The sequence below is a fragment of the Micromys minutus genome, assembly GCF_963924665.1.
Source record: "Micromys minutus genome assembly, chromosome: 28".
Taxonomy (NCBI): Eukaryota; Metazoa; Chordata; class Mammalia; order Rodentia; family Muridae; genus Micromys; species Micromys minutus.
This window is the reverse complement of record NC_137963.1, coordinates 35,085,495-35,145,287: the sequence shown is the minus strand read 5'-3', so window position 1 is coordinate 35,145,287 and position 59,793 is coordinate 35,085,495. Positions and strand designations below refer to the sequence as shown.

General features: G+C 46.4%; 1 protein-coding gene across 1 annotated transcript; it reads left to right on the top strand.

Moving 5' to 3' along the window:
* The first annotated feature begins 22,034 nt into the window (after positions 1 to 22,034).
* NR4A3 (nuclear receptor subfamily 4 group A member 3) lies at positions 22,035 to 59,402 on the top strand. Its single transcript, XM_080939948.1, has 8 exons — positions 22,035 to 22,480; positions 25,664 to 25,837; positions 27,832 to 28,787; positions 32,553 to 32,682; positions 33,115 to 33,287; positions 43,649 to 43,848; positions 47,072 to 47,250; positions 58,974 to 59,402. Exons 3-8 carry the CDS (start codon positions 27,834 to 27,836, stop codon positions 59,219 to 59,221), a joined length of 1,884 nt encoding a protein of 627 aa, XP_080796074.1. The 5' UTR covers positions 22,035 to 22,480; positions 25,664 to 25,837; positions 27,832 to 27,833; the 3' UTR covers positions 59,222 to 59,402.
* The last annotated feature ends 391 nt before the right edge of the window (positions 59,403 to 59,793 follow it).

Below are 59,793 nucleotides of genomic sequence, written 5' to 3'. Positions count from 1 at the left end.
TTGGGCTCCCCATGGATTTCATAAGGTATATTAGTGCTGGAGGACGATCTGCCTTAGTCCACAGATTTAAACTCTCTGTCTGTCTGTCTTTCCCATTCCCTCTTCCTCTCTCCCTCCTTCCCCTGCATGTCTCAGAAATACCCTACTGCCACATGGAGAAATAAAGTTTAGCCACATAACCTGGCCATCACGTGGCCTGGTCAAGTTAACAAATAGAATTTACCATCACACAGTAAAACCCTCATCGATGGCTCTATGTGGAGGACTTCCCAAAAACAAAAGGTCTGAGGAAAGTCCCTAGAGCAAACTATAATAAGTACTCTTCTTGTGACTACAGGGAAGAAACACCAGTGACAATGACAGTGGCCACAGAACTAGGAACCTAGAGACCCTGCCAAATCTACTCTCGAAAATATTGTTGCCAGCTCCTCAGTTCTTTATACGTGTCCCCATTCATTTATGTGACTCCTAAAATTAGAAGAGAAAAAACACATTTGAGTGCACGAAGAAATGAAAATGAAGACAGAAAAATATGTGTAGGGAAGAACAGAAAGAAATGGCACCTTTTATATCAAGAAGACTGGAATATATTCCCAGTATCAGAATGGGGACCATGTCATCAGCAGCTGGACTATTACTACATTTTTTAAACATGGCTGTTGCTTACTACATATGCTCCTTTGACTGTACCATGTGACCAACTTAAGATACAGTGACAGAGATCCCGGAGGCCACTGGGGTCATGTTAGAAAGGAAATATTCAGTACACGTGCTTTGAACTGCACCTTAAAAACCACAGGCATTACTGACAAGTCGGTGGTCTCCGGAGTTTGGCATTGAACTTGGCTACATCATGCAAGGGCAAGAAGGCTCAGCCATTTGCTTGTTATACCTCTGCTCTAAGTGCCAACTCCGTGTTTTCTGTAGCCCTCTTACAGGAAATTCATTTTGGTGCCATAGCGAGAAAGGCCTAGATGAAGGGTGTGATCCAAAACACTGGGAGTGCACAGTGCGTGTGCCCTGGATATGTACACGGCAAGGAAGTTGAGCACTGCTTGTGTGTAGGAAGAAAGGCATAGACAAGACAGTAAAGGAGACATTTGCCTGTCTCACTAGAGGAAACGGAGGGCGGCCCTGCAGGGCCAAACGACTCTTTTCAAGTCTCTCTTACTTTTGTAATTTTAAAAAATGTTCTTACAGGTGACATGTACATTATGAGAAGGTTAAAAACATAGACGAGCAGAGAAACACAAAAATTATTACATTTTCGTATGTGTCATTTATTTGAGACACTGCTGTCCTGTACATCTCGATAAATTGTTGTTTCTCAAGCAACAGAGTATTACGGCCATCTTTCCGGGACAGTTGCTATTCCTACAATTGATGTTTATAAGCAGGCACACAATGGAGACATAAAGGCATACACGGTGCAACTATGTCTCTCCGTGATTCTCTCCTCCGATACCTCAGACTGTCAGAAGTGACTGCCGTAACCAGCTTTCTGTCATTCTTCCCCACCTTTGAGTTCTACATAAATCCCATGAATGTGTGAGCATGTAAGTATCTATATTTTTCATTTCAGATAAGCGGTAGCAACGGAGAGTTTGTGCCTCACTCCTCTATCATCAGCAAAAGCCTGTCCCTGCCTTGTTCGTCTCTGTGGCTACAGAACGCCCCCACTGAATGGATACACAATGTTGTATTTACCCAGACCCTCTCAATGGACACTTGGAATATTTCCGGTCTTTTATTACTTCAGAATTACTAGGTGTATCTTAAAATACAATGTGCACATATTTGTAAGAAACTTTTGGGGGGGAATTGATGAAAGGAGAATTCTGAGACCGAAGAAGTATATATTCTCAAATTTAATATAAATTGCTACTGTGCCCTCTATGACAGTGATCCCCCAACTCCACACATGCCAACCACAGATAAGAATGTTTACTTCCTTACCTGCGGCTGCCCAGCCAGATACTCGTTCCCATTTCACCCCACCCCCAACCCACACACCTTGCACATAGGTAAGGTCACGTGTCTATCCTAGACAATGGAATGTGGAACAAAAACAGAAAGCATGTGTGTCACAGACAGGCCAAGGTGACCTGAAAGGAAACGGAATCTCCTCCACCCTAGCTTGCAACGTCATCTGCTGGAAACAGAAATATCCAAGGCAGTGGAAAACAGTGGAGTCATGTGTGGAAAGCAAGCTGCGTGCCCAAACCACCACACAGAGGAAAGCTATGTGGCAACTTGGTCGTATCGCTGAGAGAAGACATTTCTATTGTAAGCCACTGAAATATCAGGACTTGTAAGATCTTGTTTACCAAGATACCATCTTATCTGACATTCCAGATCCAGAGCTGTGGGGACACATTTTTAGGGAATCTTGCTCATGTAATTCATTATCAGTTTTCAATGTTAGTTGAATGTTGGCTCTTAAAGGAAAATATTCATTTCCTGATTACCAAGAACTGCTCTTAAATAGATATTCATTTAGCAAATGTGTTTGCAATATACATGGAAATGACCAAAAGATCTTTTTTCCTTTGAACTCCTCACTTTGTTTGCTTGTTTTGTTTTTCAAGATGGGGGTTTCTCTGTGTAGCCCTGGTTGACATGGAACTTGCTTTGTAGGCCAGGTTAGCCTAGAACTTGAAGATCCACCTACCCCGTCTATCCAGTGCTGGGATTAAAGGTGTATGACACCATACTATTTTGGGGGGGGGAGTTGCTGAGGGGGGTCCCTTTCTTAAAGTTGTTAATGCACTAATATTTCCCCAAAATAACTAGCCTCGCATTTCTAATGTAGACCACATTTACAGGACCAGATATGCTTTATTTGTATATGTTATTAAATTCTAGATATAAAAAAAATAGATAGGCAAATTCTTTAGGCATCATTTTATAATTTTTTTAATTCCCATGAAAATTAAAATAAAATGTATAATGGACTCTCTGAAGGACAAATTTGCTGTTTGCAAAACAATTAATAGAAATTACATAATCTAGACCAAAAGTAAAAATAGGAGAGGGAGAGAGAGAGAGAGAGAGAGAGAGAGAGGAGATGGCAGGCCTTCTAAAGCTGGAGAAAACAAGTATCAAGAGCAGAGAAAGGTGATCACCTCTCTGGAAGTCGGTGCCCGGACAGAATGGCTCTCGTCCCTGGTCAGGACTAATGCAATAGGCACATGCCTTGACGTATTCTGGAGAAATTTCTAGGCTAACAGACTAAAGGGAAAACCTCAGCTTCCATAAAGAAACAAGTTACATGCAAAAAAAAAAAAAAAAAAAAAAAAAAAGAGCAAGAAATGGCCCAGTAATTAACAGACTAGACCACCATCCCAGGGTCTCCAGGAAAGAAGCAGTGTAAGGCTTGGGGTTAACTGGTGTGGGTGTCATCAGACTTCTGTCGTGCACACAGGTGTTGTCTGAGCGTGCTCACACTGGGAGCCTAGCTGCAAGTCTTCCACAGAATTTACATGCTTGGGTCACTTTGATTTACAGGACCCAAGTGAGACATTCTAAGGCAATCTAATGTAAGAAACTGATCGTACCGACTGAAACCCAGTATAAATATCTCTCCTTTCCCATTCCACCTTTTAGTGTCATTATACAGAAATAAAATAGTCAGCTTTTAGTACTTTAATTTACTTTAGTTGTTTAAGCCGACTCAACAACTTAGTGGAACTTCTACATGAATTCCTTCAGCTCTCCGCAAAGGCTTTCTCCGTGACGGCCTTTTGGAAAGAGCTTTTTTTTTTTTTTTTTCACTTTATACCAACCAGTTCACTCTGTCTGAAGCTTATGTTGAAGAGATATTTGATCTCTTAAAGCTTAACACACACTGCACCAGCCAGAAATCCCAGTATTCCTCTACCTTCCAGCTCAAAGCTCCCTAGCCCGCTGGCCCATTCTTCAGACAGAAACTTACTTTCTCAGTACAAAAGAAAGATGTAGCATTAAATGTGGATAATCCATGTATCAGGATGGGGGGGTCTTGAAAAATTAAGTCTATGAGCCCATCCCCAGTGGCTGTGTTACCTTATTTAGAAACTGTCTTCACAGGTATCGTTGAGAAGCAATAGAAAGAGCATCCCCTGATACCCCACAGGACCCTACATCTAATGAAGTAGAAAGGCAGAAATGGGCTTAAGAGATACCAAACACAGGACAGAGAGGAAGGCAGCTATGTAACCATTGAGGTAGAGGATAGAGTGAGGCTGCCACAAGCCAAGGAAAGCAGAGATGTTCCCCCTGGAGTACCCAGAGGGTGCCTGGCCCTTCCACATGCTTACAGTACTTTGTCATAACAACCTCAGGAGGCAAGCTGGGTGGGGGAGACATTTTGGTGGGGCTCCTCCTTTCATTTTAACCCTATCTGCTCTAATCGACTAATTCCATTCCCCTCTCTGAGCCTCCATATGCACCACCTTCTCTCAGAGAACTCAATAAAAACAAGAATGCATAAATAAACGGGCTAAAAATACTGTAGCTATGTGAATACAAACTACGATTTAGACTTACCTGAAATGGTAAATGAGGGTTGGAGCCTGGGCCCTCTACTCAAGCCCATTTACTGCAAATCTTTGCACAAATCAATGCATGCCTAATTTTGGCAATACCATCATCATATCAATTCTTAATATCAACTTTTATAAATAGAAGCCAGCAGTCACTAATGTGCAATGATCTCTCTTTGCCTCTGAGCTCCAGTCAGTCCCTGCAGACAACCTTACTACAGTCACACTAATTCAGTAGGGGTCACCCAATCAGTTTACTTCTTCCACAGACATGAACAAATCATTCTGAATTAAGTTGCTGTCCGCATTATCTGTGGATTGACTCACTGAACATGATCCCAGTTCTTACTCTAGCCTACTTTACTCTACCTCCTTCCAGACCTAGTTCCTCTTGCCAGAGGTTGGGCACAAGCTGGGCGTCCCAGATCCACAAAAGTCCATGTCAGATTGCCACAATCTCTCCTTGGCCATGTTCACATAAAGTGTGTGCTTGTATTTTCTTATAATTGCCATTACTGTAGCAATAAGAAATACCACCGTATATATTTCAAAGGATGGAAAGACTACTACAAACCCCAACTTTCTTGAGGATAGGAATATTTAGCATTAAAAAAAAATAAATGAGGCTAGACATAAGGTCATTGCCTTTAATCCCAGCACTCTAGATGCTCGGGCAAGTGGATTTTTTAGTTCAAGGCCAGTCTGGTCTACATAGTGAATTCCAGACCAGCTAAAGCTACATAATAAGAACCTTTCTCAAACACATACATGCATGCATACATACATACATGCATACATGCATACATATATACACACATGACATACCAATAAATACATTCTTACATCATAGCTTATCATACTGTACGTTAGCCACATTTTTCTGTACTGGAAACAGTGCAGTATTTAAATCTTCTTAGTTACATCATGAGTATCAGAAAAAAAAATCTATCACTAGTCTCTCAAATTTTACCTCTTTAAAAATCTTCAAATGAGCATAAAACTGTTTTCCCAAGCAGGAATTCAAACAATCACAAAATAAATGGGCCAGAGAGATGGCTCACTAGGCAGAGACACTTGCTTTCAAGCTAACCTGAGTTTTATCCCCAGGACCTACAGAATGGGAGGAGAGAACCAACTCCCACAACCTGTCCTCTGATATACATGTATGCTGTGGCATGAACACTACACAGGTGCACACAAAACAAGAAATGCACATACAAAGAGAACTGACCTTTGGCATGTATAAACATCACAATCTCTATTATCAACATCATACATATATCCATAACATGAGACATCTTTCAAGTGCACTAAGTCTTGGGAAATATATTATCCCATATCTTTAGCTTCACTGCCTTTCTATAGGCATAAATTAAATCACTTCCAATATGAAAATTAATATCTTGTGGTCAGAATTACTGTTAATTCAATTAATTGTCAAATTACAATCAAATCGATACTTTGGAAATCTAAAGCCAACATGCTACATGAATGTGAATAAATGCTGATACATGACATCTTTGTGATTTTTATTTTTTTTATATTTATTACATATATGTATGTGTGCACACATGAGCACAAGTGTGGTCAAAGGATAACTTTGCCAGAGTCAGTTTTTTCTTTCTAATATGTAGTTCCAGGGATTGAGTCTGGGTCATCAGATCTGGCAGAAAGTGTCTTTGTCACCTAAGCCACCTTGAAGACCTAACCCACAACTTTTAATATGACTTTCTTCATCTCCCCCTCCCCACTCCCTCTCCCCCTCTCTTGATGGAATTAGAAAGACACCTACTGTATCACTTCTTTCTCATACGTTTAGCAATATTGATCTAACTCAGGACCATTCCACAACCTTCATAAAAATGGATACTCTGAACATCTCCCTACTACCACAACCTCTACATTTCCCAGTGAGTTTCCATCCTGATAAACGTGTTCTCCATAAGGAAGCCTATACTAAAGATCTTAAATCCAGGGACTCATGACTTTAGCAGACAGACATCTTAGCACTCACCACAACAGCCAAGTGTAAAATCTGGCCCCTCGCCACTAGAGGGGGTATTTCACTATCTCCTAATTTGGCTGACCAGAAATTCTGGTCCCACAAGAAACTAAGACCCAAGTCTGGCAACCAGCCCTTTACTTCTCCTGTAATGTGTGTACCTGTCTTTTCTTCTTCTATTTTTTCTTCTTCTTCTTCTTCTTCTTCTTCTTCTTCTTCTTCTTCTTCTTCTTCTTCTTCTTCTTCTTCTTCTTCTTCTTCTTCTTCTTCTTCTTCTTCTTCTTCTTCTTCTTCTTCTTCTTCTTCTTCTTCTTCTTCTTCTTCTTCTTCTTCTTCTTCTTCTTCTTCTTCTTCTTCTTCTTCTTCTTCTTCTTCTTCTTCTTCTTCTTCTTCTTCTTCTTCTTTCCTCCTCCTCCTCCTCCTTCTCCTCCTCCTCTTCCTCCTCTTCTTCCTCCTCCCCCTGGCCTTTTGTGAGCAATAATACAAGTCTCAATTCCTACTTTTATTATTCTCCACATCATCCTCACTGCCTTTTCTAAACAGACTAATAAACTACACAGAGCTCATCCTAAAGATCTAAGATTAATTCACTGGAAAATAACCAGAAAACCCAACTATGCTGTAGCAGATTTTTCTTTACTTTTTAAAGAATTTACCAGGTCCATACTCTTTCATTTAAGCCATAATGGGTACAAAAAATGGGGGGGGGGTGAGTATTAGACAGCAACAAATTTGAAAGAAGAAATTCAATGTCTTCTGGGATCTGCTCAACATTTCAGGCAGGAAATGGTGAAGCCACAGTGAAGACTATTTTGAAGACTGATTATTCTTTGCCTTGAATAAAAGGAGCTGGGTGAGAAATAGACCAAATACTGACCTCCTGACCTTAAGAGTTTAGATTCTAGACTTAAACAAATAGCTGGGTGGCTACTTATTTCATTAAACTCCTTTTCACTCCTAGAAAACATCCACTGCCCTGACTACAACATCCAGTCACTCAATGAAAGACAGAAGGAGGGGGTGGGGAGGAAGAGAGGGAAACAAGGATATCGATCTAGAGGCCAAGTTATCAGGTACCAAGCACAGAGATCCAAGATCAAAGCCAGCATCAGAATCAGAAGTAAAAATGGGTGGCAAATGGGAAGGGTCTACCATAAGATCCTTAAAGCCAAGAAGCTCTGTGGAGACAGTACTGCTGTCTTGTTCCCTACAGTTTTCCTGGAAGAACCCTGGTCTACAGCAGAGCACTGAGAGAAGACAGAAGCAAGGAATGACCAGATCGGCTCTGCATCCAAGTTATGAAATCGGAAGATAGATGAAGAAAAAAACACACTCTGATAAGAAGAAAACTATCAGAATAAGATCAAATCTTATTCTCAAGGACTTGGACCTGTCTGGGACACGGGATGCTTTGACTACAGGTGGCAAAGTCCCAGATCTCACTTATACAAGGAACTGTGTTATCTCAGAGAACTGCAAGTTCAGAGGAAAGGCACAGTGTGTCAGCAATTCCACAAGGTCAAGCTCAGGTTTCTTCTGACATCTTTGAGATCCACTCCATCCTCAAGTGGCTTTTCTCAGCATGCCAGGATGGCCAGAGTAGTTCTAGCCAGGATACTCATATACATCAAAACAAAGAGGAGAAACTACCTGCCTCTACTCTTTTTCTAATGTCAAGCAACTGCTTCCTAAAAGCCTTTGGCCACCTCTGTCTTCTGAGTCTTATTGGCCAAAATAACTTACTTGATCTTTGTGGGCAAAAGAAATCGGATTCCCCATGCTGATTTAGAATGATCATCTGAAACAGAATGGGTGTTGGAGTACCTATTGCTACAGCACAAACTGAGGAGCTCCTGATGCTGAGTACTCCTGGGGAGCTCCTGATGCTGAGTACTCCTGGGGAGCTCCTAATGCTGAGTACTCCTGGGGAGCTCCTGATGCTGAGTACTCCTGGGGAGCTCCTAATGCTGAGTACTCCTGAGGAGCTCCTGATGCTGAGTACTCCTGGGGAGCTCCTGATGCTGAGTACTCCTGAGGAGCTCCTGATGCTGAGTACTCCTGGGGAGCTCCTGATGCTGAGTACTCCTGGGGAGCTCCTGATGCTGAGTACTCCTGAGGAGCTCCTAATGCTGAGTACTCCTGAGGAGCTCCTGATGCTGAGTACTCCTGGGGAGCTCCTGATGCTGAGTACTCCTGAGGAGCTCCTGATGCTGAGTACTCCTGGGGAGCTCCTGATGCTGAGTACTCCTGAGGAGCTCCTGATGCTGAGTACTCCTGGGGAGCTCCTGATGCTGAGTACTCCTGGGGAGCTCCTGATGTTGAGTAATCCTGAGGAGCTTCTGATGCTGAGTACTCCTGGGGAGCTCCTGATGCTGAGTACTCCTGTGACATCATTTTCAGTCCTCACAGAGTCTACAGCTGTACTGTTTCCATGGTCACAACTAAGATGACCGAGCTTTGAGATTACTATTTGTCTACTTCCTATCATGAACTTATATGTCAGCTATAAGACATAGGAACTCTCTTGATCTCTCTGCTTGGAGGAAAAGATGTAGCAAGGGCTAGAGAGATGGGTTCAGATCCCAGCACCCATATGGCAGCTCATAATCATTTGTAACTCTAAATTCAGGGTTCCAATGCCTCTTCCAACCTCTGTGGGCATCTGTACATATGTGGTATGCACACATACACTTAGTTGCATGCAAATGCATGCACACACAGAGAGAGATAAAATAAATATTTTTAAACCACAACAAAGCAAGAACAGCCAGCGACTCACACAGCAACTGCAAAAAGGACAAATTTCTAGAGCCCCATTTTGAAAATGATATATTCTGCTGTTAGTTTGGCTCTGGAGAGAAATGGTAACTTTTATATTTACATATTATAAAATTGTGCTCAGGAACAGTACATTACATATATTAGACAACCTCGTTCTAAAGAAAAATCTTTTCTGCCATTTTCCGTACTTGAGTATAGTGATACAGACCTGTTATTCCTGCCCTTGAGAGCCCGGAACAGGAGAGGCTCAAGCTGAAGACTAGCCTCGAGTACACAGCAAGCACCTGTCTCTGAGAGCAGTAACTCCCCACAGAGAGGGGTTCTCTGTGGCAAACTGCACTGACTGTAAGGTAAACCTTTTCCTTGGTGTCTACTTCTATTTAACTTGTACAAGTAATATTTAGCAAGCATGAACTTCAAAAATAGTATGTGGAGAGAGGAGAGGGGAAGAAAGGGAAGAAGAAAGGAAGGAAGGAAAGGAGGGAGGGAGGAAGGAAAGGGAAAAGGAAGAAAAAAAGGAAGGGAGGGAGGGAGAGAGGAAGGAAGGAAGGAAGGAAGGAGAAAAGGAAAGAAGGAAGGAAGGAAAGAAAGAAGGAGAAAAGGAAGGGAGGAAGGAAGGAAGGAAGGAAGGAAGAAAGGAGAAAAGGAAGGAAGGAAGGAAGGAAGGAAGGAAGGAAGGAGAAAAGGAAGGAAGGAAGGAAAGAAAGAAGGAGAAAAGGAAGGGAGGAAGGAAGGAAGGAAGGAAGAAAGAAAGGAGAAAAGGAAGGAAGGAAGGGAGGAAGGAAGGAAGGAAGGAAGGAAAGAAGGAAGGAAGGAAGGAAGGAAGGAAGGAAGGAAGGAAGGAAGGAAGAACTCCACGGGAATTCTTGGCTGGTTCCCTTTGGGAACTTGAGAGGAAGGTTTGGTAGAATGGCTTCATTTACAAACTGCCCTACTTACAGCAGCGGGGGGGTGTCCTCAGCACCCAGGCTGAGGCAGAAGGGACAGAAGGAACAAGAATGACAACCTATATATTAAGTCTAATTATAATTTATCAAAAGTCGGCTAGCCCACAGTGGTAGAACAAAAGGCAAAAAAGAACAGAAACCCAATCATGGGGAAAGGTGATAAAATGATACTTCAGGAGCTCTAAGTTCAGTCAGGGTAACTAGAGACAGTAAGCGGGGCTAGTGTACAAAATGCCTTCAAACCACAGCGAGGGACAGCACAGGTTATTCATAAACTCATTCTCAGCTCTATTTTTTTTTTTTTGCGTCCTTCTATGCCTTATCTATATTTTTTCTGAGTGTCCTGCACTGTACAAGCATGACCTTTTTAATGAAGGAAAAAGAAAACAATCAAGCCAACATGTTTTTATCTTGCTACTAGATGTTTTGATTCATTCCAAGTAGCCTCCACTGCCCCTTAGTTAAGATCACTTTTGTCCAGCTCTCTCCAACTGCTGAACGGCTAAGCTGGCTTGCATCAACGTTTTGATATCACAAGCAACACCCCGCTGCTGTGTCTAAAAGCAAAAAGACTATAAAATAAAGTCTCGAGAAGGAGCCAGTAACGCTTGACCCCTCTCATGATGCACTGAGAATACCACTCAAAACCTAATAGTTTCAGATACGTTTTGGAGCAAATTGTCATTGCTTTAACCAACTTTCTCAGTTAATGGATTTGCATAAAGTATATTTGACCAAAATAACTTCTAAGCCCAACTGATAGAGGGCAGAGTGTACCACCGCCCTCAGAGGGAAGTCTGAAGGCAGAGATAACAGGATCAAAAAGTAAGGCTTGATCATAAAGAGCAAGCAAGGTGGCCTGGGCAGGTTTGGAGGAGAAAGATGCCTGGGGCAGTAGTTCAAAGTGGAAGGAAGTCTTTCATTAAAGAGCACCGACAGGAGCTAGGGATAAAGTGGATTTAGCTCTAGTGGCCTGGACGCTCTCTTCTGGAGGACAAAGCCAGAGCGGAAAACAAAATGGCTCTCGTTCAGGGAAAGGTTTCATTCCTTCCACCCATAGCCACGGTTCCAGAGGAGGAGGAAGAGGGTTCCGGAGCTGGCCAGCGCAGAATGGAAACACAGCCACTGTTTAAGGCCACATTGGTTTCCCTAGAAAGTTAGGAGGTAAAAGTCCACTCAGTCAGACAAGGCAGAGGTCAGGAGAGGGGTTCTGTACGAAGAGAAACAAGCCAGACCTCAGGAGTAGAGGACTCCGGGAGCGTAGCTCGGCTTCTAGAGAGCCAGTTAGCAATGACCATCGAGAGCCAGGGCTACCCTGGCTTTGAAGTCTTATGGATAAACCTTAGTATATTTAGGATTCCTTTGGAGCCAGCCTCTGCACCATGAGACCCGGCAAGCCTTCCGGGCAGCCTGGATCCACTCACAAGACTGCCAGGCTGCTGGGGCTGTTGAGGAAGGCGGAGGCGGCGCAGTGAAGGACCGTGGTCCGCAGAAGGAACGCAGGAGTGTGTCCATGTTCCCATGGACAACCGCAAAGGTGTGGAAACGGGAAGTGGAGGAATCAGTCCTGCTTCCGGGATGGGGCAGACTACTGACAACTGGGGCCGAGGCGGCTGGACAGCCAGGAGGAAAACGCCCTGCGGTGGACTGTTTCCATGCCGTACACCAAGACAGATGAGCCGAATATGGAAGCCTAAAACAGAAAAGACAGGACACAGCCGACACGAAATCCTTCATAATCTTGGGGTGGAGGGGAGTTTTCTAACTGACAAATTCCACAAGTCCCTGAAGTAAATACTGACAAATAAGACCATGTATTTTACAACCTACGTAACCACAAGACCATAAGCAAAGTTCAAAGGCAAAGGAAAAACTGGGGTAATGTGGTGCAATTCAGATCCACCGGCCAATATTTATAATGTAACAGAGACTGCACTCGGGTGTTTAATTCCCTCTACCTCCCAAAACATGGCAAAGGGTCTAAAAGATGCTTCACAAAAGAGGAAAGAGAGATAGCTCTTAAATCTAGAGAAAGGTGTTCACGCTTACTCATAAGAGTAACAGAAAGTAAAACCCCACCAACAGTTTTCACTTACCAGACTCAAAAAAAATACCATTAAAAAATGTATCTTGTTGCCAAGAATATGCATTAGTTGGTATTTGCCTTTACTTCAAGAGAGGTATAACTTTACAATTTCTGTGGAGGACATTGTGGCCTTGTATATCAAGCTTCTGCCACATACACTCTTTGGCCCAGCAACACTTCTAGGAATGTTATAAATGTATTTGCAGGAGTATGAAATCATCCTCAGTGTTCATTTTCACAACACTTCTAACTACACTTGAAACTTCTCATATGCCTATCAGCACAAGACCAGCTAAGCAAATGATGTTCTGCCAGCCATACGGAGGCAGTCACTAAGCCACACAATTAAGTGAAAGATATCACTATAATGGAACCAACTCCGAGATATGTTGTTAAGTGAAAAAGGCAAGGACAGCAAGGAAATGCCCTGTTTGTCTAACAAAGGAACCGACTTCATGTGTGCACCCGAAGAAGCACTGGCGTGATGGGGCCCAGAACAACCTTGGAAAGCTGGAGCAGGACTTCGAAACCTGGAAACCAGCCTAGTTCCGGTGAGAGACCATGTCAAGGAGAAAGGAGCGTCTGGAAGTGTGGGAGGTGACAGCAGGTGTGTGTGGGGGGGAACAAGTAAGAGGGAGAAGGGCAGCAGGTGAGAGGGGGAGGGCAGCAGGTGAGAGGGGGAGGGCAGCAGGTGAGGGGGGAGGGCAGCAGGTGAAGGGGGAGGGCAACAAGTGAGAGGGGGAGGGCAGCAGGTGAGGGGGAGGGCAGCAGGTGAGGGGGGAGGGCAACAGGTGAGGGGGAGGGCAGCAGGTGAGAGGGGGAGGGCAACAAGTAAGAGGGGGAGGGCAGCAGGTGAGGGGGGAGGGCAGCGGGTGAGGTGAGAGGCAAGAAAAGGGCACCCTCAGCCTGTGGGTGGCACATACATAAGTGACTTGAGGGCCTGAAAGCACAGTGAGAAGCATGATTGGAAGTCTACAATTACATGGGAGGAAGACACCGATGCCAACACCTATGCCAAGGACAGGGACAGTGAAGAAAAGAAGGAAGAGTGAAATCTTGCAAAGGCACCACAAATGGCTCATCACAACAAAGACACACCTTGAGGGTCAGAGTAGTTAGGAGCTGGGAAAAAGGCTCAGTCTGTAAAGTCCAGCCATGGATGCGTGAGCATTCAGTTCAGATCCCCACACCCACGTGGAAGGCCACACTGCCTGTGCATAGCTACAGTCCCTGGTCTGGGAACCTCGGGTGGAAACACCAGAGTCTCACTGACCAAATCATCTGGCCCAGTCTTTCAACTCTGCCTCAAAAACAGCATAAGTTGAGAGGAATAGACCCCTTGCCACTACCCCAGACATGAACTACATTCTCACAACCACACAAATACAGGCATATAGTACTTACTCAATTACACACACACACACACACACACCTGTGTGCATACACAAAATAGTGCAACAACTCCTTCAAATGGCTAAATTGGCTCTATATTCGAACACAGATGTCAGTAGGAGTGATTCCAGAACATCCCAAAGTCTCTGTGCCCAGTGGTGCACAAGTGGTATAGAGTGAACTTTCTCTTGTGTCTGAGCAACCTCAGAAGGCTCGGAGGACTGCGGGTGGGTAAGAATAAAGAAAAAGGAACATTCTGGATAAGCTTCTTGCAGTCCAGGTTTATAGATTCGTCAAATGCTCTACAGAGTGCTTCAGATAAAGAACAGTTTCGAGGGATCAGTAAAGTCATCCAAAGAAATAGGCATCCCAAAGAATACAGAGGCCCAAGACAATTGGAACAAAAAGACATTTTAAGAGTCTGAGACAAGAGTCTCTCAAAAAAACTGTTTGAAAAATTAAAAAGTGAATTTCATAACTACAAACTATGAACACAGTGCAGTTTCATACCCAGTTTTTCTATTGTTGCTTTTTAAAGTGGTGATTTAACAGGAATTTAAAGTAAGATTTTTCAGAAATTAGAAAAAAAGACAATTTATTCAATGTTACTACACTTAAATAGCAGAAATCTTTAAAATATGGCTTTCTAGTCTCCTCTCCACAGTTGATAAAACAGGAAAACATAACTGGAATATGGAACTAATCTAGAACAGATGTCAGGGAAGAATTTTTCCAGTACTGAACTATAAACATGCAGAATAAATACTGGAAAATGTACTACGGTAAAAAAAAAAATCAGAATCAGTTACTAATTACATGATCTAAGTAGGAAACCAGATACCTAAATATGTGGAAAGGGCTCTTTAAAAATAACCCTAACAGACAAACGGCCTTTACCGTCCAAACTTGACTTTGACAACACAGAAACCTGTAATCCGCTAAAACTCAGAACTTTCCAGTGCCTACAAAGCTGGGTTGTTCATTCAGATGAATCCAGCCACAGAACCAACACTTTCACAAGCAGAGTCTTCCGTCCTCCCACCACTTTGCCCACATTTCTTCCACTCGATATGCTCTTGGATCTTCCCAGTGACCTGCCTCTATAGTCCACTCCATATGCTCTTGGATCTTCCCAGTGACCTGCCTCTATAGTCCACTCGATATGCTCTTGGATCTTCCCAATGACCTGCCTCTATAGTCCACTCGATATGCTCTTGGATCTTCCCAGTGACCTGCCTCTATAGTCCACTCAATATGCTCTTGGATCTTCCCAGTGACCTGCCTCTATACTATAGTCCACTCAATATGCTCTTGGATCTTCCCAGTGACCTGCCTCTATACTATAGTCCACTCAATATGCTCTTGGATCTTCCCAGTGACCTGCCTCTATAGTCTACTCAGACTCAACAGGACAGACTCAAAGACTTACATCTCACCTCAGCACCATCATTATCTAGGTTAAAAAAAAAAAAAAAAAAAAAAAAAAAAAAAAAAAAACAGGACAGCTCTTGCCCGGCTGCTACTCCCGAGAACCCGCTTGTGCCTAGCATGCAGGAAGGATCAGGAAGGAATGAAGAACAGCAAACAACAGAATCAGCTCCAAGAAAGTTTGCTAATTTGTATGAAGTCAATTTGTGACTCATCCATATTCAGATGAGTGTTCAAAGACAAATTCCAAGGCTAAATATAAAATGACTTTTGGACTACCCGGGCTTCTGCTCTTTTCTAGCTTGCGGACAGGGATGGGGTGGTGATGTTGGCAGTCCACTGACTCTCTCTGACCACTGAGGTCCCACGTTTGATGGCTGGAGTTCAGGGTTTATTACCATGCAAGCCAAAGCGATTGAATAATATACCACCAATGTAACAGTACTACCAAAAGCAAAAGTGCTGCATAGAAAAGTTGATGAGCCCTCTGACCACGATGGCTACTTAGGAGACTGGGGCAAGGCTGGCTTGTGATTCAGAGTTTAAGTGGTTAAAAAACAAACAAACAAACAAACAAACAAAAACATTCAACTCTAAGACCTACAAGATCAGAAGGTGAACTCAACACTGTCATTTACAGACCCTGGCATGTAGCCCCCTAAAAGATTAATGTACCAAAGTTCAGTAGCTTCATAGGAGCCAAGGCCCGTTCCTGCCTCTGTGCCATATGACCTCTCACTTTTGGAGAGAAGGAAGGAACCAAACTTCTATGTGTGAGAGAGTATTTTTTTCACAGCTTGGATAATGGGCAAAAATTGAACAGCTAGGTTAAAACCTAAACTGGCTTATTAAGAGCAGTAACCCTTCCCTCGTAAATAACTGCAGTCTCCCACCTACCAGTGACAAGGCAGAACATGACTAAGAAATCAAACAATCATTTAAATGAGATTACGAACCTATCATAGCCATTAGCACTACAGGTGGATAACCCATGAATGACACTGGAGAATACTATTAGCCTTTAAACCACAAAAAAAAAAAAAAAAAGTCTTTGCATCTCAGGTTTTAACATTTTATAAAATGTTCTACAAAATCAGAAATCTTTCCTGCTTTGTTGTTTTGCTGTTTTCCTTGTTAAAGTAAAATTTACCACTTTAAGTTACATGAGCTTCTAACAAACCATAATCCCCAAATCTTTGCCCACTTCGTTTCCTCACATAACAGAGTGGCATACAAGTCTATTCCAACCCTTTGAAAAGATAAGAAATTCAAGAATTTTTTTGCATCTAACTGACTGAACATAGATGTCACAGTTCCCACTTTTCTAAGTACTAAAGTAGTTTCCCCCAGAAAGGCAGTGACACTCGCAAGCCTGAAGCATCCATAGTTCATTGTTGAAAGTGGCGGAAGAGAAAGTACAGAGAGGAAAGAACTTAGAATAGAGTAAGAGTCAAACCAAAAGTCTGCCAGGAAAGAAAAGAAAAGATCACAGCACAGCTTCCTACGCAACAAGCCAAACTGTCATTTCCTTGTATCACCAGGCAGCTGTCTGAGCTTCTGGCGGGCACCTTGACAAGCTGTGTTCAGTCAGGAATATGAAAAGTTCAGGTAAAGCAAACAATGCTAGTGACCTCAAATATGTCCATCCACGCCAAAAATGCCCTATCCGTATACCCGCCCCGTACAAACTGCTATGGCAGCCGTCTATCTGCATTCAAGTTAGGTAGGGCACGTGTTATGACTACTCATTATCTGTGAACATTCTTGGGTCCCACAGAATTCTCAGGGGTGTGTGAGGCAGGAATTTGAAGCCTGTGATTTGGCGTGGATGTACCCTATGGACAGAAGAGTTGAAAAGCAGGAAAGTGAGAATAGCATGGAAGACTCAGGCACAAGCTGGTTCTCCAGAGGCTCATTCTAGACCCCAGGTAAGATTCCAACAAGCGGAGGAGAAGGCTATCCATAAAAAGAGAGAGCGTGTGATGAAGGCTGTGTGAAGAGGAGTGAGGATGACAGTTCAGCTACCACAGGAAGAGTCTGGAATAGCCCTGTAGCTCTGGGGAGAAAAATGCAGCTGCTGAGGACGGCTAGGGCCGTGGGTGAGAAAACAAAAGGTGGACTTTAGGAAGACCGATCTGACAAAGATAGAATTGATTTGAAAGTTTACAATGGCCCTTGATTCTGGGGCCAGGTACAACTGAAGGGTGTGTGTATGTGTGTGTGTATCAGCTGAAGTCAGTAAATTTTTATATACATGTTTGTGTGTGTATGCATGCATATGTTTAGTACAGAACCTCTGTCCTTGTTTTAGAAGATACACTTAAAATTCAAAACTTACTTTCCTTAGGTGATAACTTCTGGCTTGCAATTTTTCTCTCTCCCTCCCTCCACCCCCCCCCCCGTGTGTGTGTGTGTGTTTGTGTGTGTGTGTGTGTGTGTGTACAGTGCATGTAGGTGTGTATATGGTGCATGAATATGTGTGGGTGCACTTACATGTGGAAATCAGAGATGGGCATGCAACTCCATTTGTAGCCCTCCACCTTACTCGCTTGAGACAAGGTCTCACAGAAGCAGAGTTTACAAGCCGGGTTTGCCAACATCCCGGGATCCACCAGTTTCCTGTCTCCTGTCTCCTAAGGTTACAGACACAGAGCCATGCATGGCTTTTAATATAGGTGCTGGGGATTCAACCCTGTCCTCATGCTTGCATAGTAAATGTTCTTACCCACCAAGTATCTCCCCAGCCTCTGGATTCTAGTTTTTTCTCACCTTCCTGTACTTTTAACATTAGCCATTCTTTACACACTAGTAAAATCAACAAGATTACATGCCATTCTTCTTAGACTGTCATTTTTAATCCTACGTTGTTAAAAACAATTGCTTTATATCCAACACACAAAATTTTCTCAAATCCCTTGTTTTATTTTTCAAGAGATATATATTTTTTTTCTTTCTTACAGGCAGATTAGAGCTACAAATCCACATCAAAGAAAATAAATGAAAGTTATCCTTAAAAACCTGTAATAGTTACTGTATAGATTTTAACAGACTGATATTGAAAGAGCAGAAATTATTTTATTAACATTACACACTAGAACATACATGAAAGTTATTTTTTGTTTTTTTTTTTTTTTTCTTGGAAAAAGGGCCAAAGTCTGGGATGTCTTCTTCATGCCATAGACTAAAGCACTTAAATTATTTGGTTTCTCAGAAATTGGAGATTTAGCTATATCTAGTACTGGATTCCACTTAAGAATATTATAATCAAAGTAGTAAACTAGATTTCTAAAAATAAATAATAAATAAATAAATGATTGCATAGGCCTTGTAGAATATTATTATCTATTTGTAGTAAATCTGACCTTTAAAGTGCAGAATAGATATGAAGATATATTTTTAAAAACCAGGAAAATTCTGTTTGGCTCATGGAAAGAACTGTCTCTCTTTAGGGACCTTTGATGAAGCAGAGGAGGGCATCTATAAGAGAGCCCAGTCCTGGCTCTGCCTTCATGACTTTTCTTCTGAGTTTCAAAAACTTGTCAGTTATCAATAACCACTGCAAACTCTCCTGCGGTGACTGCAGCTTCCCCTTCTTAGCAGCCCTGGCCAGGAACAGGGGACTATCTCACCCTGACTGAGCACTAAGGAACTAAGGCAGGTGACCTCAGTGACCCTCAGCACTAAAGGGATAGAAAAGAAAACCTTAGAGGAAAGTAACACAAACCTAGCCAGGATAGGTCCCAAGCGCACACCCACTCAAAGACAGCTGTTCCTGGAGATTCCTGGACAGCTAAGGGTGAAATTTATTTTTTTAAGGTAAACTAGGATAGTTGCTTCCCTCCAGTACTGCCATCCAGGGAAAAAGTTTATATAAAGTCCTAAGTGCAAAGAGTTGGAGGAGATCCTCCATCAATCCTGGAGTGTCTGTGATACTGGTTTTGATCTGGCAAATTGCTTCTGTCTCAACCCAGGACACCGGAACCGTCCAATTCACATGAACAAAGTTAGTGACTTTACAATAAACTGAGTGAGCAAGGACCTTTCACATATTAAATTAGAAAATGGAACGAATTCTATAATTCCATGGAAAGATGTCATGTCTCCTAAAAATTGTACCTAATTTTAGGGTTCCTGAATTGAGTGATTCCAGCTCTGCATGAGATTTTTCAAGTGAAGGAGAATGGGTGGGGTGCAGAACACAGATGCAATTTTTACAGCATGGAAATAAAATTATTTTTAAACCTTCTTAAGGGTGAAGAGTTAGGCAAGAAGTAATACGTGGAAAACTGTCAAGTGCTTCTCTACACATCCACCCACCAGATACCATCGCAGCCGGCTGGGGGAGTCTCCCTCTTCTTGCCTGACAGCTTCACTTTTCTTTGAGGTCTGGAACTGGTGATCACACTGGTCCGTCATGGTATTTTCAGTTAACAAAGCAGTTACTCAATAGGGGGGAAAAAAAGCACAAAGGATCGGGGCAGCTGCTGCTGCACCCATGATGCAAGTGCAGGCTGAGCCCCGGGCCGCCACCGCCGCCTCGACTCCTCCGTGACGTCCGGGATGGGTATCCCCGGCTCTCAGGAAGTGGTGGCCGCGGGCAGCTCCGCCCCCTCGCGAGTCAGGGCCGGCCGGGCAGGCTCGGTGGCGGGACCTGGTCCCAGAGGCTCGCAGAGCCCGGGCGAGCCGGAGGCAAGCGCCGCGCTCGGCCATGCGGGCGCGCGCCACGCTCGCGCCCGCGCCTCCCTTCCAGCCCCCTACCCTCGGCCCCAAGTTGCCCGGCACCAAGACCGGGTCGAGCCGAGTACAAGATGGCGACTCGGCAGCCTGCTCTCCGGGCAGAGTCGGGGCGCCCCTCCGTGCGGCGCGCGCGCCCGACACCCCACTAAAAATAGCCGGGACCCGTCTATATTTGGTTCGCCGGATCCCGGCGCGGACGCGCTCGTCCCACCCCGCCCCGCCCCACGCCGTGCCGCGCTGAATGGAGACGGGAGGGGGTGACCGAGGGGAACCTACTCCGCTATCTGCGGAGCGCGCCGCCGCCTGGGCCCGGCCAACCGCCCAATTTAGTAACATCGCCTGCGTCAATCACGCGCCTCGCGTGCGTCAGCGCCGCGCGGCTCCAGGTCCTGCTCCCCCAACACCCCCCCCCCCAGCCTTTGAATGGATTCAATGTAGGAGCGCCCTCCTTCCTTCTGGGCTAGGATGGGAACGCACCCGCAGCCCAGGGGCCCGGTTCCTCTGGGCTGGGACAACTTTCGGAGCGTCCTCTCACGGTCTTGAGCACAGCAGCCTGCTAAAGTGAAAGTGGAGGCGTAGACGCACGGAGACACGCTATGCACGTGTTGTTTTTGTTTCTCGAGTTTCTGGTCCCAGTTCGAACCTTCTTCGATTCTGAAGCGTGTGCTACGACCAGGGGATCCTCTTCCCCCAACTTTGCCACCCACACGCTCAAGTGCTGGGACAGGGCAAAAGAAAAGGCCACTTGGGATTTCTAGCCGACCACTAGAGACCGCATCTGTCTACGATGTTTCATTCAAACATTTCCTTCGTTAAAAAAAACGAATCATTTCTCAGAGAGGTTACTTTCGCTCAGCAGCAACCTTTGGAACTTAGAGTTCTTAACTAGAACATGTTTTGGGGTTTCTTGTTTGTTTTGTTTCGTTTTCAGCAAGAAAGTCACACCCTAAAATCATTTCCAGGAAAAAAAAAATCGCTGTCCCTTATACAGTTGCCCAGACTTTCTGCATACTTGGAAGACAAATGTACCCCCCAGACCATAGGAAAGATCCCCTAGAGACAGCTTAATGAACCCTGTTGATTGATTTTGAAATATTTCATTTGAGAGATAGAAGGGGAGGCGTCTACAACCCTCAAGAAAAAGTGAAAGTGCTAGTTCCATGTCTGACCCGGTGCTGGGGAGGAGTAGAGGGTCTGTGTAACAGCCAGACTCACTCAGCTGTTCGACACGTGTGCTGTGTTTGTTTTATATATAGTTTCTCGTGCAGCGCGCGCGTGGCTAAATGTGCATTTCTTTGGATTATATAGAAAGTGTCCAGTAAAGAGCCCCACACCATAAATGTAAAGAAATAAGCTCTTGTCCCTGGAGCGGTCTACATCCTAGGGCGAGACACCAACAGCAGACAAGAGGCAAACCAGCCTGGGCGCAGAGGGCCAGAGAGACGTAAACAGCCTCAGAACCATTGCACGAGGAAAGCACAGCTGCACCTCTGGGAGTCTTCGGGCTGGTGCCAGACTCCAGCAGCCACTGCCAGGTCACTCGGAGAAGCTGGCTGGCGTAGCCTTCCCTTTCGGAAGAGCTGTCCTCTCTCTTACCCCCTGGACCTGGCGAGGTGCCTCGGGGCAGCCTCGGAGGCGAGCCAGCAGCACTCCTCCAACTCTGCTCCACCCGGAGCCTGACAGCTGGGCGGTCCCGCCTGACCCGCGGGCGGGCTGCGGCACCCTCCGGTAGACCGGCGCCCTGGGCCAGCGGCTCGGGTGCAGAGGGGTTGCGAATCTGAGAAGCCCCGGGGCTGGGGTCGGCAGCTCCCCGCGGTTTCCATTGTGCGGCCGTGAGAATGGCCGGGGAACGCGCGCGCGAGCGCGCAGACACACACACACTCACACACACACACACACCCTCGCACACGCGGAACCGGCTGGGCCAGGGGAGGGAGGAGGAGGGTGACGTAGCGTCCCATGGCGTCACATTGACGTCTCGCATTCCAGGCACTCTATGGAGAGGCCGCTAGGGCTCCTGTGGCATAAATGACGTGCCGAGGGAGCGAGCGAACGCGCAGCCGGGAGAGCCGAGTCTCCTGCCTCCCGCCCCCCACCCCTCCAGCGCCTGCTCCTCCTCCGCTCCCCATACACAGACACGCTCACACCCGCTCCTTCACTTGCACACACAGACACACGCGCGCTCACACGCTCCGCACACACACTCCACTCTCTCCCGCGCGCTCACACCCCTCTCGCCCGGCGCCCTCGCCGGTGTCGCGCCGCGCCGCGCCGCAGCCGGACGGCCCTCCGGGGCTCACTTTGCAACGCTGACAGAGCCGGCAGTGGCCGTGGAGGTGGGAAACGTGGCGACATCCTACCCCCTGGTCGCGGCCGGAGACTGGACGCCTGCGGAACCTCTCGGCGGCGCTCTCCCATGAGTTGGGATCGCAGCATCCCCCGCCAGCCGCTCACCGCCTCTGGGAGCCGCTGGATTTGTGCACCGCAGCCCTTCCGGGACAGCAGCTGTGACTCTCCCCCAATCCAGATTTCGGGGTCGCTCTCTAGAAACTCGCTCTAAAGACGGAACCGCCACAGCACCCAAGTACGTACGATATACCCAGTTAATATGGGGACTCGCTTAAAAGTTGGCGCGCTGGGAAGTGTCGCTCCTGAAATTGACAACTTTTAATGTGGGGTGCCCCCCCTCCCGCCGCCTCCCCTCTCGGGCTTTGCTCGCCAAGCGATCGGTGGGTTCTAATCTGAAACTTTTCCCCTGTAGCTGGCCCTCGGGGACTCTGGAGCTTGTGAGATTCCTCTCCCCACCCAAAGAGGCGAAAAGCCTCTAACAAAGAGGAGGACCTGGATTTGTGCTGTAGCTGCTCCAGCGTTGTAATTCAGGGTATTTCGGCTCTAGTTGTCATGGTAATGATGCTCTCGGCGGCGGCGGCGGCTGCGGCTGCGGCAGAGTTGGAGCCCCGGTGATGAACGGCAGTAATTTTCCTGCCTTTTAAGTGGGATTGAAAATAGGGACTCTGGTGGGTCCGAGCTAATGTGTCTAATGGTGAAATGGAGCTGGTTGTCTGGGAGAAAGCTTAGGAGGGACAGTGCCTGGGCAGCAGAGGCGCTGGAGGAGCTCAGCAAAGAGGGTGTAATTGTAGGAATGCGGCTTATTGTATTGAAATGAGCCCGGGGCTCCACTAGGCACGTCCGCCTGGCGTCGCCGACTTGCTGGTTTACACTTTTCCCCGCGGAGGTAATCGGGTGTAATTGCCGACTCTCGCGCCCCGACACGCGTGGGGACGGCGTCCCTCTTCTCCAGGCCTTGGCTGGTGTGGGAAACGGCTTGCGTTACTTTCCAATGCGCTTTCGGAGAAGTTGCTCCGAGTGTTTTATTCTTGGTAAGAAGGAAAGTTCTCGATGGTGAAAAGGAGAGCGGAGCAGCAGAGCGCAGCCCGCGGAGACTGGCTTCCAAAGGCACCTCTCGAACCTGTTGGAGGCTTCCGGCAGTCTCGGGGGAGCTCACGGTCATTGGTCCCTTGATTTCCAAGAACGTTCTTGGAGGTGGCCTTTTGTTTATGTGCCCGGGTTCTCCCGAGGGAAGAGCCGCGGGGAGTGTGGTCATTGGTACTTTCGAGCTGCCTATCCTAGAGCCTTGGGGTGCCGGGAGAGAGGTTGCCCAGGTTCGGTTCAGCCATCCCAATTCTGGAGAGCCTTTTCCAACAATCGGGAAATGTCTCTCATAGAACCAAGTTGGAGAAAGAAAACCTTCCCGACGCGCATACTGAACACAATGAATGAAATTACTTTATTGGAGTTGTTTTAACCCAGAAAGACACGCATAACGTGAACGCCAAAGACTGCGGGGGGGCACCACTCCCTCCCTCCACAGGCACCCCCCCAAATCCCGGACCTAGCGCTAGCTCACAGATTGTCCCCCCGGGTTTGCCTCAGCTCCCTCCGTCTTTCTGAGAATCTCTGTCTTTCTCTTTCTGCCCGTCTCTCCTCCACCTCTCTTGCCCCCGCCCAACCTCCGCCCCCGCTCCCCATTGGAAACTCCGCGGAGGAGCCCGGGTCACAATGGTGTGTTTCACGGTTTCCTCCACACACTTCACCACGGGGAGAGGAACACGGGGGTGTTCCCTTCGTCTGCCCCGGAGAAAGAAAGGGGCTTTGACAGAGGTAGTTATTTCTTCCTAATTTACAACCCCGAGGTTCTGTGCTCCCGGCCCCAGCGGCCACGAGCCTGAGCGACGGAACGTGTTTCCAGGCGCAGAGGCTTTACCTAGGTAACCGGCCGATCGTGGGGCGGAGAGAGCGACGGGGCGCTGGGCTGAGCCCTTGGATGGGCGGTGGGCTGGCCTCTGAGAGGAACCCCTTCCCTGGGGAGGCGCGACCCCCGCCCACCCGAGTTCACAGGCCGCCCCTTAGAAAAAGACTACTCTTGAAAGGCACCCAGAGAGAGTGGGGATAGGAAACCCAGTAGAATAGGGGGTGGGGTTGCTGGAAGACGCCCCCCCCTTGAAGATGCGAAAGGGGGAGGATGAGAAGCACATGCTACAGCTGTGGAAAGATCCACTCGTGCCAACGCTTCAGCGAGCGCAAGGTTTCCGTCGGAGTACCTTGGTGGGTTGGGGATGGCAAGGGAATCCCCCATTTCCTGGCCATCGAGAATTTCCTAGACCTGGGGAACCCAAGGCTCTTTCTCTCTACAAGCAAACTCTGGGCGCGGGAGTGTCAGGAGACGAAACCTACCCCACCCTTGGGTCCAGCGTTCACCAGAAAGCTTTTGGTTAGTTTGGGGGTTGGGTTCCCCACCAGCGGGGAGGGGGCACGTTCCTAACCTTTGAGCTGTGCACGCCCCGAACAAAGGGGGCGCTATAAGCCGTAGTTAGGGGCAGCTGGAACCCTCCTCCCTGCCAGTCAAGCTGCGCTTCCAACTACAAAGTTTCTCAAGGCTGTGCACCGGGACTTACGCCCGGGAGCCGCTCTGGGCGCCCTCCGGAATGTACCCCCTCTGAGCCACCGGGTGGCCTGGAGCCTTGAAGCCGCCCACCCTCGGGGACACCGCCCGCTGGGTACAGTGGACCTCCCTAGGTCCCTCGCAGCCGCAGTCAAAGCTGTCTGCCTGAGCGCGGCTCCCAGCACAGGCCTTTCCTCTGTGCCCTTTTGTTTGCTTGACCTCTGGCCCTCGAAACTCGCGACTAATAGAAGGGAAGCTCCATTAGCATTTAGAATGAAAAGCGCAGAGTTTCTTAATTCCTCTGGGCATTCATGCATTCGTTCCGGACCTTGTGCATTTCCTACGCGGCGTGTAAAATTTGTGTTTGAGGAGTGGGGGCCGTCGGAGTTGAAAAATGGCTATTTTCTTCAGTATATTCACTGACACTACCACCCCACAATTTCGGGCTACATTCGTTCCTCTAGTGTCCCCCTTACTTAGGTCTTCCTGACTTCACAAGCTGGGAACCAACAGTGGGTGTAAAACAGATCAATTTCTTGGCGACGGCCATGCAGGGATTTTAGCATCAGATCTTGTACCATAAAAGAAAGGGCTGTGAGCTCAATGGGTGCCGGGCAACCTTCCCCTAGCTTCCTACGACAATGTGATGCTTCCTGCCCTGTGGCTCCGTGAGCCCTAAGCACTTCCACTTAACCTTATGGCAATATTTTATAATCATCTAGCGTCTCTACCGGTCCCCCACCCCCACCCCATTCACCCAGCCCTGAGAAAGATGACCCATCCTAGTCTTACTACAATCTCTGTCCCCTCTCTCGGTGCCTGCAGAGCCCACTGCGGGAGAGCGCCGCCCGACCAGCCCGGGCGCTGAGCCTGGACCCTCAGCAGAGCGGGCCAGCACAGCGGCTGCTTCGCCTATCCCGACGTCCCGGCCTCCTACACTCTCAGCCTCCGCTGGAGAGACCCCCAGCCCCACCATTCAGCGCGCAAGATACCCTCCAGGTAGGTCTGAAGCCCTTACTCCTCCACACCAGCGGGCAGTCTGGCCAGCCTGCCCAGTACATGTAAGGCTGCTGGGCTCTACATTTCACAGCGCAGGTGGCTTCCTGGCACGAAGCTCCGCTGTATACCACACCCTGTTGCTACCAAGCAGAGCAGAGAGATGATACTAAGCATTTTTCAAAAGTATGTTTCCTAAGAAGAAAAAGCAAACACTCCAAGCGATCAGGATATGTTATGTGTTTGATGGCTTTAGTTTTGTCCTTTTATATCCAATATATTCATTTAAGGGATCACTTGGGGAGATGGGGAACAGTTTTGTTGATCTAAAACCCAGACCATTTGTGGTGCAGGAGTTTGGAGGACTGAGGCTCCGAGGCAAGGGAAAAGCCATGTGAGCTACAGGCAGAGAAGGAGACGTGAAGGCCTCAGATTTGGTTTGCAGAACCTCTTTACACATTTGGTAAAGGTATACGAAGAGGCAGGCCAGGGTACAGATACAGCCACACTCCTGCTGGAGACTTCAGAAAGACAAAGAACAACAAGGAGAGGACAGGATGGCAGGGGACTCTGAGGGATGCTTAGAGATGCAGGGGAGGGGGGTGAAAAGGCCAGGCTGTGTGCTCCTTCTTTCTATCTCATCCTAAGAACTAGACACCAAGATAAATAATCCTTTAACTCCAAGCTATCTTGGAAGGCCTCACCGGAGAAGGCAGGCATGAACTGGTCCCTCCTCAACACTGCTTCTTCCAACAGGCCCTCAGCACTTTTTTTCACGTCAAGATTCCATCCCATACACGCATGACTCAATCAGCTTTGGAAATGTGGGTAAGAGAAAGATGTCAGGGGAAATGTGAAGCACCCACTTTTCTGCTAATCACACCTTCACAGCACACCCTCCAAGAAGTGAGCCATCTGGGTTTCCTTTGACCCGGAAAAACCAACCACCAGAAACTCCCCATGTTACCCCTTTGACTTAGCCATAAAAAAGAAAAATTATTAGAAAAGTCATCCACAGAGCCGGTAACTCTCCTCAACCTCTGTGAATATAGCGAGCACCCCTACACCAGCTGCTTTGGGGGTCCAGCCTAGGCAAACTTTTGCCAAGTGGCAAGCTGCATCTGTTTTGGAATTGCTTTCTTCTCTCCCCTCCCATGAGAAAATACCTAAAATGCCTGTTTAGAAGAGCTGTTAGCTGTTGTTATAAAACGGCTCTGACCTTACTAGGTCAGAATTGGAAAGTGTCTACACATATGCATCTGCACACACAGTATAGGAGAGAGCATTTTGGGTGGGTGTGCTGTTACAGCCGATCATTTTTTTTTTTTTTTTGCAGATGGCATCAACTCCCCCAGTCCACTTCCTGGGCCTACATACCCACCTCACCACTTAAGCTGACTGAAGTCATCAGTAGGGGTCCAGTTTGTGCAGGCTGCTAATCCTGTTTGGAGGAGTGGGTGGGAATCAGCAACCACAACTTGCGTGGGCAGCCTTAGTTGGCACTCATAAAATGTTAGCATGTCACTGCCTCCCTTGTCCCACACAGGACATCTTTTTCTTCACTCACAGGTTTACAAACCAACGTGTGTATATCTTGGGGGAATCAATGGCCTCCTTTCCAAATTAATTAACAAGACATTTCTTTCCCTTTGGCCTTCCCTATGGCTAGGGAGACCACTCCAATTGTTGTTTTTGAGGGTGTTGTCTTAAACTGATTTTAAAAATGATCTGGGCTTATGAGGGAAAGCATCTATGTCCAAATTTAATGAACAGAGCAAGGGAGGGAAGAGGGGTGTAATCATGCCCGGGGTGTAACCCTTTGTCAGTCAGGGACTGGGCTGTCTTCCCAGCAAGGAAGAAAGTAAGCTAGGGACATTCAGCCTTTGCCAGCAGGTGGGACAGGATGCCACTTTCTCTGTTTCCTGATTCAGGAGCAGTGGGTCCAGCTGACCATGGAGTGTCAACTGGCTTCTGAGCCCTTCTCTCTGTCCCTGCAGATATGCCCTGCGTGCAAACCCAATATAGCCCTTCGCCTCCGGGGTCCACTTACGCCACGCAGACTTATGGCTCGGAATACACCACAGAAATAATGAACCCCGACTACACCAAGCTGACCATGGACCTCGGTAGTACGGGGATCATGGCCACCGCTACGACGTCCCTGCCCAGCTTCAGTACCTTCATGGAGGGCTACCCCAGCAGCTGCGAACTCAAGCCCTCCTGCCTGTACCAAATGCCTCCTTCCGGGCCTCGGCCTTTGATCAAGATGGAAGAGGGCCGCGAGCATGGCTACCACCACCACCATCACCATCACCACCATCACCACCACCACCAGCAGCAACAGCCGTCCATTCCTCCTCCCTCTGGCCCCGAGGACGAGGTACTACCCAGCACCTCCATGTACTTCAAGCAGTCTCCGCCGTCCACGCCGACCACTCCGGGCTTCCCCCCGCAGGCGGGGGCGCTGTGGGACGACGAGCTGCCCTCCGCGCCTGGCTGCATCGCTCCGGGGCCGCTGCTGGACCCGCAGATGAAGGCGGTGCCCCCGATGGCGGCGGCGGCGCGCTTCCCGATCTTCTTCAAGCCCTCGCCGCCACACCCTCCCGCGCCCAGCCCGGCGGGCGGCCACCACCTCGGCTATGACCCCACGGCCGCAGCTGCGCTCAGTCTGCCCCTGGGCGCCGCGGCCGCCGCGGGCAGCCAAGCTGCGGCGCTCGAGGGCCACCCGTACGGGCTCCCGCTGGCCAAGAGGACGGCCACGCTGACCTTCCCTCCGCTGGGCCTCACAGCCTCCCCCACCGCGTCCAGCCTGCTGGGAGAGAGCCCCAGCCTACCCTCGCCACCCAACAGAAGCTCATCATCCGGCGAGGGCACGTGTGCGGTGTGCGGGGACAATGCCGCCTGCCAGCACTACGGAGTCCGCACCTGCGAGGGCTGCAAGGGCTTCTTCAAGGTGAGAGCATGCCTCCTCCAGGTACTTCCTCTGCTCTGCAGTCAGAGCCCTTGCTGGGGCATCTCAGGGGGTGTAACTGAGCCCTGGTCCTTGCCAGTGTGAAAGCCATAATCCCACACACTATGCATTCCTATTCCTAGGCCTAGAACTTCAGACCCATCTTTCCCAGGGTTTTTTAACTCCGCATAACCAGTCCATGCTCTTGAAGGGCCGGTACCAACCTCCTGCCCTGACTGGGTTTTTTTTTTTTGGGGGGGGGGGGGTCTTTTCTTTTTCTTTTTTCTTTCTTTCTTTCTTTCTTTTTTCTTTCTTTCTTTTTTTTTTTTTTTTCTGAACAGAGGTTTCTGCAAATTCTCAAAAGGATCTATACTTCCATAACGCCCAAACATCATCATCCCTTCATTGTCCACCCAGCGTGTGAGAAAATAGCACCTGCGTGGCAGGCCTGGATATTTGAATTTTGGTCACTCACTGGCTTTTTTGACTCGGTGTGCTTCGAGGCTGGGTGACTGTTAGTGTTGTTTCTTAGAGGAGAAAATGGAGATTCAGAGAGGTCATTGAACTGCCACAGAACTCACACTCAGAGAGTGAGGTGGAGACCGGAGGTCAACTCATAATCCGTGTGCTCCCAAGATGCTTTGCGGTGGCAGACTAGAGGGGGCAGCTAGCTGGCTGGCTAGAGGCAGCTCGTGACAGCTTAGTCCATAGAAGGGTAGAAGGTAGAACTCAGGCCCTGTCAACCCACGCTGTCCTCTAGGAATGCTTACCTCCCTGCATCTATGCGCGCACACACACAGTACCCAGGATGAACATTCTCTCATAGTGGAGAATTTTTCAGTGAGAGTGTCCTCGGCCTTCCCATATTAGCCAAGAAACCGAAACCCGAAGTGTCCTGTGGTCAAGCTTGTGTAACAATGTGGCTTGCATATGGGATAGCGGACAAGCTGGCTTCTCTTGACTTTGGGGTTCAATAGTCCCCCCATATGTAGGGAAGCAGTACAGGGGTCAGCTTACTTACTCTTGCTGCTTTTTCTGTTGTCACTGAGTCTCAGATGATTCCAGACATTTCTGTGCCGTTCTCTTTACTTCCCAACCTACCGATAGAGACTTCAGGCACAAACAGACCCGCACAAACGACACAGGTGACATGGGATGGTGATTAGGTGATGAGAACTTGGGAGGCAAAAAAAAAAAAAAAAAGTGTATATTTAGGAGCTGGAATCGTGGCTGAAAGATTCAAATAGAAGTCCTAACTTGTCACGTATCAGTTTAGATCAATGGACATGGCCATTCTTTCTAGATCTTACTTCCTCAACCAGTGGATCAAACACAAAGGCCATACTAAGCAAGATGTTAACATACAGAAGCACTTTCTAGTCTTTAAATCACAAAACAATAAGGACAGAAAGAAAACTCAGTATTTACCAGCGCGCACAAGTCTGCGGTTAGACATACAAGCCAGCCGGCGTCAGGTTGTCACGTGACAGTGGTTGTCTACGTCACCCGCTGGATTCTCTAGGTAAATGAAAGGATGCTTGGATAAGGATGTTGCCATGCTAAAGGCCCCACAAATGAACAAGTTTGTGATGTTTTAAGGGCAGAACTTCCTTTTAATAAGCCACTTGTTTTGTTTAACAAGCCTTTGTGTTCCCCCCTCAGTGTTAGGGGCTGAGTCTGGGCTTTGTGCTTGCTAGGCAGGTGCTCTACCACTAAGCTAGTCTCCAACCCTGGATTAGCCTCCCCCTTTTCTTCCTTTCTCCCCCTCTCCCTGTTACTCAGGGTTCCCCATAGCTACTACCTCATACCACATTCCTTCAGTGGGTTTGAGTTTTGTAACATTTCAGTGGAAATGCTGAAGAGTGATATGCAGTCAGCAGGAAGGGGGACAAGAAAGGCATCCCAGGAAAAGATGACTGGAGAACTCCACAGCAGAAACATCCCCAAATACTGAGAACTTAGCACCACATGGGAGTGGAGCATCCGGGCTAGAAATGCACAATAACCTTTCTCCAACAACTCCCTTTTCCTCAGCATTCCGCTGAAAACAGATCTATACTGGAAAGGGTGGGGGCAGGCAGCGTAGGACCACCCCACAGATCTGTTAATTAAAGGAAGTGGAACTGGATTTACCCAGTGGCCTTCTACCATTAAATTGAATTCTTTAAAAAAAAAAAATGTGACATGAAGTGCAGTTAATGATGGGAATTCGGTGATTGAACTGTAACGATCTCTCTGTCCGTACACTGTGCAGACACACACACACACACACACACACACACACACACACACACACACACACACACACGTGGAGAAGGCTTCAGGCTATTGGATAAATGTACACCTACCGCAAAATGCCACTGACACTTAGATCGTCCCGGTGCTTGGGGACAATGGCAAGAAAGGGTGCAGGGCAGTATGGGTGTGTTCTTCGAAAGAGCTTCATCCAAAGGTTGCTGTCAGTAGAGGTTGCTGGGAGCGGAGGTGCTGAGAACTCAGATGCAGCAGCCGTGCCTTAGACTTGACATAGGCCGGCTTTGCCATTTGCGTAGCCATTGATTCCCTTCGGTGAAATGAACACATGACAGGTTAAAGCTGAATCCCTGGGGAATAAGAAGAGTGGAAAATAGAAGTCAAAAATAAAACTAGAATTTTGAACCCAAAACAGATCACTAAGTGCAGCGTACCTAAACTTCTTTTTAAAGCATTGCCCAGGCTTCCCAATGTTTCCAGTGCTCTGCTCTGGGTAGAGCTGTATAGATTCTGGTCCTTTGGAAACACTTCATCCTAAGTGATAAAATGCAACCATGTTGTCAAAGGTTTGTTTTTTATGGCCTTTAAAAGCATTGTTTTACATTCGGAGCATAAGAGATGTTTAATTATTGCCCAGTGTGTTATTTCAAAATTCTATGGGATTCAGAAAAGTGTGATGTTATTTTTATCTCCTACATTAAGTTTTATGCTGTGTCTTTGATAATGTGATTCTTTTTGGTCTCTGAAAGAGTAGTCATTTATGAAATCCTGGAGTGTATGTGGCTTTCATGTCTCTTTCCTTCTCTTATTCGTACTTGGCTTTGGGTTTGTTTTTTTCTTGAATATTACAGTGATTTTTCTACCCAACTTTAAGAATGTGCTTTCCAAAGTCAGAAATGGACAGTTTATTATATGTATCCTTTAAAGACAAACTAAGTAGTACAGTCATATGGGTTTATTTTTAATTAAAACATGATTTTCTCTATGTGTTAGAGTGAAAACATTATTTTCTATATATTTAACAAGACAAACTCAGGTTTTACTCTGTATGGTTTCATTTCTATTCGGTAGCAAGACCAGTCATTGTGATATCTGGCATACAATACTGATACCAACCACACTACAGCCCAGATAATTCTGATTTTATTTTAATAAGGTCAGTGATGATCAGGGGAGTAGAACAAGTGGAAAATTGTTCCCAAGGGGATATTAAAAGTGGAGATAATCTAATCCTCCAAGGTACAATACGTTGACCTGGTAATTTCAGATATGATTTTATCATTCAGAGTTGGGTGCCTCCTGAGACTCGCTTCAGAACAACCCAAGACGGTTTTCACTGTCAGCCAGGAACACTAATAAAATTGTTTTTCCTGCAGGCTAGCGTGTTAGGAAATTAAATTTATCTAATTATACAAATTGCACTGTCGCTTTTCACGTTGTAATTAAAATACATCTTGTCAGGTCTTGCCTCTTTCCAGAAACTATTAGTTGACTATCTCTGTTATATTTTCTCAGAGAACGGTGCAGAAAAATGCAAAATATGTTTGCCTGGCAAATAAAAACTGCCCAGTAGACAAGAGACGCCGGAACCGATGTCAGTACTGCCGGTTTCAGAAGTGTCTCAGCGTCGGCATGGTTAAGGAAGGTAAGAGCACGTTTTCCAGCCTATCTGCTAGTGCTTAGCCCCAGACAGCGGAAGCTGCTAATATTTACATCGAGGCAGCTTATTTTCCTAGTGTGTCTTTCGGTTGTTTTCCTTTTTATGGTATTTATATTTACACTGAAGTAACGTCGAGAACTGCTTATTCTAATCTCCCCCAAACCGGTTTTATAAAAACCCACTGTTCCATTTGAGGTTTTCAGAGCTACCTGGTCACCAGATGTGAGTATGGGGTAGCTTTCCTTTCCCTGATTATGTCATCTCTGATTCCAAACTTAACACTGCTTTGAAACGGGGGGGGGGGACCCCCATTCATCATTGCCAGACTCTAATGTGCTTGGATTCCTCTTCATGATTTATGCCTATTCCAAATGTGATCTTTAAACGGTGTTTTCCCCTCTCCCTGTGTCTCATCAGTTGTGCGTACAGATAGTCTGAAAGGGAGGAGAGGTCGTCTGCCTTCCAAACCAAAGAGCCCACTACAACAGGAGCCCTCGCAGCCCTCCCCACCGTCTCCTCCGATCTGTATGATGAATTCCCTTGTCCGAGCTTTAACCGACGCCACACCCAGAGATCTTGATTACTCCAGAGTAAGTCCCAAGGCTTTCAAATGATTACGGCTTTCCATTCATGATAATCATGACAATTGGAGCAATGCTTGAACGACTGTGCCTGGTACCATGCTAGCTCGTCTTCTACCTATATTTCTCATTTCATTCAGCAAAAAGTGCATCCCCTCTACCAAATATTTTTTTGCCTTATCGAGTCTCTAAATGGCTTAGTAAATGACCCTGACAGGGCTGCCACACCTATGGCTGCAGGATCCCCAGAGGTGCCAATGGGAAGTCGCACAGGTGAACTGCAGTTTGTGGGGTTCTCTCCTTTTCTGATGCTTTAGAAACTGTGCGTATTGTATTTCTCACATTGTGATTAGACTCTCTTGCTGAGCCCCAAGTTATCCTTAAGTAGGCTACCCAAGTGGATCCTCACTGATTAACTTGGGGCTTATTTGGGGTTGGGTGGGGTGGGGGTTAGACCCTGGGTAGGGACAAGCCCAGGCCCTGGGTGTCAGAAGCTTCCGGAGGACTGGGATGGAACTCTGCCATTTCTGTTTCCTGCCTGTGGCACCTGCCTCCTGTTCTTGGCTCTCTCCTCCCTGCAGAGGAAATGATTACCATATTTAACACCAGAGGAGGGTTTTGAGCATCAGTCACAAGGATGACAAAACCATTTTTTGAAAAACATAAGTGATTACCAGTGTTGTTATTTCAGTCAACCAAAACATATCAACATTTTAATTCCACATAGGACATCATAAAAAAATAAATAAATCACCAGTATGAAGTCCTTTAATTTTCCTAAATCTGAATGGCACTGAGAAGGGCGATCAAAGATTTTTGAGAAAAGTTACAAACATTATGATAAGGACATTTTTATAGAATTTTGAAAAGCAGAGTTCTAGTTTAAAAAATGCAGTCTTATTACAGATGAAAGAGGAGAAAAATGATCCTAGTTACTGAATAATTCTTCCTGTTAAACAGTGTGTCACACTGTCTCATGCACCCTTGAAATGACTATGAGCTATAAGGGGCATTACTTCCACTTAGAAACAAGTGAAGAGAGGCTGGTGTGGTGGGTCTCCCACTGCTTGATCTGATTTCCTTCCCCATGGCTAAATCAGCATTTCCAGCATCTGGGTGAATGCCTGGCAAAAATCAGGAGGGTGCCTTTGCTACTCCTCCTTTTGGGTTGCAGTGTTGACAGAAATGCTGCGTGTACCCGCTGAGATCCTCTTGCCCCCTCCCTGCCTTCATTCCAGGCCCTCCCTACAGCTGATCACAAGACTCCCTATAAGTAGCATGGTAGATCCTTAGCACCAAAGGTTGAGGACTCTTACTCTGATTGTAAGTACCATCTCTTGATGAAAGTCAAGTCTCAGATAGTGTAACAGAATAGCGCACTGACTAAGGGTTCAGGCTTTGAAAGCAGGCAAGTCTAGATGCAAATCCCAATGTCAGCATTTACTAGCTGGGTGACCTTGAGAAATCGGTGTGTTTAGTGCCTCAATCTCTTCATCTTCGTTATTTGATAATATTATCTGCTTCCTGGGATTGTTTGTGAAGATTAAATAGGATGGCATTCGTCAAAACTTCAGCATAGGTCCTAGTATATCGTTACCCCAATGAAACTTTTCACACATAAAACAGCTGTCAGAGGTCAAATCAGGCATGACACCTCACTGAGTCTCTGACTGCAGAGAGAGTGGGCACCTCGGGGTTTGGGGGATGAAGATTCTCCTTCGCAGAGCCCCCCGTCTCTCCATCTGCAGTCCATCTGGGATGGAGCTTATAGTAACTGCCTTGGCTAAGGTTACAGCACACAATCTGCCATCATCCCAGAGCATTTGGTATTACTTCTAGTGGTCACTCGAGAAAAGTTACCCCCCAAACTAACTAATTATCAGTGTCTATGGCCTAATTTTCACGCAGCAGCAATGTCTCCCTAGTACGTTTGAGTTGTCTCAGCTGGGAAATGTCTCTACATTGAAAAAAAATCAATCCAGTGTGTTTGCTTGTCTCTGCACCATTCAGTCTGTTAGACTGGAGCCATCATCCCCATCCACAAACATTTATCCAATTTAATTGTTAGCTTAGCCCTAAATAGCAGATTGCCCACGCCAAAGTCTGGGTCGTGCTGATGCTACTACCTTTGAGGCCCAGCTCAATTTTGCAAAGCATATTAATTTTAATGGCATCGTTTTGGAATCAGGTTGAGCTTCATCACTTGGGTTCTTCTGCATTTAGATAGCTCTACAAAATTATCAAAAATTGGACCAAAATCAACTAAATTAAAAAGACTTTTTAAATACAGTGAGCTTTCATCAAAAAAAAAAAAAAACTTGGAAGAAGACACAGGAGCTGATCACACTGCAGCTGACAGAAAGCTGGGAGGGATCGCTAATATGATGGATGTCAGTATCAACATTCAGAATGATCTCGACAGGTTGGAACAGGAAGGGCTGAAACCATCACGAAGAAAGTTAACAAAAATAAATGTGAAGTTCAACATTTAGATTCCTTTTAAAAGGGGAGAACCTTGGCTTGTCAGTGGTTCATTCAAAAGTTTATTCCACAGACACTCAACATGATCCGACAAAGTGTGTGTATGTGGAAGGGGGTACTAAATTACCTGCTATGGCAGTAGAAATGTGGGACCAAAACCCAATTCCATATGGTCCCACGGACTCTGTCCTTTCAGACCATACTTCAAGGATTGAGTCCAATCCAAGACCAGATTTAAGGGGGAATGTAGACACACTCTCTGGAAACGTGTGAGAGATGGGCAGAGGGGGGAAGAAGATACATAGGAAGGAGGCTTGTAGAAATTAGGTCACTCTCTTTTCCCTGTATCAGGGAAAGAAAAAGAATACTTCTGTCCCCCACCCCTGCCCCGACAAATCTAGAGAAAGAAGATGGAGGGAGGGGGAGAGTGCTTTTAAATCTGCTCTAAGGACAAGTTCTCTTGTCCACACCTACTGCTGTCAGAGTGAGGTCAGCTAAGCAAGGAGTAGTCAAGAATAGCCCATGACAGGATTCTCCACAGAGGGAAAGGTTGTCTATGTGACATTCTCTTCCAACTCTTCATTAAGACTTTGTGATGCTGAGGCTTACTTTTCGGTTCCTTAATGTAGGCACTTAAATGCAGAAATATGCAAGAATGGGTATATTAACATACACACACACAAACACACATAAACACATGCCTATTGACTTTGTTACCTATCAAAATATCAATACCAAAATTGCTGCTGCTAAGTTGGTAAAGTGCACACCACACCAGCATGAGGACCTTAGTTCAAATCCCCAACATTCACATAAAAACTTAGGCACAGCAGCAAACACTTGAAATTCCAGAGCTGGTAAGGGGGCAGTATCCCAGGATCCCTTGGGGTTTGCTGGCCATCTGTTCTAGCCAGTGGTGAGTTCCAGGTTTGGTGTAAGACTCTTTCTCAAAAATAAAGTGGATTAGGGAGAGGAGTTGGGGTGAATTAGGGAGAGGAGTTAGGGTGAATGTGGTCAATATCTCATATGCATGTGGTGGTTTGAATAAGAACATCCTGACAGGCTCACATCATCTGTGTCTGGTCACCAGGGAGTGGCACTGTTTGAGAGGGATTAGAAGGTACAGACGTGTTCCAGTAACATGTATTATTGGAGGACACATGTCACTGCCAACCCCCAATTAAAAGTTTTCTTTTTTGGAGTTGCCTCAGTCATGGCGTCTCTTCGCAACAATAGGACATCGACTAAGATGACGCAGTGACAATATGACATTTTCAAAGAATTAATATTTTTCAAATAATAAGAAAAATTTTAAGGTGGAGAGTTGACAAGGAAGTCAACACATGTTAACCCCTGGTCTCCACCCACACATGCGTACACACATGTGCATATACTCTTCTATGCACATACACGGACACATACTTAGAACACAAAATTAATGAAACAGGCAAGATGGCTCAGTAACTAAACGCTTTTGCTGCCAACCTTGAGGCCTGAGTTCAAAATGGCTACTTTAAGCCAGACACCATCTTAGATATTTTCATGTAAGCCCTCATCTCTGTGCCGCAGAAAGAATGGTGTCAGTCCTTTGAAAAGATTGCCATTGCCTGAAATAAAGCTTATCTAATACCTTCCCCTTAAAACTTTGAAAGTATAAAATCATAGCACAGATGAGCTTGAGATCATCTAAGGCAACCCCTGTGTTTTCAGAGGAAAACATGAAGGCTCAGCGGGGGTGATTCTGAGGTCTAAGGCTGGTGGCAGGGCTAAAATGAGATGCGAGCCCTCAGTCAAGAGGCCATCATAGTGTCCCTGCTAGTTAATGACAACGTATGTGAAAGACTATAATAATCGTGATGTGTACGTATGCCTCATCATCATGTTTATGGTATAACATTATATGGTAACATTATATTCTTTTTTAATCATTTCATGTAGCTGTAAATACAGAGAAACATTGTTTCCTGTACACTAGCAGTTGCCCCATCCCTCTCTCAATTACTAATATTAACATTTGAGTATGCATTCATGGCTCAATGTTTGCTAGACAAGTTGCCCTGTCAAGTTGGAGCCTAACAGTTGATTTTGCTCATAAACCTATTAACTGCTTCCCACAATGATCAGGTCACTAGAGAAAGAAGAAAGCGTCCACCAGACAATGCCTTTTCTCCTCCCTGTAGCAGACTATGTGCCGTAAAGGTAGAAACCGAGCGAGCCCCTTTCTCCTCAAATGTGGAAAAATCAAGGGTTTTGTTCCAAGTCACAGAGGGAGTGAATGTTTTAAGAGGCCAGGATGAGCGCTCCTGAACTCTGTGACGCATTCCTGGCTCTGGAACCTTCACTTCTCCTGTGGGCCAAGCTTCTCTCCCTCAGAAATGAGCTCAGATCATTGTACATCAGTGCAGTCAAAACATGTCACGTTTGATTTGTTTCTACCCGCGGTGCTGCTATTCCCTGCCCCACAGTTGCTTTTAATTTAGCAATACAAGTATATATAGATACTGGGCTTGGCTTCGGTGCCTGCATAATTACTAATGAGGAAATATACTTAGTGCCCTCATTAGTTGGTCATTCCAAGTATTTTCAGCACGCTGGGGTGTTTTCTGGTAATCAGTGCCACTTAGTGCCGTCACAGACTGCAACCACGAGAACTATTGCTCACATCAGACCAGACACCAGCAAATACCACTTCAGTGCTAATGAGATAGCCTTTAAGACCCAACATGGCCAGCACATGCTAGATTCACAGAGACCACAGCACGAAGGCTGCGAATGCTGGTTTCAAGAAGCTTCAGGGGAAACATTTCCCAGTCGGTTCACTGGGTGGCATCAGACAGTTCCTTCCATCAGGGCTTTCAGTTTGAATGGTGAAGAGACTGGAGGAAGTGCATTGCTGTGATCCCTTCTAGTGCTCTTATTCCCTAGTCCTCCCATCCTTACATCTGTTCCATGTAGTTTCACCATGAGTGTGGTACCCAGACAGCCTCCAGGCCAGCATCTCCCTGAGTGTGGTACCCAGACTGCCTCCAGGACAGCATCCCCCTGATTGTGGTACCCAGACAGCCTCCAGGCCAGCATCTCCCTGATTGTGGTACCCAGACTGCCTCCAGGACAGCATCCCCCTGAGTGTGGTACCCAGACTGCCTCCAGGACAGCATCCCCCTGAGTGTGGTGCTCAGACTGCCTCCAGGACAGCATCCCCCTGAGTGTGGTACCCAGACAGCCTCCAGGCCAGCATCTCCCTGAGTGTGGTACCCAGACTGCCTCACCAACAAAGAATAGCAGTGTTTGCTTTTTTTACATGCAGGTCCCCCAGAGTCACACCCAGACCTACTGAGTCAGGCTTGAAAGAAGGAAGCCAGAAAGAATTTTTATTTGATCAAGAGCCTCAGATGTTTATTTGGCATTGTAAGGTTCGAGAGCCACCAATACAGTTTAATAATGGCAATTCAACTTTACTTTGAATGTCCCAATTTATCTTAGGGATGAGAGAGGATGAGCTATAAAATTTCCAGGAAGCACTCAATTCATTTAACAAATACATAGGGGCAGCGGCACATGCATTGTGGATCTGATAAAACTCCGCCCTCACGGAGCTCACATGCCAGTAGGAGAGAGCACTGGAAAGTACACACAGTGACACCAAACTTTTGTTTGTTTTTCTGAGAGAGGGGCACAAACTATTTCTTTTAAAGACAGACGTTAGAAGAAAAAACATATTAATCACCAATCTTTTTTATTAATTACCAACTTTTAAATACCACTTTAAATTTATTTTACTCATTGCCGTATGCGTGTGGCGTGTACTCGTGTTCGGATATGTGTGGGGGTGTGGGGGGTGAGCATACATGTGTCTTGTGGAGTCCAGAGGTCAATGTCTGCAGTCTTCCTCCATTACTGCCTTCCATATATATTGAGGCAGGGTCTCTCGTGAACCTGGCACCAGCTAATCTAACTAAGAGCCTCAAGAGTCCCCGTCTCTACCTTTTCTGATTCGATACGGGTGGTTCATCATGCTCACTGGAGTTTTATATAAATTCTTCATGACTGTGTAGCAAGTGTTTACTGCACATCTCCAGCTCTAAAACACTCTTTAAAGGGCAAAGCCCCAAGACTGTGTAACATGGTTTGGCTCATATAATGATCACATCTGTCATCCATAGTAATATAAAGGCCAAGATACTAACATACTAAGGGGGATGGGACGGGTTCCCATTTCCTTCGGATAGTTCAGATGCTTATCGAGGGCTGAAAGGACGATACATATTCAGCTCCATTCTGCTGTTAAAACACCACGTGGCTAATTTTTCAGAGTGCTCTTCTCTACTTGAATAACTTATAAACCTGGGCACTGCTGAAACCTGACCCCCACAGTTGCTGCTGAATGCAACGTTCAGGCTGTTTGGGTTAAAATCACATCCGGTTGCTGCTGTGTGCAGTTCCCAGTTCTCCTGCGGGGGCCTTTGTAGAAATCTCCATCCTGCCCCCGACTACCAAGGAAAGTGATCCCCCATCTCTGACTAGTGCTGAAGCCAGATGGACCAAGTCTCCTGATGTGCTGCAATTACACATTAGCAGAAATAGAGAGAAAAGCTCGTTTTAAATTTTCTGTCTGTGTTTGGTCTATGTTTGAATGGAATAATCAATGAACAAATACCCTGGGGTTTTCTTTTTGGTGATCCCAAACCTATCTTGCCCAGAGATGTATGGAACCATAAGGAGGCACAGCTGGGGACCCAGCTCTTTGCCTGCCTGCTGGACCAGGCAGAGTATGTGGAAGCCTTGGCCTGTTTCTTTAAATTCTATGTTCAGAGGAACATACATGATTCATGCATAGGAACATACCTACATCACTGGGTGCCGGCCCACCTGTTACTGGCCTCAGGTTGTATCCATTTGGCTCCAGCATTCTGGGACTTGGACAAGCATGGCTGCATGTGAATCCCAAAGTGTCTGCAGTCAGGCAAGCTGGGCCTGCTGAGGTTTTTCCCTGCTGAGCTCTGTCAAAGAAAAGACCAAACCCCAGGAAGGCAGGGACTGCTCTTACCCGTGCAGGAAGCGTAAACTGTGAGCCCAGCAGGGCTTGTCCCTGAAGAGCACCCGGGTGGAAGCGGCAAGCTCTGCTGGGCTCTGAGCAAATGCTAGAAGCAGAGCTATTGTTGATTCCTGAGTGCTGGCTGGAGGGAAGTGGATGCTGAAAACAGTTAACTGCAGCTCCTATTCCTGGGGGGGGGGGGGTTCCTTCAGGGTCCTCTCTCTCAGTTCAACCCACTACTTAAAAACAAAATCGTGCTGGACTGGTGTCAAATTCCAGGCTGTAGCATCCTAACTGGTGTGACTTTGCAGTATTTAGAACTTTCGAACGCGGGAGGCAGGGGAGGATCAGCAATTAGCTCACCTATTAGGCGCCCAGAGACTACAACAGGTGCAGAGCCGTGGTGTGATTTTTCTAGAGATGCTCAGCTCTTTGCGCAGTTCTCCACCCGTTTAAGAGAGTGTGTGTTAAAAAGAGACGGCAGGCGGGCTCACTCAGGGTCTCATGGCCTTTTCAAATGTCCCTGGGAAGGGAGTTGCCTCCTTCTCCTGGACTTGTTCCCATGCCCCATGATGCCACCCACTGTCGGAGGGACTCATAATCCCAGGCAAACTGTGACAAAGCTGGGGACAAAGGAAGCCTGGCTTTGGACTAGACCCGATGTTACACGATCATAGATGGTTGAGGAGAAGATTAGAAAGCTTGTGCTTAATGCAACGTGGTCCTTACTGGATAATGGGGGAGGGGAGGGATGGTGATGGTGTCAGAACTCTATCAGCAACATCAGTGCCATCTGCTACTTGGCTCCCTCTACATCTCAGCCCTTCCCATAGGAGGGCCATCAGCTCAGACCTTTCAGTGTTATTATCCCTACCCCACAGAAGAGAACACTGGGCTTAGTATAATATTTCCCAAATCAGGAGCCCAGATAAAGCTGGAGTTAAAGTCCCTGGGCTCCACATCTGATGTCTGTACCTTTATGTCTTACTGCTTCTTGGGGAAACAGGGTTGGGGGAGACCACTTATCCCTAGTTTCTCATCTCCTCACATGAGGGAGGTTTTACAGCAAGCAGTACCTTATTGACCACTGTCTGCTTCTCACCAGCTGTTTCTTTTCCAATCAGATCTGGGCTTTCTGGTAAACCTAGGCTCCCACCCTGACTATGGCACTGAAAAGAAAGTTAGGCAGGGATGTAGTTCAGTGATAATGCACTTCCCTAACATGTACAGGTTGTGAGTCTGATCCTTTGAATCATCAAACCTTTTTGGAACGGTTCAGGGGTGCTGAGGATTAAACAGCAGAGCCTTACTTGTTCCAAGTAAGTAGTAAGTTGTATCACCAGCCAGCATCAGACATACTAACAGTCAGCCTGTAGTCTTGGTACTTAGGAGGCAGAGGCAAGATATGGCTGCAAGTTTGAGGCAGGCCTAGTATATGTAGTGAGAGTCAGGTGAGCTGTGGCCACTTAGTAAGACCCTGTCTCAAAATACAAAGTCAAGAGACGTGGGACTTAAAATCCAAGACACACGTTAAACCCTAGCTTACCATGGGCAGCCATGTAACTTGGGAGAGCTTCATCGCATCTTTGAGCTTTAGTTATCTTATAAAATCCATGACTGGTGAGAACTGAGGTGGGGGAAGGGACAGGGAGCTTCGATCTTTCCATTGAACATAAAGGTAATAATGCACCTGTTCACACCTAGTCACACCTGTTCTCACAGCATCTGTCACATCTCTGCTCTTATCCCTTGATCTTGCTGCCTAGATCATTCTGCCCAAAGCAGAAAAGGTGTTACCTCCATTGTGAGAGGCAATACTGGTCTTTGCCAGAATATCTGAAAGCTTGGGAGAGACCTCCTTCCTCTCCTCTTCTCCCCCCTCTCTCCTCTTCCTTTGTCTTCTTCTTCTTCCCCGCCTTCTGCCCACTCCACCCCAAGTTCCTACCTCTGTGCAATTTAGTATATCCTTCTTCAGTGATGAACATGTACCCCACCCACCTAACTTTTAAGCACCTAAAATATGGCTAGTGTGATTAAAAAAACAAATTTTCAATTTTATCTAATTCTGATTAATACAAGCAGCCACAAATCCCCGAGTCTGGTAGCATATGGCTGTCTGGGCTCTGCCACAGAGGAACTCCCCAACCCAACATGCCCACTTCCAGATTTATCTCATAGAAATCCACCAGCAGTGAGCAACACTCAGTCATTTCTCTTACTGGTTAATTGTGTGTTTCTCACACATCAACAAACATTAGAACCTCCCTTTTTGATAAAAAGTAGCCTGTTGGACCTACTCCTAGGTTTGACCAGGGATTGTCGTTTCTAGCACATTACTAGCTGTTGCTGATTGATACTATTATTGATCTAGAGACTAAACTTATTGGGAGATCACTATGCTGTGGCAGAACCCACTGAGCTGAACGGCCTACTCAGGCCCAAGGTCCTAGGACAGTGGTTTCCCTGTGGACAGTGCTCTGTCCCATGGGATGCTCCGAGGAATCATCTATGGACCTTTGAAAGTTCCCAATGGACAGCCCTCACTCTGGACCACTTAAACCTTTCTGGAGGCAGATCTGAGACACGACTGCTTCATAAAGCTCCCTAGATGACTTCAACAACCCACACACACACCGATGGGTCTTGAAGGGATTTCTATCTGTTGGATAACAACAATCAATTCATTTTATTTTATGTCCCTGGGCCACTGGAGGATCAGATGAGGCTGTGAATGTGAGAGGCTTTTTAAAGGGGGTAGGGTTTAGGCATTGACATCTAGGCAGAGCCAGTTTCAAACGATGGCACCATCGCTGTGCAACCAGGGTAAGGCGGCTCTCTGTGCATTATTTTCCAGTACTGCCCCACCGACCAGGCCACTGCAGGGACAGATGCTGAGCACGTGCAACAGTTCTACGACCTTCTGACGGCCTCCATTGATGTGTCCAGAAGCTGGGCAGAAAAGATCCCGGGATTCACTGATCTCCCCAAAGAAGATCAGACGTTACTTATAGAATCAGCCTTTTTGGAGCTGTTTGTTCTTAGACTTTCCATCAGGTGGGTCCTGTTGTTCTATCTTCGCTCCGCCTCCTCGTTTATTACAGTGAGAAGTTTGTGCGAGAAGCAAAGATGAAATGCATTCAAACGCTGAGAAGTGGGGAACAAAAAGCATGGGGGGGGCACTAGGATCCTGGGTTCTAGTCCGAGGAGTAGACACCATGTAGGGCTCTGAGCATGGCATTGCCTCTCTAGAAACCCAGCTCTGGTCTGTGCAAAATAGAAAGAATGGATTTGATGGTCCCTCAAGTCCACAGCTCCAGGACTGTTCTCAAGATGTTAGTGGAAATACTGGGTTTGCCTTCTGAGTCTCTATTTCACACGTGGCTGCTGCAAACGCACTTCTGAAAGCTCCATGGCTGAGCTCTGGGGCCAAAAGATGTGGTTCACCCTTTAGTGTCGAGCGGCAGCAAGCATGAAAGGGAAGTGGATTCTTTTTAATTTTTTATTTATTTTTATGTGTATTGATGCTTGCATACACGTATATCTGTCTGTGTGAAGGTGTCGTATCCCCTGGAACTGGAACTGCCATGTGGGTGCTGGGAATTGAACCAGGGTCCTTGGAGGAACAGCCAGTGCTTTTATTCACTGGGCCATCTCTCCAGCCCCGAGGAAGTAAATTCTACCTGCCTATCTGTCTGTCTATCATCTATCTATCTATCTATCTATCTATCTATCATCTATCTATCTATCATCTATCTATCTATCATCTATCTATCTATCATCTATCTATCATCTATCTATTTATCATCTATCTATCTATCTATCTATCTATCTATCTATCTATCTATCTATCTACACACACACACACACACACACACACACACACACACACACACACCTCTACTTGTGGATCATTAGGTCTCACTAGGTAGTTTAGACTTAAAGACTCACAGTAGACCTTGAGCTTAGACTCTTCCCTGTTCCAACCTCCTGAGTGCTGGGACCCATGTGCACTACCACGCCCAACAGGAAGTGATTTTTCAAATAGCTTGAATCCAGACCTAAGCTCCTCTCCACACATCTCCCCTTTTGAAGATAAAAAAACTGTATTCACTCAGGGCATCTTAATTCCATCTTCCTTGCTTCATTTCAACTACACACATCAGAGATAGATCCATATTTCACCAGGCGTTATAAGAAAAAAAACGTCATTTTCCTCCTTCTCTTTTCTATCACCTGGTCCCATTTCACATTGTGACACCAAGAAGTCCTACATAGAATGCAGCTCCTGTGCTTTGCCCCACCCACGTTGACCTAGTAGTTTATAGAATAACACTAGAAACTGCATTGTAGCTCATCCTCCATTGATTCTGAAGCCAGGGGTTAGAAGCCCATGTTCAAACTCTGGAAACATTCTGTCCATCTGCCCCCGGTGCAGAAGGGTCTGATGCAGAGATGAGGATTTGTGTCTAGAGCTCCTGGTTTTAGCTTAATTCCAGTGCACATGAGAGCTGGTAGTGACGTGCCTGTCACCTTAGGACAGCAAAGGACTCAGCAAAGGGTGAGCTTCCATGCAGGTGGGCACCACAGCTCACCAAGGTCTCTGCAGTGCCTGTGTCCAGGGGCTTCTCACCCTTGGTGCTCAGTCAATACCACAGAAGTGAAGGAATGAACAGAGCTATTCATCCGGAAGTGCAGACGCGGCTCGCCGATGCAATCGACCTAGAGAGAGAAAGGTGGAGCAAGCTATTTGAAAGTTAAGGGAGAGCCAAGATTAAAGTAAGGATCCCACAAAATGGAGACTTAGTTACACCCAGTGCAACTGTGAGTCATTCTGTGCGTTAGACACTGTGCATGGGCTTTCAAAAGCCTTCGTTTTATTTAATTCCCTTTGCAACCTTAGGAAAGTATGATTAAATTCCTGTTTCATAGATAAGAGAAAGGAAGTCCGGAGAGATGAAAGGAGTGTTCAAGGTTACACTGCTAAGCCATCATGTTGGATGGAGGCTCCAGGGATCCATTTATAAGAAAGGGATGGTTATGAACACATTGGCAAATTTAGAAAGAGCCCTCTATAGCTCCCTTATTTAAGTTCAAGGAGATAATACTTCCTGCCACCTTTGACTCTGTGATTGGCACTTGGAGAAACTTGTTGCTTTGAGTTTACATAATGGAATTATAGTGTCTAGCCTCGGGCCTTATCAGCTTCTGGCATTTAAGGAAATAGGGGAGCAACCTTGACTGCAAGCCCCAAGGGGAAATCACCCATTTGCTGCAGAGAGAGGCCATTGTATGACTTTCCTTCAGGAGACTTCCTAACAAAGTCTATTCACCCCAGATAGGGGACCAACAATAGGCCAAAGAAATGATTTTATCCAAGTTCAGGATGATGAGCCAGTAGGTTCACTGGGTTAACTCACGAGAGCATATATGAGGGTTTGCTTACTGTAATATGGGTTCTCTCCCCCAAAGATGTATCACCAAAACCTCATACCTAACATGAACAATAACCTCCCAAAAGTTACATAGATGGTCCCCCTGCTTCAGCTAGCTTCCTGCCTCCTTCATGTCTCAGCACCTCCCTTGGCTGCATGTAACTGGCTGGGGCCGTGGTATACACTTCTGAGTGTGGAAAGGCAGGGGGGTCAATGTCTACAATGTCTACTGAGGGTCTTACGGTCTGCTCCTCACTTGCGTGTGGGGACTCCTGTCGGTAATCCTGCCCTGCTGATTTTGACCTGGTAACAGATATGATTACCCAGAAGTCATGTGCTGGGCATCCCCCAGACCAGTGGTTCTCAAATTTCCTAATCCTGTGACCCCTTAATACAGTTCCTCGTGTTGTGGTGACTCCCCAACCGTAAAATTATTTTTGCAACTGTAATAATAATTTATGAATTATTATATAGATATTTGATATGCAGATGATCTTAAGTGACCCCTGTGGACACTTGCTCCTGAAGGGGTCACAACCCACAGATTGAGAATCACTGGACTAGATATTCTCTGAGAATTTGCTTCTTCATGTCCCATCCCAGACAAGCCATTAGCCTATGCTAGTCCTAGGAAAACAGGTTCCTTGGCCCGTGTTCCTGAAGGAGGTTAGCACAGACAGATGGTCCAGACAGGCTGATCAATCCCAGGAGCACATCTTTGTTCTTGGCACTACCACAGTTTCCAGTGCTGCCCTGAGTGATGTTGGTACCCAAGTATTACTACCATGTTAGCCAGACCGAGAAAGCCTATTTAATGTGTGTTTCTCTCCTCTGCCCACCCCCAGGTCAAACACTGCTGAAGATAAGTTTGTGTTCTGCAATGGACTTGTCCTGCATCGACTTCAGTGCCTTCGAGGATTTGGGGAGTGGCTCGACTCCATTAAAGACTTTTCTTTAAATTTGCAGAGCCTGAACCTTGATATCCAAGCCTTAGCCTGCCTGTCAGCACTGAGTATGATCACAGGTAAGTTCCAGCTGCTGAAAGCCAGCGACCGTGGCCCCCTTTCTCTTATCTGTGGCCGAGTGGCTTCCTCACTTCTTTATAGATAACTACCAAGTTTGGCTACTTTAAGCAAAGAAAGCATGTATCCACAACTTTCTCTTACAAACTTCTAGGAGAGAGAGTCGGTGCTATTGAGTTATAATCAGAACCCAGTTCCTCTGGAGCCTGTTGGCAGTTGACCCGGCTCCCTCAAGGCTGCTTTTACCGAAGGTCTCCAGAAAGAGCATCTTCATCAGCCTGCCATTCCTATGGGCTTCTTCCAGTTCTTGCATAGAGGCCTAAAGTACATCAAAGGACTACAGCATGTGGGAAGATAGCATCACTTACTGTCCGAATGGGAGAGAGTCGAGGAAAATGGGCATTTGTCAAAAAGTGAAAACGACTCGACTTCACAGTTTTTAAAAAGTTTAAAAAAACAGAAGTATAAAATGCGTTCCGTTTTTCTAGAGCTGAGGATTATCTAGTATTAAAATAGTAAAATACTTGCCTTGCAAGCCTGAGGGTCCAAATCTAGTCCCTAGAACCCACATTTAAAAATGCTGTGTGTGATGAGCTCATGATCCCGACACTGAGGAGGTAGAACAGGATGATCCCTGGGGACTTCCTGGACAGCCAGTCCCACCTAACTGGTGAGCTCCAGACCGTGAGAGATTTTGTCTCCAGAAGGGTAGGTAGTATTCCTAAAGAAGATACCCAAGGATGTCCTCTGGCATGCACACACACCCACACCCACATTCCCACACATCCCCATGAAGCACATACACCCACACAAATGCTCAGTTTCTACATAGTATAGACTCTCTCGTTACATGCCCCATCATCCTGTCCCCTGGCGGTGCTGCTCTGGGACCCCTTCACCCCTCATCCTTGCAGTTTCTTATTAAGTTGCATCCTCATCATCAGTGATCACCAGTGGGCCTGGGGACAAAGTGTCTTGAGGTGCCAGCTCCAGAAGGGGTTCACCGGATCTGAAGATTCCACCTCCCTTGGGTCAGACCCAAGCTCAGCTAGGCTGATTGGCTGAGAGTCAAGCTCAGACTTAGGCAATACTGATCATGTTCCTCAGCAAAGCTGGCCTCCCTCCCCTTTCTAAAACAACCTTGCTTTGTTGAAGCCAGTGATTCTCAGCCTGTAGGTCACAAACCCTTTGGGGGAGCTAAATGACCCTTTCCCAGGGGTGGCCTAACACCATCTTCATATTAGATCTTTACATTATGATTCATAACAGTAGCAACATTACAGTTATGAAGGAGCAATGAAAATAACTTTATGGTTGGAGGTCACCACAACATGAACTGTAGGAAAGGGCCCCAGTGTTAGGAAGGTTGAGAAGTGCTAAGTGCTGTTTACACGCTTCTGCTTATAACATGTGTGAGGCAAAGTTACACATGTCTGTGTGCTCCCAGATGCCAGGTATTCATGTGCATGGCTCTCTCCTTCTGGTCTTTGGTCTTAAGTGAGAAGTTCAGTTTTTACTAGGACTGTTGTAGTACGTCAAAACTGTGAAACAAAAGCAAAGACAGCCTCAGAGGGCATGGGTTACACTCACAGAGCCTTCTGATGTCATAGCTAAACACATAAAACAAATTGCTGTTTAAGACCCAAGCACTTTTCACTTCAAAGACTCTAATAGCCCCAAGGTCGCGTTGTCATCCAGCTCTTCGGCTCCATTTCAGACCCATTCAACATTTCTGGGACAGGTAGACATCCAAAAACTGTCGAGTATAGAATAGGATTGAATTGATTTACAAAAGACAAAAATGTTTTTGTGCAGGTTTTAGCCTTCTGCAACTAAAATCAGCTCATTGCGATTTCACTATCAGAATAGGAGTTGAAGACGTATCTGCTGGTGTGGGTGCTTTCTCGCACGTCACTGGAGGAGACAGGGTGTGTAAAGTAATCTGCAGGGTGCAGAGGGTTGAACAGACTGTGGAGATGCTCGAGGGGGGATCCCAGGTTATGGAGCAGTGAATGTTTGCAGGCCACTGTGGAAAGAATAATAAGTCTAAACACAAATTAAAATCTCCTGAAGCTATTGGAAATATGACCAACCCGAGTGTCGCAAAGGAATTGGCTAAAAAGTCTAGTGTGGGGAGAAGACCTACAGAAAGAGTGTTGCAGGACACAGAACCTTTCCTCAGCTTCCGCACCGAACGAGGCAGGTGATGGTCTGTCTTGAGATCAGTGGAAAGCTTTGAACAGAGGAACGGGATAGCCAGACTTGCATTCTAGAACGATCTACAGTGGCAGCTGGCTCTGAGCACAACGTAGGTCAGGGAGGAGAGGGGGAGGCAGTAAGCCGTATGGTATAGGAGGGCCTGGCTTAGGAGGCCAGTCCTTGTTTTCTTCTGCTCTGTGGAAGTTAACAGACACCAGGGTACCATGTGTTCCCCACTTAGAGTCCACACAGCATCCAGAGTAGAAAGTAAGCAGGAGGCAGTACTAGACTCGCATCCTGTATGTGCTGTGTTATGGTCAGAGCTGACCAACCCACTGCCCACTCAGGAAGAGATTGCTGGTGGAAGAGGCACTTTGGCATGGCAGGATAAACATGGGTTTCTGGTTCTAGTAACCCCCTTGCTAATCTGGAGTCCGGTGTTTTGCCAGCATTGAGTAGCGCATTTGTCTTCTCTGAACTTCTGTTTGCTCATCCACAAGATGGGAACAATAACATCTATCCCATGGGGTGGCAGTGTAGGTTACAAAACACCAGGTTGATGGTGCAGCCAAACTGGACTCTTGGCAGACATTAGGCCTCCTTGGAGCGGCACTGACCGAAGCTCCCTCAAGTTGGGGTCTGACCTGTCCTCTTGAGCAGTGCCAAATCACACTCAGTGTCATGAGGAAACTTTGTTTTCTTTATATGGCAGTAAGAACTGAGCATGATTCCAGCTCACGGGAGACTAAGGCGTGAGGGTCGTGAGTTCAAGGCCAGCTTGTTCTGCCTGGGGAGTTCCAAACCAGCCTGTTTCAAACAAACAAGGCAGGGTAGTACGTTTGGCAACTGTTTCCTTAGACACTTGGGAGACTCAAAGGACCGTGATCACAGAACAGCAGGGGAGACTGGGTAGGCTGAGTGATTTGTTGTAGGCCTTTTTCACAGGGCAGCTGCAGTTCCTGCCTTCATTCTTGCCAGCTTTTCTAGAGCAAGCTGTCAGGGGGGGTGCTGCGTTCATCACAGGAGCAGAATTAGCCCTCTAATCTCACAAAACTCCTGGGATTTGGTGGCTGGGAGGGATCTAGGATGCATGAGAACATTGAACAACAGAAGAAGAAATATGCTTAGGAAGCCCTCCCGCTGCCGAGAGCATCCACTATCACTGAAGTGGGCAGTCCTACGAGTCTTGAAGCCTCAGGATGCCTCAGAGTCAGAAAAAGTGTTTGTGGAGCTTCAGATGAGCCCTAAGAAAATTCATTCAAGAAAACAGAGAGGGACTTGTGCAAGGGAGAAGAGATTTTAGCCTATCAGCCAGTCTTGCTTCCCACAAGAAGCCTTCAGAAATTGGATAAGGGTGGTAGTTTACCCAAATTTGTCTCCCCGACATTTATTTTTTTTTCTTTCTCCCCTGAAGTACTGGGCGGTGAGATGGGACAGGAAGGAAGTTGTTTCTTTTTGATCACTCTCCCATCCTACAGTAACAGGGGGTTCCCCACAGTTTGTGGTTTTCACATGTTTGCTGGGTCCCCAGTTCATCTGCCCTCACCATTGCCTCCTGCCAAAGCCACATCCCTGGCGCAATGTGAAGGCTTTGCTTCTTTGACATTGATGGGGTGCAGTGTGTCGTGATCGGGCTTGCAATCCTCCAACCAGAAAGTTAGTGTGGAGTTACCACTTTACAAGGTCCAGGCATTGAGGCCTCTCCAGGCCAGGCTGTCAGTGTGTGGAAAAGGGAAGGTGAGCTGGGTATTCGTCCTGATGACAGGGATTTGGTCATCTACCAAGATCTGGTATAAGGAGCTCTGTGCATGGTGGTTAGCATTTAGGTTCTTTTGTTTAGTTTGCTTTGCTTTTTGTTTTGTTTGTTTGTTTTGTTTTTTTGAAACAGGGTCTCACTATGTATCCTTGGCTATGCCAGAACTCACTCTGTAGATCAGGCTGGCCTGGAACTCACAGAGATCTGTCTGCCTCAGCCTCCAGAGTTCTGGGTTTAAAGGAAAAAGCCACTATATCTGCAATGTTTTGGTTCTTAAAGGGATAGATTCAGTGAAGAGGGAGTCTGGGTAGTTGCTACGTTATGGGGAATTAAGAACATTCAATGTACCAGTCATGAGTAACTTCCCGAGTAGTAGCATTTAGAAGAAAAGGTCATTTTAAACCAGGGAAGCCAGAGATCCAGGGCATGACCATTAAACACCCCAGCACAGTTGTGGGGAAATCATGGATGATCAAATTACTTTCTTCATGTATTTAATCACATACATGTCCAGAGTAGAAAGAGAACATTTCAGAGAGTCCTGGCTATGAGTCCGAATAACTTCCTGTTCTGAAGGGAACACTGAAGCAGAGGCAGGAGTCTACTCTGGAAGACAGTATTGCTGCCCCCGGAGGCACCAGCTCGGACGTAGTCTCTGGGCTCTGGAGAAAATGGAAAGGTTTTTCAGTGAAACAACTGATTCATTGGGATATTTGCCTTGTGGCCCTATGCTACGAACTAACCTTGGAGTATAACCATGTATCCTCTATCTAGTGACGGACAGAGAAATATGATCTAAAAGGTCTTTTGGAGCCAGATAGCAGAAGACATTTTGAGGCCTAAATGGAGTTTTTTTTGAAAATTTCCCAAGGTGTTCTTTTCCAGATTCCAGTCTCCTGTCAGGTAGAACAATGAGTTCTTTCTCTTCTATCTATTTTTCCTGGTCTTATTGGAACATGACGTCTAAGATGGAGGCGGAAGAAAGGCAGCTCTAGAGGCGGTGGTGAGATCAACACTTAGCCGATCTGTCTGTCTGTCTGTCTTTCCAGAGCTCTTCTGCTCACTTTGAAGATCTATCTGGCCATTCCGATTTTTACGTCTAATACAGCTATCAACAATGTGTCAACAAGTATGGGCAAAATTCGGCAAAACGGTATCTTTTCCCCTTGGGAAAAAAAGGGGCACAGTTTCAGGATCTGGAGATTAAAGGTCTGACTTCAGGGCTTCATCTGGCCACACTTAGGATACATTTTAGGGCCCAAATAAAAGTCTAAGGGTAGGGAGAATCCTACCAGTCTTTAGGTTCACCTCTCTGGTGCATGACGGTATTACTTGAACAGATGTGTTGTAAATATCAGCAAGTCTTTCAAATTAGGAAAATCTAAATTATTTTTAGCCCACCATTGTTATTAGAAAATAGCCGGACTCCCTGAGAGATTCCTGGTTTCAACTTAGATAACTTCACTAGGTGTCTGTGGAGCCCTGCCACGTGTCAGGGCCACACTCCTTCCCCTTTAAGGCATCCAGTCTTGGAAAGACAGCTTTGTGCACCTCCACCTGACATGTGTCTCCCTGACTAGTGCAGGTTCTGAGACTGCTTAGCAGCTGTCAGAGGACACAAGGTTCAGCAAGAGGCAGCAGTGTGACTTCCTAGAGGGAGGAGGGGCCCAGAGCAGGAAGTCCTGTTAGATGTTTGCTGTCTTGGGAGCAGCCCCATTTCTCTTCTTCCTTCTTGGCCAGAACTGTGTCATCGTTTCAGAGTTGGCCAGTGTCCTGAGACCTGCTCAAACAGCTGGCTTGGGGGGATGGGCTACTGCTAAATACGATGCACCCCTGTCTCTTGCCCTGTCTCCCTGCTCTGAGGAAGAGATACAGGTACTTCTTTTATTGACCAAGAGACAGAAGTGAGAACTGTAAAACAACAAAAGTTAGCTCAGTGTAAGAAACTAACATAAGACTGGAATGGGAATAAGCTTCTTTGGAAGAGTGTTCTTGTCGGCAGTACCACGTGAACGTAAAATAAGATGCCTTGGGAAATGAGGTTTACAGAGATGCGGTGAACATGGGGTAGAGACTCTCTAGGGCTGAGCTTCTCCACCTGACATGCGGAGCGTTGGACATATTGTTCAGTTGCATGTGCGAGTTGTGTGGGCCTGGAGCAGGGCCTAAGCTTCTACATTTCTCACAGGCTCCTAGGCTTTGTTGACATGGCTGGGCTATGAGCCACTCTTTGAGAAACAAGAGAACCTATTGTTAATTGGGACTCTTTGACATTGATAAAAGCTGATATTTTTTAGACCGTCCCTGGCACTGTGCCAAGAGTTTTACATGGGTGGTTTTAGTGTTGCTTAATAAATTTGAAAGTACCTGGGATGGATCACAGCAAGGAAGCCAGTCAAAAGCAATTCAAACAACATAGGCAGCAGATATTAGAGCTCTTGTCCAGAGGAAATTGTCACTGAGAAAACACAGATGCAAGGAATGTCACATAGAGAGTATCTGAAGTTCCTGGGATAGAACCCCAGGAAAGGAATCCCCAGAAGTCACTGTAAGTTTTCGGGGAAGGAAGAGTTCTGTGCCATCAGCAGATGAACTCAGAGCCATGGCTGACATAGAAGGCATTGAACTGAGTTTTTAAAGCAGAGAATTTGCAAGTATTTATTGTCTGCCATCGTCCAAGTGCCTGACATCATTCCAAGCACTTGATATGTAAAGATCATTTAGTTCTCACAGCAGGACAGGAGGCAGCTGGCATTTTCAGCCCTCTGTCACAAGTGTGGAAACGGACCCAAAGTCACCCAGCTAATAACTGACGGAGCTGAGGGCTCCGAAGAAGGGAGCTTCTGCCTGGGAAGCCTGGGAGTTCATAAAGTTCTTTACTCCTGTGAGCTTCTTGACAGCTTCCAGTTCATTCTTTTAACCCGAGCAACGTCCGTGCTTAGAATTGATTGAATAATTTGGTCTCCCAGCTTATAGATTCGTCTATCAGATGGGCATTAGGTGCTATCGGTGTGCTAGGTTTGGTGCAGGAGATGGGACCTCAGTAAGCAAACATAGGACCCTTCTCCAGGAAGCTTAAACCTAAGGAAAGAGGCAGGCAATTGTCACATGAGTATCAGCTCTCAAACTCGAATGTCCTGCAAAGGGAGATCCTGTACTAGAGCCCGATCTAGACAAGGAGCCAAGGAGGAAGTTTCCTTGACGGAACATTGGGTCTGAGATGAGATCTTAAGTGGCTGAGGGGAAAGTACATGGACAGAGACCTGAGTGCCTCATTATTTCAATCCCCCCCTCCCTCTCCTCTCCCTCCTTCCTCTCCTCTCCCTCCTTCCTCTCTTCTCTCTCCTTCCTCTCCTCTCCCTCCTTCCTCTCCTCTCCCTCCTTCCTCTCCTCTCCCTCCTTCCTCTCCTCTTCCTCCTTCCTCTCTTCTCCCTCCTTCCTCTCCTCTCCCTCCTTCCTCTCCTCTCCCTCCTTCCTCTCCTCTCCCTCCTTCCTCTTTTTCTTCCCCCCCAACTCTACCCTGCCCTCCTCATGCTCAGTAGAGCCTTCTGTGACATTTCTATCTAATATGCTAATATGCATCCAAACTCATCTTTAGATGCGGACTTCCCCACACAGTAGAGTGAGCTGTTTTCTTCACGGCTGACCCCACTGTCTACAGCACTGTTTGCCCTAGAGTAGATACTTAATAAACATCTATTGAAAGAAGTAATTAACCACTAGTTAATTAAGTTCACAGAAAGAAGGAAAGCCAGTTCACCTTAGGATGAGGAGAAACTTTCTAACAGAGGCAGTCAAATGCAGGCCGTCGGCTAGTGGTAAGAAATTCTCAGATATGGTTTGAAAGAAACTGGCTGCTTGCTAATTTCAGCCCTAGGCAGGTCACTTAGTTCTTTGAGTCTTACTTATTAATTAAAGAAAACATTTGCCTTGCCTCATTCTGAGCTAAAATCATCTAAGTAGAAGAGTATATATACCCTAAAGGCTATTAAATGTGCTCGGTCAGCAGGTTAAAATGTGACCTGCCAGGCTAGGGAAACCTGTCTCTGGGTTTGCAGTGCTGTCAGTGGGGACTTAAACAAAGCAACTCACATCCCACCCAAAGTGCATGCACAATATTTGTGCTGTGAGTCTGATACTTAACCACGACTATAGGGGTTCTGTTTTGACATCTTGGAAATATAATACTTGCGTTAAAGTGATGAAATGCAGGATTGTATAAAGATTGTCTGAACCTAATGCAGAAAGCTTGTTTGGATAAATCATTGGAGGAGGTGAGAACAACTCTTTGGTTGCCGCTGCTGAGGATTCAACCCAGGGCATCATGAGAGCTGGGCTATCACTCTGCCACTAAGCTACACCCTCCTGCCCAGAAAAATCCTAATTTTCCATGTATAAATTCTCTACAAAATGAGAAAACATCTGACTCCCTCTCTCCCTCTGTATTATGAGCTCTGCATTTCAGCTCTGTAGCTGTTTGCCAATCTGCAAGGGGCTGGGGTTGGGGGGAAGTTCCCTTCAACTAAATGCCAGTGATTAGAATTTTAAGGAATTTTACATTGCTGAGGTCCCAGACAGTTGGTGACTCCCTGGTGAACGGAAAACCTGCTGGCTGCTGACAGGAGTCTACACAGAGATTGAATTTTATCTTAGCTCCTATGGGAAACTATAGAAGCCACAGATCCTGTGAGTGTTCACAACAACAAAGCCGGGTGAGGTGCCTTTGGCTCCTGACAGGAGTGTCTACGAATTCCTCAAGGAATTCCAGGCCCGGCTGAGGCAGCTGGCAGGAGGTATCGATCTCCACCTCAGTTCGCTGAATAAATAATGGTTGCCATAGTTATTGAGCAGCCACCACTGGCTGGAGAGCAGAGAAAACTCCATGCTCCCTTCTGTGAGTTTGGCCAAGAGAAAGTCTAGCTCTAAGGTCCCACAATCAATCGACAACCCCCCCCCAAACCAGCACATCACACCCGACAAACTGCTCAGTTTCTTCATCCTGATGATGAGTGTGGCATCTTGGATACTCTGAGTCAGAAGGCCCTAGAAGGATGGAAGGACCTCACTCAGTTAATGGACTGGCATTTGACTGTGAGAGACACCTCCTCTCCCCAGCTTGTAAATCAGATTTAATGTATCTCAATGCTAATAGAATTAAGTATTGGCCAGTCAGTGGCTCTGTCATATTGTACATACGACAGGACTCCGTGAAGGACCGCCTCCCATCTCGTTCTATTTTAACAGCGTTCTCCAGATATTCAAATGTCCAGACATTTAAAAAGAAAGGTAAAAGAGCCTCTAGGTACCTCACAAATATTTCCACCCTTTCTGTGAAGGAAAGAAAACACACTTCTTTACAGTATGTGTATGTGCATTTGTGCGCTGTGCACAGCGCAATTCTGGAGGTCAAAGAAAACAGCATGAAGAAGCCCATTTCTCTCCTACTGTGTGGAGGCCAGGGACTAAAGTCGGATCATCAGGCTGGACAGAAAATACCCTTGCTTGCTCAGCCATCTCGCCAGGCACAGATTTTTATTATCATTTTTGCATCGATGAGATCACAGCCTGGGTGCTATTTAAAACCCCTTTTCATTTAGTGTTTTCCCATATTGTTTAGTAATCTCCATACTTATCTCTGACTGCTTCAGGACCTTCCACTATGTGGGCAGGCTGTTGTTTGCTGAACAACCCCCTGCTCTTCAACAACGCCCTTCTTCCCAGTGCTTGCTTTGTTTGGGTTCCTAGGTGATAGTAACAGATAAATGTGCACAATGTTTTTATACATGTTTTTGTTTACGTTGACTTTCTTCTTTGGATATACTCCCAGGAGTTGGGGTAGCTTGGTCAGAGGCTGTGGACATTTGTATACCTCTTAAATTTACTGCCAAATATGCCACCTGGTTCTGTGCTTTGGGAAGAACAACTTAAACTCTCAGCAGCTCACCACTGCAAGCAGGATTCCTCAAGGTTCACTCACTCCTAGTTGTCTCTTCTGAGGCTGCAGCAAGGGGCTGTACGTTTAGTAACGGTTAACCAAGTGGGGAGCTTTGCACCCGGCTAAGCAAGGTCAAGAGCAGCAACGCTTGGGGATACTGAGGCTCTGTCTCTGTTTCACCCTGCAGCTGCCTCCCATTCACTAAGTGTCAGTCTCAGATGCTGGCTGTTCTGGTGTTTGGCACCCCACATTTGGTATCGGGAATGTCATCTCAGTTGGAGAACATTTATATAATGATCACACTTTCTCATCAACTCACTGTCCAATGTTTAAGATGAAGAAGAAGAATAGGACTGTGCATTTTCCACCCTCCTAGGAAGACACTGGGTCGTGTAGAGGCAAAAGGCAGAGCAAGAATTGGATTTAATTCTAAACCCAGTTTTCTTTCTCTATAAAACACTTCCTTACACCAGGAACCCGAAAGTCATAATTCTCTGAGACACTGGGGGCAGTTTTTATGATGTACCAAATACATCTTTGCCAGCATCTCTGGAAAGGGTATTCAGAGCCCCCCCCCCCCCCCGCGCCAAAGTTCAACATCCTCTCTTACTAAGGCCTTAGTGAGGAAAGCTTGTGTGTCCACTACCCAGACCGTGAGGACCCAGGTTTCCTGCTTTTCAGGCCTCTTTCATTTGGGACAAGAAAGAAAAAAAAATGTCCTGGTAATTGTCTTCTTTAGCTTTTCTTCAGAGAAATAACTTTTCTAACAAGACCTGTGACTAAAACATCTAAATCAAGGCTCACTGTTAGAAAGACACTGTCTACCCTTTAAGACATGTAGTTTTATATGAGGTCCGGATTGAGGAAGACACCAAGGTCAGTGTTTCAAATCACACACACACACACACACACACACACACACACACACACACACACAGGTATGTACAGAAAACGAACAAACATGGTGTTTAGATATAAATATTCCAATAGAAGAAAACTAGGAATAAAGGAGACCCCACTCTTCCCTTAGAAAAGGTTCTACATTTGCAGCAGCTGTAAAAGTTGCTGGTGTGAGATGTCAGGCTTCACACCATAGTGAGAACCAACGGCGCTTTATAGCCGGAAGACAGACTCTTCCTGGAAGATGGGCTTCACGTGACAGCTTTCTACAACGGAGTGACTGGGAGCATCACCAACTTTTCCAAAAAGATCCAAACGGCTACCATGGGAACGCTTTCCCCATAGTTTTGTGGAGTTAAGAGAGATTCTCCATGCCTTGATAAATGCCTGCTCCATGCTTTCCCTCCCAGCCCTCCCTCTCTCTGCTGTGACTTTTTTCCCCTGCCTTAGGAGACCTGTATGTTTTGTAGAGTTCCAGGTATAGGTCAATGGTGTTTTGAGGGAAGAAACAAAACACAGGAAGGAGAGGTGGCTTTTCTAGACCCTGGCTCACTTGGAAACATACGAGCACACTTAGGATCAAGCGCCAAGGGGCTCACGTCAGTGGCTCCCTTCCCACTTTGGGACAGAAACATTCATTCACTTTCCTGTACCAATCCAAGTAGACACGACTGGCTGTCCAAACTAGATCCTCCTGTTTCTGCCTCCCCGTGGCTGGAATTACAAGCATGTGCCACCACATCTGGTGGGTTCCAGAGACTCAAAAGCAGGTCCTGACTGAGTTTCAAACTGAGCTATCACCCCAGTCCACCAAGGGTGATCTGGCTGTAAAATGTCACTAGCCCATCTAACAGAAAAGGGGAGAGACCTTAATCTGGATGTCTAGTGCCTTCGATCTGCCCCAAACTTACCGACCTCTCTATGTCCTTCCACAGAGCGACATGGGTTAAAAGAACCAAAGAGAGTGGAGGAGCTATGCAACAAGATCACAAGCAGTTTAAAGGATCACCAGAGGAAGGGGCAGGCTCTGGAGCCCTCGGAGCCCAAGGTCCTGCGCGCACTGGTGGAACTGAGGAAGATCTGTGTTCAGGGCCTCCAGCGCATCTTCTACCTGAAGCTGGAGGACTTGGTGTCCCCACCTTCTGTCATCGACAAGCTCTTCCTTGACACCCTGCCTTTCTGAGCAGGGGAGGCCAGAGCAGAGAGCTACTTGCTCTGCTGGCACCTGATCGTTAAGTGAGCAAAAGGATGGGTTTGAACACCTGTCAGTCTACCCTTCCTTCAGGGGAAAAGCAGCTCCCATAGAAAGCAAAGACTTGTTTTTTTGTTTTGTTTTTTTTTTTTTTTTTTCTGGCACCTTTCCTTACAACCTAAAGCCAGAAACCTTACAGAGTATTGTGTTGGGGTTGTGTTTTATATTTAGGCTTTGGTGGGAGGGTTGGGAGGGGTAAATAGTTCATGAGGCTTTTCTAAGAAATTGCTGACAAAGCACTTTTGGATGAGGCTATCCCAGCAGTGAGTTGGGGAGAAAGAATAATATAACTGTTTAAAAAAAAAAACTCTTTCTGGGGAATATGATTATGATTGCTTTGTATTTAAAAATAAGAACAGCCAAGGGCTGTTCACCAAGGTAGGGCTGTGTCTTAAGACTGATTGATCCCTTTAGGATATATTTCCTGTATCAAGGGTACATACGTGGTGCAAACGAGGCAGAAAATTCCCTTTTCTTCATTTCTTTCTTCTTCTTAAAAAAAT

Excerpts from the sequence above, each read along its gene's own strand:
- NR4A3 (XM_080939948.1), top strand. The coding sequence starts at position 27,834 with ATGCCCTGCGTGCAAACCCAATATAGCCCTTCGCCTCCGGGGTCCACT. Across the intron at positions 43,849-47,071 it reads GTTCTTAGACTTTCCATCAG|GTCAAACACTGCTGAAGATA; the intron begins GTGGGTCCTGTT and ends GCCCACCCCCAG. Across the intron at positions 47,251-58,973 it reads AGCACTGAGTATGATCACAG|AGCGACATGGGTTAAAAGAA; the intron begins GTAAGTTCCAGC and ends GTCCTTCCACAG.